The sequence below is a fragment of the Pteropus vampyrus genome, unplaced genomic scaffold, assembly GCF_000151845.1.
Source record: "Pteropus vampyrus isolate Shadow unplaced genomic scaffold, Pvam_2.0 Scaffold349, whole genome shotgun sequence".
NCBI lineage: Eukaryota > Metazoa > Chordata > Mammalia > Chiroptera > Pteropodidae > Pteropus > Pteropus vampyrus.
In genome coordinates, this window is record NW_011889130.1 from 1638439 (window position 1) to 1710527 (window position 72089).

The window sequence follows — 72089 nt, forward strand, 5'->3', positions numbered from 1 at the left end:
AGGTCTCTAGGGACTGGACACCCTTTGGTCATCAATCCCTAAATTCCTCCTCTCTCTCCTGAGGCCTCTGGGCTCTGATGCAAATGGCACCACAGCCCTCTCACCCTCACCCCATGACCTTCCTAACTTCTTTGTGAACCTTATGCTGTTTCTATAGGATACATGGCCCTGTCTATCTCACTAGCATGACCGACCAGAGATGCAGAGCAGTTCTCCAGGTGTCGCATCTGGTCTGAGGCCCAGCCATCAGATGCCCTTTCATCCTGGGACCTTCACAGGTGCTTGGACTTAACACTCCACAGGCCAGAGTCACTGTGCCCATCTGTCACCCTCATCCCCGACTCAACTACCAGTCGACCCACCTATGGGAGCCCCACCACAAGACTGTGCCCACCTGTTGGCTACCAATGTTTATTTACACAGAGAGGCATTGCCGGCCACCCAGCAGAGGAGACAGGCACAACTCTCAGGCCCTCATGTGACCCTGGTGTGGGCCTCCCATGGAGTTTCTCAGTGAGGTTATTCAGGAATCTCAAGTCCCACTTGGTTGGTCCAGGCTCACCACTCACCCTCTCCTGTGAGTAGCTTTGCACAGTATGGTGGGCTGCAAGGCAACATGGGGGTAGTGGGGTGTCTGGCAGCCAGGAGTTGGCAGAGGTGGAGGTGGAGTTGGGTGGCTGGTCGTGGCTCAGCTCATGCAGTGTAGACAGTGTAGACAAAAGGACAGTGGCTGGAGGGATGGCAAGACTTCAGACGTCCATGGGGTGTCCCTAAGCACCATCCACGAAACTCCTTCTGCTTTCCAGAGCCCCCACACAGCCACACAGACAGGGTTTACTTGGCAGTTGCCCTGTATCCCATGCCAAGCCACACTGCTGAGCCTGAGCGCAGAGGCCTCAGATGTGTTAGGTGACCCTGGACAGGTGGCCACCCCTTTCTGCGCCCCAGTTTCTTCATCTCTGAAGCAGAGGGACCCTCCAGGGCCAAGTGTCCTGAGGGATGATGGCCCCTCAGTAGTCAGGGCACTCTTCACATTTACATGTGGCCTCCATGGCCACTTCCCAGGTGAGAGCACAGGCCCTGCCGTGGCGGCCAAGATTTAGCTCACGGGGCTGCTGGAGCCTGGGACTTTGGGGTTCCTGGGCTGGCCTGGGTCAGGTCCCTGCAGGCAGCCATGTTCAGGACCTCCAGCCACTGCTGCTGCAGCTCAGCCGATGGGGCACTCGGGTACAAGGACTGCTGGGCCTGCTGCAGCTGCCACACGTGCCCAGCGTCCAGCCTCTCTGCCAGGTCTGGCACACTCACTGTGCAGCCGGAAAGGGGGATGGTGCTTGGCAGCCTGCTATCCTGAAGCAAAGGAGAAAAGAGTCAGCACTCCACCCTTTGGAGTCCTGGCATCACTAAATACCATTGCCTGCATGTGGGCAACAGAGGAATGATTCTGGGTGGCTGGCAAACTGAAGCCCCAGGGTAATGTGAGCCACCTGCAAGGGATTGGTCCTGGGTGGCTAGGCCCAGGCTCTCTGGGCATGTGGGCCTGAGGCTGTGGCCTGCAGGAACAGGCAGACCCCCAGCATGACCCGGTGGACAGGGGACGTATCTGGTTGCTTGCCTGCCGGTGCAGCACCAGTTCCAGGTTGTCTGATGTGGGGATGGTGGCCCACACCTCACTCCAGTTTGAGCCACTGTCTGATACCCACAGAGGGCCACAGAGCAGGTTGGGCAGGGGGTCCACAGAGGCTGGCTTCTGGGGACACAGTAGTTGGGTCAGGTGTAATCTCCTTGCAGATGTCACTCTCATGGGGTGGGCCGGGACCACCTCCAGGGGATGAAAGGGGAGGGGGAGACAAACTGGTCAAGGGCCGGGGCCAGCTGACCTCTCCCCAGTGTCACTGCCACTTGGATTGGGCTGGATCCCCTAGGGAATGAGGCCACCAGTGGGGTCAGGACAGATATAAAACAGAAAAAATAGAACAACAGGAGCCAGAGTACGGCTTACTGGGGAAGGGCTGTGATTCAGTTGTTCACGCACACTCAATATACCACACACACACACACATACACACACACACACATGCACACACACACCATGCATGACACACATACCCCACACATCCTTGCCTCTCTCTGATGTGTTTAGAGCAATCAGGATGGACACGATCCCTGAGCCATTTGGAAGCACCTCAGACATACCTGGCAGAGCTGGTCCCTGCTCAGACCTGGGTCTTCCAGACACTCAGTATTGAAAGTGCAGGGCCGTGACAGGGGCTTCTCTGTTGAAATGGTTCTATACTCGGTTCTAACATACTTATGAATTTGACCTTTAAAATAGACACTGAGGCAATGCTCGGGCCACCACCCTGCAACATTTGGGGAGGGAAGCTGACATTATAAGCAGCTTTCTAAGAGACCCCTGGGTGTGTCTGGCTTTAGAATCATAGGCTGTGTTATGTGGAGAGAATGGAAAAATGCACTTTTTTGGAAAGCTACATTTTCTCTTTTCTAACTTTCTTGTCACCCCATAAAATAGGAACTGTGCCCTTGAAGGATGCCAGGAAAGCAGTGGCCATCCTCAGGAGGCAAGGAGGTGAAGAAGAAGGGGGCTGCTCCCCATATTCCCCACCCCTGACAACTCCTGTGAGGCACGGGCAACATCTCCCCTCCAGATCTCCAATCAGAGTGACCATGAGTGAAGTTGATACTTGTTCCCATCTGCTATGGGCTGAATCATGTGTCCCCAAATCCATGCGTTGCAGCCCTAACCCCATATGACTGTGTTTGGAAATAGGACCTCTAAGGAGGTAATTAAGTCAAAATGAGGTCACTAGGTGGACCTTAATCCAGTATGACTCATGTCCTTATTAAATCAGGACACACACATGCACAGAGGGATGACCATGAGTGGACACAGGGAGAAGACGACCATCTGCAAGCCAGGGAGAAGGTCTCAGGAGAAATCAACACTGCCCACACCTTGATCTTGGACTCCAGGACTGTGAGATAATAAATTTCTGCCTGTAGTATTTGTCACAGCCTGAGCTGACTGTCCGATTCCTGGGTGCAAATGGCTCCCAAGCTCTCAGTTGTGACCAGACCCTAAGAAGCCCAACACACACACAGCCGATATTAGGCATTCCATTGGCCTGATTGACTCCATGGGGTCCACAGGCCGCTGTGGAGCTGATCAGTCCTGATTTCAGGGAAGCCGACAACTTTAGGAGCACTGTCTGAAGAGGGTGCCCGGGTGGAGAGCTCGTGTCTAGGAGGCTCAGAGGATACCCACCTCTATGCTCTGCTTGGGCTCCGAGGGGGCCTCAGGGCTGGAGCTTACAGGGACCGCCAGCTGAGTCGGGAAACAATCACGGCAGACTCGGCTCTGCCTGCCATTCTCAGCCTTGAACTCGGAGCATTTCCCACAGATGACCTGCCAGACAGAGGGGACCTGTGACTCTACCTCCCAGGGACAGAAGACTGTATTGGAAGAGGCTGGAAAGGCCACAGGGCCCGGAGAGACAGAACACTGCAGGTGAAGGCAAAGGGTTTCTCTGCAGGCCATGGAGGCTGGAAACCTTGCTGGAGAGCAGAGACCCCGAGACTGGAGGGCCCAAGCTCTGGGGGTGTGCATGTACAGAAAGAAAACTGGGAGGAGGTACCAAGAACATGGATTGCTCAGGGCCAGCCTCCTCCTGCCCGGACTCACCGCCCCACACAGCTTGCAGTGGTGCTTCCTCTTGGTGATGGAGTTGAAGGTCTCACCGCAGCTCCTGCAACCCTGTTTTTCCTTGTCACGCTTCGTCTTAGAGGACCCTCTCCTGGGCTCAAGCTACAGGAGGCAAATGGCGACAGGCATGTGTGGAGGGGTGGCTGTGTAATACACAGGCAATGCACACGTAGGACTAAAACGCTGGACGTGGTCAAGGAAATGAAGCAGGATCCCTGTTGGCCACAGACTGCCCAGCCCTCTTTCTCAGATGCCATCCTGCTGTCACATGGAAGGAGATTCTAAGTGGATCCAGAACTCCATGTCTGTGATGATTGGCCCTGTGCTGAGGCCAGTGACTTAACCTAGTGCATCTGAGAAGATAGCAGCCAGAGTCCATGTTGTGGGAGACAGCGGCTGATCGGCACTGAGGCCTAAAATCAGGGACTGGAGTGTCTGCATCGAGCACCTGGCTGCGAGGCCCTCACTCTCACGCTCTGTTCATTGGGTCCTGGAGCTTGGCATTTGCTCCACACCAGACACTCAGGGGCATGCACTCAGTTCACCCTCATGTCTGTGAGAGCATGCTTCTGGGACTGAAGAGTGGACTTCCAACTGAGAGAATAAATATCTATGGTCTAAGTCCCCTTGTCTGTGGTATTTTGTTACAGCAGCCCAAGCTGACTAATACCAACATCTTGGCACAAATTCCAGTCTATACTTCCCAGTTGTGTGGTTTCCACTAACTGTCTGCCCCACCTCTGCTGGTGGGCCCCACCACTGTGAGGCCTGCACCAGCCTGGCATGAGAAGCCCAGAGGCTTGTTCCTCTGTGGGTGATGGGGATGATTGCTTTGCCCAAGGCCCCAGCTTCTTCTTTGTCTCATGACCCCCTTCCCCGTGGACATTGGAGGTAAGACAGCCCTGGGGCCCCTCTCAGTTTATTCCATGGAGCTCAGGACTGTAGGGCCCTGCCAGGGGGAAAATAGGTGTCACAGAGAGGGTCACAGAGAGGGGAGGGGAGGGGCGGATGGCCCAGGGAGGGGAGGTTGAGGAGAGACAGTCCATCCAGGGGATCTGCCATGGCTAGGCAGCCCCCACCCTCCACCACAGGGTACCCTTGCTGTTCCTGTTATCCAGGTGAAGACTCTGAGGACGCAGGAGGTGGGAGTGGTCAACAATAGGGTGGCTAGACCAGCTGTCTTGCCTGTGAACCCAGATATGCACCTTGGCCTAAGGGCAGAACCGAAGCTCTCAGGCCCCCGTTGGCAGTGTTGCACAGCTCCTGAGAACACAGGGAGGCTGTAGAGGCCAAAAAGGTGTCCCTGAGATATGGGGGACAGGGCTAACCCACATGGGATGGTGGAGCCAGGGTGTGTGTCCAAGAGTGCGGCCTCTGACAGCCAGTGGGGAACCCATCCCGGCCAGAGGGATAGAGGGCAGTTCCCAAAGCAGAGCAGCTTGGAGGTGGAGTTTGGCAGAACATCCCACCCGGTTTCCTTTGCCGGACAAGTCTTCCCATGGAAAATGGCAGTAGCTGAGCTAAGCCACGTGCTCAGACTGGAATCCTGACCCGATGCCAGCTTCCTTGGTGCTGAGCACCATGGCCACTGTTGCAGACCCTTGAGGCAATCCCTGAAGGCAGTTCCTGACACCAAGGTCCAGTGGGATTGGCAGATGGCAGATGACAAGGTGGCTAAGGGGCAGGGAGCCCACGTGTCTAAGGCACAGGTTTTCCTGGTTAACCACTGTTTCTTTTTGGATGAGGATATCTGACAGGACAACCAAAGGGAGACCCTCAGTTTTCCCGTTTGGATGTCAAGACACAGAAAGGCCTGGGCCACATCTTCCCAGGGAGGTGCAGCTCTGGCTTCCATGGTCACGGCCTAGTGAGTCCTCTTAAAGCATCCTGAAAAATGCCAGGGCAGACCTGGAAGGAAGTCACTGCTGGGCCCAGGGGCTGTTTCACTTAGTAATTTCTCTTCAGCAAATTTGGTTACATAGCAGGGAAATAGGAGGAATGTTCAGTAAGAATTGGGTACAGCCAGCACTGAAGATAGAGTCACACAGTTATCCTCGGATTCTACGGGTGTGTTCTCAGGCCCAGCTCTCTGCCTCTGCAGGCAATTCTGTAAAGGAGCTCCAGTGGATGGGTGTGGGTGGAGGGCAGCACCAGCTTTGTGCACACCCAGGTTGTATAGGGTGTTGGAGTGGGAGTTTGCTCAGAACCAAGGAGGGGTCTCCTTGTCGCCATGGTGGGTCTGAGCCCAGAGAGGAAGGGTGGTTGCAATCTGATATTTCTGTGCTTCTGTTAAGAGTGATGCGGCTAGCAGAATGGGAAGTCTATGGATTGTGCAAGCCCGCCTTGCAGAACTTCCTGGGTGTCGCTTAGCTTCTTTTAGGAGAGAGGGGCTTACAGGAACTGTGCATCTGAGGACACCAGGTAATCAGACCAGCACCCCACAGATTTGCTTTTCCTCTTCAAATATGCTAAGAAAAATCTTACATCTGGCATATTGTAGCATAGATCACTCTTTTTGGTGTCAGAATTAAAACCCACTTTTGGGTGTCTTTCATGAATGTCCACTAGCACGACTAAGTCTTGCCGTGCAAGGCCAGAACTGGACATACACTGAGTTGCCCCAGGTCCACCAAAATCTCTGCTCACAGGAGACACCAATGAGAAAACCCAGCCAGGCCACATGTGCCAGGGCCTGGTCAGCGCATCTGTTGCTGTTTATTCGTCGTGGGGCCCAGCCTGACTTTGGGTGAGTAAAGGGACAGGGACAAGAAGACCTGAAACTTGAGTTGTGATCCCAAGCATCCAGCAAGTCAGGGATGCCACAAAGCCTTTGGAAGGCTAAGCCCCAGTTCAGGAGAAGGTGGGGCGGCCTGTGTGTCCACTTGGACAAACATGGCCATCGCTGCCCAGCAGGTCTGCTGACTACAGCCTGGCCCAGGCAGACACCTAACCTCTCATCCATCAGAGGGGCACTGGTGTGACCAGCAGGTGTCTAAATGTCTTCTCTCTCATGTCCCTGCCTAGGGGAAGGTGCAGTTGAGGTAGAAGATTTGTGGAGGCCCTCACTCCACAGGTCAAAACATTTAAAATGTGGCCTTCAGGTCCCTTCCAGCTAGAATGTGCTCTGAGGGGGTCCCCACCCACTCTACCAGCCCCACCTCCTGCTCCTCTCTCCCTGCCTTAGCGTCAGGTCCTCCCCAGCTTAGCCTTTCTGACATTGCAGCCCTCAGGTTCCACTTCCTTGCATCCAGGACTCAGGCCCATCTATAGCCACCTATGGACTTGACCCAGGGAGAGTGCACCTGACAGACAAAGAATGGGGTCACTTGGCCCTCAATGTCCCCCCAGGGCCTGTCCTAGGCCGAGGGCTGTATGGTGGAGGACCCTGCATGAAATCCAGCCTGGCTCCCTAGCCAAGCTGTCTGGGATAGGAGGCAGCACTCCATGCAGGGGATTGTCAAAAATGTTTTCAGAGATGCCTGTGCTGGCAAGAGACAGAGGAGTATATTGGTGAGTACCTCATGCCCATGCAAATGAACTATGGAGGCCTCATCTGTCATTTGTTCAGGGCAGTTACATGCCTGACACTTGAGTGTACAAGCTGCTTTTCATGATGTTTCTAGCTATTCCAAAAAGGAGCCCAGCAGCACCTTCCCCACCTACACGGCCCCAGGCTGAGAAGAGAGCAGGCTCAGGGTAGGGGTTTGGGGTACAACCACTCTCCTGGACTCACCCACCCATGCCAGCAGTGAGACTCCTCCTTCCATTCTCCTGGGCCCAATGAACTGGTCAGATGCTGCCTCCAAGAAGCCTTCCCTAATATCATCCCTGCAGGCTCTTCTGGCAGCACCCCTGCCCACCTACCTGAACTCCTAGTTGACAGGGTTGACCTCCCTGGATGACTGAGCCTCCTAAGGCTGGACCACACCTTAATTCACATTCTATCCAGCACATTTCACATGAAGTGAAGAGCTCAGGTCTCCAGAAAAACTCAGCTGTGACCTCCACCCACCTGAGGTTATGGACATTTGTGTCCCAGTGGGCTCTTCCCAACCTTCTACTAACAGGCCTTAAGGTCATCATTGTGGGGACCTGGGTCACACACGTCACCCTTATCTGACCTTACCTTCCAGACCACCTTAGTCTGACCCAACCTTCTACCTCCCACCCCTGCATAGTGGTCACTCACCCCTGAAGTACCCCCTCCACCATCGGCTGCCACTGCAGGCTCCTCAGAGCTGGCACTCACCATCTGAAAGGGACAGAGATAGCTGGCATGAGTGGAGATCTCATGGCCACATGCTAAAGTCCAGTGCAATACTGGTAACACCCCGGCCCTCTGTCTGACCACAGAGTGGAGAAAGACTATCACACCATCTGCAGTGAGGCATCCCTGGTTCTAGTTCCTTCCTCAGATGTCCTTGTGGAAAGCTCTGTGCCTGCCCTCTACAAGCAGGCTTCAGTGTGCTGTACCGACTTTAATGGCACACTAATTGGGTGTTTTGTTTCCAGGTCACCTCCGTTCAAGGCAGGGGACAGTACTTTCCCTACCCAGGAACAATGTACTTTTATTCCAAAATAGTCCAGAAAGGAAAAAAAAAATCAAGTAAATTTGATGCAAATAGTAAGTGAACAATGAGGTGGCCTGTGCGTCAAAGACCCAGTTAGGCTACAGGGAAGGCCAGCCAGGTTTGGGATCTGGGACTTGGGTTGCTGGGCCAGGCCAGGATGGGCATCCTGCAGCTTCAGGGACACCCCTGATGGGAAGCATGAAGAGAAAGAGCCTCACTCTGGCGCCTAGACAAGGGAAGTAGCCGAGGCCTCGAAAGGCTCCAGTGGGAAGGCTGCTGCCCTGACTCCTCCACTGCACCAGACCCCAGGTGTCTCCATATGGGGAAAAGCAAGCTGCCCCGCTGGTGAGATCACAGTGCCAAGCTTCACATGAAATGACGCCATGTCTCATGTGGCAGCTTCACCCAGGCCTATCCTTCCTTCCCATCTGCCTGTGTGCTGAGCACCCAGCCTCGAATCACAGTGGTCCCTATGCAGGCACTCAGTAGAGAGTGGGCAGTGAGTGTGCATCACCTGCCCATAAGCCCCCTGGTCCTGAGCATAAGGAGAGCTTGGAATGCAGGGGGCAACTTTTCTCCCAGACACCAGCCCTTGTGCAACAGGCCTGGGCTGCCTGCAATGGACACCTACTCCCTGCAGCCACAGCCCCTCCAGGTGAGCAGGCAGGAGATCCCTCTGTGGGTCTCAGGCCTGGATGGTCCCAGGTCTGGCTGTGATCCAGGCCCGCAGCTAGGAATAGGACCCTGGATTTAGAATGTGACATTATTGTAGTAGGGTGCCTGTGCCTAAAATATGTAAACATAACTCAGCTTATTGTATCACACATGTGTGGCTGAATGCCACTATTGTATTCTGCTATGTATGGAGCCATGTGGATCCCTGGAGAGCAGAAGGGGATCACAACAAGGGGAGCAGAAGAAGTGCATGCAAAACCACGTTCCCCTCAATAGAACTGCGCTTCCCAGTAGAACTGCATTTCAAGCAACAGAAGTGCAATCAGCGCAATAAAGTTGGTGTCTGCTGTTTCATTCCAATGTCTGCCTCTTGTGCATTCCTCCAACTGGGTGTCTCACTATCGAACCTTCTCTTCTCAATCAGCTTGGCACTGACACCCTCCCACAAACTCCAGGGGCTCTGGTGCTCACAGGGGGATCTGGAGTGAGGGAAGGGTCCTCATCCTGGCCCAAGGAGCTGCTGAAGGCCTTGAAGGTCTGGCTGTTCTGTTTGTGCTTCTCGATGGTGGCCTCAATGACCTGAAACCAGAACACAGAAAACAAGGGCCCTCAGCACACACGTGTAGGAGGGAGAGCATGGTGCCTCTGTCCCTGACGACGGAGTCCTGTAGTCACCATGTTTTCCCCTGACCAATGACCTCAAGTGTTATTAAAAGCCCTACTCTGAGATGAGGAAATGAGGCTCGGGAACATGACAAACTACCAACCAAGTTCCCACACCTCAGCTCAGGGGTCCCAGTACCACACTGCAAGGAGTCAGGTTCCCTCTCCAGGCCAAGGATGGACACTTTCTGAGAACATTTGATGTGGATTCGAGGCTGTGTTTCCAGTTACTGCATGAGCATTTCCATTTCATTTCTGTTTAAATTTCCTTTTTCCCTTTTTACCCAGATATCTGTTCTATAAATTTTGGAAGCCACAGTTCCTAACAGTGTTTGGCCTGGCTGTGGCCATGTTGGGCTTTGCTGTAGCTCTCTTGACCTTCGCCCTCATAGGCTTGTCTGTCTCCTGCATCCCCACCATGGCCGGTCCTGAGCTGAATTTGCTCTGGTTGCCCCAGGATGCTGCCTGCCTCCCCACCCAGCCAGTCCCTAGAAGCACAGACTCTATACTGAATCACACTGCTTTTCTTGTTTGACTTGTTGCTCTCGCCTCTTGTAGAGAGAGGGCAACGTGAGTTCCCTTTAGATCCACCAGACAGCGGAAATCCACCCCCTGGGGTAAGAACATCTCCCTGCCTGCCACCTCCAGGAACTTTGTTTGTTTATTTACTGTGGAGCCAAACAAACAAATGAATTGAAAGGCTTATGGTGTCTGAAGGTGCTTATAAATGCAGTCATTACATTATTTCAAGGCAGACAGACAGGTAGGCAATGCCTGAGAGTTATTGAGCTAGCCAATCCCTTGCTTCAACAGGAATGGCCATATTGCTCAAGAATATGGTCATTTGGTTACTTTAAAACTTTAGGAGCTTTACCTGAATCCACTCTTTCTTCTCCTCTTCTGTCCTATGAAAAACAGAAATAGTATTTTATTAATTCAGTCTTTGATACTGATTCCTCTTAGCCCTGCAGCACTTGCCTGAGCTGCTCACTGCCTCCAAGTGCAGCTCAAAGCTTGGAAGATTGGCCTCGAGGGCTCCAGAACACTGTGCCCAGGTGGGGTCAGGTGTGTCCAGGTGTGATCAGGTGTGGCCAGTAGTGTCTGGTGTACCCAGGTGAAGTCAAATGTTGCCATGTTGGCTCAGGCATAGCCAGATGAGGTCAGGTGTGGCCAGATGGAGTTAAGTGTGGTCACACAGGGTCAGGTGGGGTCAGGTATGACCAGATGTGGCCAGGTATGGCTAGGTGTGAGCAGGTGTCATATGCAGAGCCAGGCCAATCTCAACCGCTCTGCAAAGATATCTGCGGCAGATGTAAATCAATGCCTCCTGGGACCACAATGCATCATTACAAAGGGCATTAGTGGAAGTGAGAGGAGTAATCTCCCACACACTGCCACCAGTCAGAGCACAAGCCTGGCATCACCTTATAGGTTAGTGCGACAATAGCTACCAAATTTTAAAGCAGATGTGCTACTCTATGGCTAGCAATTCTACTTCAGGAATCCATCTGACAGATATAATGACACATATGTGCAAAACCTGGCGTGAGGACGCTGCTTGCAGCACCCTTTGCAACAGCAAGATGCTGGAGGAGCCTAGGTGCCTGTCAGTGAGAACTGGTCAACGATCATAAGGGAGAATTACAGTGCTTTAGGAAATGGTGCTCAGATATAAGATAATTTCTGATAAATTAAGTGAAAAAAGCAAAATGCAGAACAAGCTATACACGCTATACAAGCCATCTTGAGCACAGAAATTCTGGAAGGGTGTTTAAAAGATGGTTAAGACTGTCCACTAGGGCAAGGAATAGGTGGGCAGAGGTTTAATTTTCATTGACTTCCCCTTAGTACTGTTACATTTTCAGTGACAAATAAGTGAATACAATGAATAAATAAAAACACATCTCTAGGTTACCCAGTTTGGAAAAAGAAGCCACCTGCTAAAATTTCATGTCAAAGGCACTCAATTCACACAGCAGCAGACACTGAGGCAGCTGAGCCTACCGGGTTTGCAGCTCCAGGGACCTTTTCCTTCCCGTTATGATGAATGTGTGGGCTGCATGTGGCTTGACAATATCCTGTACCTAAAGGCAAATGAGCAAGAACAAAACAAAACAAAACAGCCGTTCGCTTAGCAGGGCCCAAACTTCAGCATCATACTCTCAGACATGGAGGTCTTTTCTAGGAAAGGGGCATAGGAGACCCAGCGAGACTGCAGGGAGGGTGCCCGGCTCAAGGTCACAGTTGAAGGATGGCTTCTGCATGAGCAGGTCTGTGTGGGAGGGGGGACTGTTCTGCCAAATCCATCTAGGACCTCTCATCTGCCAAATCTGCCTGCCCCCTGGGATTCTTGGCAGGTTGGCTGCCAGCCCCTGGACAACCTGAGCATTTCCCTACCAAGGCATCCACAGGCATGATGTCTGACAGAAGGATAGGAATCTTCAAAGAGCCAGTCCAATCTCAAGCACTCTGCACCTATGGGCAGATGTCTCAGATCTGCAGGTGTCTATTATGGGCAGCTGTCTCTCATCTCTCCAACGCCCCAGCCCTTGACTGGATATGGCCCTCAGGCCAGCCTCTGTCAGAATCAGGACCTGCAAGTTAAAGAGATAGGGCCCTGGCCTGCCCAGAATCTCTAGTGGGGCCGCAGAGCAAGAGTTTCCCAAACACACCAAGGCTAAGAACCTCTACTTTAACACATCCAGTTAATTACACAGAATGATTTTATTTTTACAGATAAACACTAAAAAAAAAAAAAAAAAAAGGTTTCTCTCATCAATTGTTACTTTTAATGGTATTTCTTAAATTTAGATTCAGTGGATTTTAAGATAAGAAGGAATTTTTTTGGTATCACTAAGGCAAATCTTCACTTTTTAGAACTGATTAAATACTTTGATTTAGCCAGTATTTTTGGAGTGCCCGTTAATTCAGAGACTTCCCCCACAGGAGAGGGGAATGATTCCAGCTTCTGCAGCCCCCATGCCAGGAGACATTGATAGGCTCAGGGGACTGGGACAGCAAGGACAACGGGTCATCTGGATCTTGGGCACGGGCACCTATGTTCGGGCTCCAAGGTGGTGTGGGAGAGGAGAGAGTGTAGACAGAGATTAAGCATTCACCCCGAGCTTTGCCTTCAGGTCTAAATGAGGTCCTAAGCACTGATCTCACAGGGGATGGGTCAGCCCAGGTCCTGGTGTCATTTTTCATCCTGCGACTACAGGGTTGACAGTGCCCCGGCAGAGGGGCCAAGTAGAGGGACAGGGGATCCGGTCCACATGGCCCAGGATACCAGGCCAAGGCACTCTCAAAGACAGTTTGGCCATGCCTGGGTCATTGACAGAACAGAGGCTCAGAGAAGCAGGCCAGTGGCCAGGTGCACAACAGTGAGTGCTTCAGGGGCTATAGCCTGTGTCCCCATCACTCTATACCCTCCCAGTGGATTGGAGAGAAAGGGAGATGCTCACCCACCTGGAGGTCTGAAATGTCCATCTTCTCCCGGACACTAAACTTCTGGCCCATGAGACGCAGTTTGGGCACACAGTAAAGGATCATGCTGTTGAACTGTAATAGAGACAGCCAGAGTGAGGGGCAGGGAGGCTGACTCTTGGCAGGTGACTCTTGGCAGGGGTGGAGCTGGGTAGGCCTGAGTGTAGCCTGGTTGGGGGTTGGGAGGTGGGCTCACCAGGATAAGGTGGCGGTCCTGGGCCGTGCCATTCTTGGCCGACAGCTTCTGGATGTGACCCTCTTTGATCAGCTCATTGGCGGGGTTGACAATGTCCTCCTCCCCACCCAGTCGCTCGTATACCTCCAAGAGCTTGTGCATTTTCTCCTGCAAGAGACACAGGGCTCAGGCAGCTGCATGTCCACAAGGCCCAGAGGTCTACAGGGCTCCTGGGGACTCACGGGTGAGCAGATCCCCGCCATGCGAGTGTGGTCCAGAACCAAGATGGGGCAACAAGCCTGCTCATAAAGGGTAGGAGGGAAAACACAAGGGTGACACTCAAGTTGGGCACTGAGGGATGACTGGAAGTTAACCATGAAGAAACAATAAATAACAACAGCTAACAGTAACACTATGTGCCAGGCAGTGTTTCACACACAATGTAGGTATTAAACTCATTTAATTCTAGCACTGACCTTTTCAGATGGGTGCCATTATTATCCCCAATTTATAGACAAGGATACAGAGGCACAGAGAAGTCAAGTGAGTTGCTGGAGGTATTTTAGCTAGAGAACTGGGTCTGGCTCTCTCAGCCTCTGCACTGCACGCTAGCTTCTTCTCTGGGGTTTTTATGGGAGCCTTCAGGTAGACATGTTGGGCAGCTGCAGGTTTTACTCCAGATGGTGCCCCCCTCCTCTAGTTGCTTTGCCCAGGTTCCTACTCTACCAGGCCCAACATGAGACCGGATTTATGCCAATCTGCAGTTTAGCTCTCTCTGGCCTCACAACTGGTTGGGCGGTCACATGGCCAACCAGTGCTCCTGGGGTATGATGGGAAAGAGTCAGCAAAGGTGGCCCCAGCTCTGAGCCAAGAGACCATGGGCTCTGACCTGTCACTGCCACTAGAGGGGGCCTGAGCCAGAAGCAAAGGAGTGAATGAAGCAGAGGCTGAGCTGAGCCTGCAGGAACCCCAACCCAGAGACATGAAGCATTGACCTGCCATGCCATAGCAGCCATTGCCCTTGGACCTGACCAATCTCAGCCTGCACACTCCAGAAGCAGGCTGGTTTGGCCAGCCCTTGTGCTTCTTGTAGAAAAACAGGTGGGAGACATGGGTGTGGGGGCGGGAAGAAGAAATGGCATGGAGAACAAGGAGGACCAGGAGGGCTGAAGGGCCTTGCCTGTTCTGGGGGTCTTGATGAGCACCTGGTGTGTACTATGAGGCTGAGGTGTACCTGGTGTGTATCAGGGATCTGGGCATGCACCTGATTTGGATTGGGGGGCTGAGTGTTCACCTCATGTGTACTGGGGGCTGGGCATGCACATGGTGTGTACTTGAGGGAGTACACTTGGTGCATACTGGAAGACTGGGTGTACATCTGGTCTATATTTTGGGGGTCGAGCGTGCACATGGTGTGTCGGGAGGCTGAGTGTGTACCTGGTGTGTAGGAGAGCTTTTTTATACGTGAGAGGCAGTTACAGGCCAGGAGAGTTCTGAACAGAGTGACAAAATAGGCTCTTAGGTGGAGAAGGGTGGATCAGAGGCCAGGGAAACTGGTGGCTTAGGGAGGCTTATAGAGGCTGAGGTTGAGGGTGAGTGGAGATAGATTGTTGCATGAAGAAGTTCCAGTGAGCACACACTGATAATTTCCTAGGGCCACCCCCGAGTTCTCCCTGGGCCCTCACACCTGTCACACTCTGTGGGTAGAGGCCTCGCTGGATTTGGGAGAGAACTGCCACGTGGTGGGCACGCTATAGATGAGACAGGACTTCACCCAAATGGGAGGTCCTAGGCCTTGCCCATGCTCCTCAGATGTATGCCTATGGGGGCTCCTTCAAATGTCCACAGAATTTATGACCATGGAATTCTGCAAAGCAGCTTTCCCTCCTTCATTAGATTTAGTCTTAGGAAGGTAAAAAGGGAGGGGGAATTAGATTAAAAAGACCTAGAGTAAAATGTGACCTGTTTAGGGTTGTCATGGTGCCCTACAGTGAACCTGAGCTCAGGCCAATCTGATCTGGCAACCTCAGACCCAGATCTGGTGACAGGCAGGTAATGAGGACGCTGGATATGGACCATATGCAGCAAGAGCTATCCCAAAACAAGCTGCCCACCTCACGTTTCTCACGTTTGAGAGATGTGGGATTAAAACAAATATTTCACTTTCTTTTTCCTCTCAAAAAACAACAGTGCCTGTGTCAAGGTAAATAGATATCAGGATTGGGAGACACCAGAGCTGAGTGGGGACTGTGGTGACCTAGAGGGTGGGGCAATGTGCAGACTGAAGAGGGGGCAGGGCCACCTAGATCACAAGGCATCAGCGTGGGCTCATGGAGGCCTCCTTGATCTGCAGATCCCATTACATATAGGTGTTAGATCAACAAGGAAACATGTCACCTCCACCTTTGGGCTATATCTGGAGGTGGGGCCTTTGGAGGTGATTAAGTTTAGATGAGATCATGATCATGAGGGCAGAGTCCCCATGATAGGATTAGAGTCTGGGATTAGAGACCCCAGAGAGCTTTGTTTCTCTTTCTGCCATAAGGATACAGTGAGAGGCAGCTGCCTGCAAGCCAGGGCCAGATCTGCTGGCACCTTGATCTGGGACTGCTGGCTTCCAGAACTGTGAGAATACATGAGTGTTGTTTAAGCTGCCCCATCTGTGGTATTCTATTATAGCCATCTGAGTTAACTGAGACAGAGCTCGAATGAATGAATAAATGAATGAATGAAAAAAATGATGAGAACACTGAGAGCCAATATTGTTCCGGGTCCTGTTCTGAGCATTTTATGTAGAGTGATTTCATCCCCACAACAGCCCAATGAAGCATGTTTTACACATGGAGAAATTCAGGCACAGAGTGCTAAATAACTTACAATTACTGAGCTAGTATGGGCAGGCCTGTCTAGTGCTCAGTGGAGATCCTGTCTGCACTGGAGAAGAGGTGGGTGCACATCGATGGAGTCCACTTAGGGACAAGTGTGTGGGGGGACATGGGGGGACGCACGTGCATGCCAAATGGAGCTCATCTGGGAATAGGTGGGTGTGCGTGCATGTCAAATGAGCCCACCTGGGAAAAGTATGTGTGAGTGCATGCCAATGGAGCCCACTTGGGTACAAGTGGGTGCATGTGCACACCAATGGTGCCTGGTCCGCCCCACATTCTCCCTGCACAACATGGTAGGTCCCTCAGACATCCTCCAGGAGCCCCTCAACTCACCATTTTCCGAATGGCAGCATTGGAGTGGTTGGCAGCTGTAGAAATGAGCTCCAAGGATCCTGCAGGAGGAAGATTTAGAGACAGGCTGGGGAGTACCTTGTGGCTCCACACACGTCCTGGTCCTGCAAGGCTAACAAGTTCTGCCCTGCTCTGCTGTTTGCCATAGGCATCTGGGGCTGCTCCAGAGACCTAGGTGCTTGGGGTTGGGGCATGCAACCCTATAGACACACATCATTTGCCGAGGCCTGGGGACCAGCATCCTGATCCATGCATAGATCCCTGCCCTGTGCTACATGCTGGCCAATGACCTTATGCCAGAGGACCCCAGAGACCCAACAAAGCCCTTCCTGGGGCCTAAGCATTCCCAGCACTTAGTAGCCCCCTCCCCAGAACCAATGTCTGCCCCTCACACTGCAGTGAAAGTAGGGGCATCTTCTTCTGCCTCAAAGACTCTTGGTCACTTCCTGAAGACACGTTTAGGGGTCACGTGGACATCTCTCCTTCTCTTTTTTGTCTGTCTTTCTCTCTCTCTCCTGTCTCTGTCTCTCCCTGTCTCTCTGTCTCTATCTCTGTCCATCTCTGTCTCTGTCTGTCTGTATCTCTGTGTCTTTCTGTCTCTGCCTATCTTTCTGTCATTCTGTTCTTCTGTATCTCTCCATCTCAGTCTCTATCCCTGTCTCTGTCCTTCAGTCTCTCTCTACTGACATGAATTTTCAGCAGGTGCCCCACTCCCACTTCCCAGGAGTCCATTGGCCTGATGGTGGCCCAGCTCACTTTCTGCATCCTTCCGATCCGGGGCATTCAATGGGAGCTGCTTCAAATAGTCCTTGAGCAGCAGCTCGTAGCGGGGGACTCTCTGTACAGGCTCCAGCATGTGGTGCTGCAGCGTCAGATTCCCACACACCTCCTGCTTCTGTGAGGAAGAAAGATAGCATGGGGCACCCATGGACAAATGTGTGGACCCCGGAGCCCACCCTTACCTCCAGCCACCACAGCCCTCAAGAGGCTGCTCGGAGCACCTGCATCTGTTGACTGCAGACTATGTATTACAGCAGAGGAAACTGAGGCATGGGGAGGCTTAACAATGGAGCAAGAACCTAGACCCCAGGTGGGCCTGCTGTAGAACCAATGCTGGCTCTTTACACATGTCTTTGTGGAAGAAAATAAATGCTTGGACAAAGACCATCTCCTTCCCTTATGAGTGACTTCCCCACTTACATTCACCCAGTGACCTGAACTGAGCCTCTTCCCCACAATGAGAAGTCAGGAGCTCCCCAACCCTCCCTAGGGAGTTCTAGGGGATCATGCCTAGACACCACCCTAAGTGCCATCTATTCCTCTCCTATAAACATAAGAGCAAGTGTTGGGGGTGCGGGGTGGGGGACTAAGGCCCTCCCAGCACAGACTGCCCAGCACCCACCCTCTTTCTAAAACATAACCTTCTCTCCAGCTCCTCAGCACCTCGTCCAGACACTTTCAGGCATCTGTACTCTAGACCACATACTGAACACCATCACCCACCACCTCTGTGCTCACCCACTGGTGCCCCTGCCCGTGCCATCCTCTCCTCCTCTTCTGATGGATTTCCGGGCACCCGTGTCTTGGTTGATAGGCCTGCCTGCCTCTTACAGAATCCGCCTACCCCTATATCTGACTGGGGAGTTGCTGCAATCATCCAGATTGTCACATAGGCAACCTGCCTCCCCCACCCACCAGCCACCCTTGCCCAGCTCAGGGTCAAGAACAAAACAGCTTCTAGCCAAAATGAGCTCAGAAAGCCTTGGACACAAAAGGGCTGGAAGAGTACCGGTCTGCAGCCGCCATAAAAACAGTTGTTTCAAGTGAAAGGTATCAAAGGAGGTTGAAGAACAGGACATTTACACCATCTCGAAGCATCTCCCTACAAGAAACTTATTAATAGGGGAAAAAATGACTTCACCATGGAGAGATTTGGCAGATATTCTCTGAATCAAATGAGCTTCCGCTAGAAGTGAGACAATCAGAAATTGTGTACCACCTGCAGGACAGGGGAGGACAAGACCTCACTCCTGTGATATTTCTGCAAAGACGTACAACTTGAATTGAGTCATGGAGAAACTGGACAAACCCAAAAAGAGAGACAGGGGCCTCCTCAGAAGTAATAAGGGCACGGAAGACAAAGACAGAAGGAGACGAACATAACAATGAATGCAATGTGTGCTCCTGGGTTGGTTTGTGGACCAGAAAAAAAAAAAAAGCATTGGGATGACTGGTGATATTTGAATAAGGGCTGGGGATTAGATAGTACTATTACGCCAATGTAAAACTTCCTGATTTTCATCTCTGCGCAGTGGTTATGCAGGAGAATATCCCCAGTTTACATTCAGTGACACAGGGCTATGATATCTGCTACTTAATCTCAAAAGATTCAAAAATAATAATTGTGTGTGTTTGGAGAGAGTGATAAACAAGAAAAAATGTTAACAGTGCCTTATTTTTGCAACTCTCCTGTAAATGTTGAAATTATTTCAAAACAAAAGTTCCAAAAATTTAGAAAAGAAAAACAACAAATATAGGCATCTGGGCTGGGAAGAATAGTGGTGCCATGGGGAGTTTGGGTCTGTGAGGTGCTGGATGGGCCCATGATCCCTTCTGACAATTAAGGGCAGCAGCCAACCTGACAGTGACCTCTAACAAAACCATGCAGGGCACACGCCTCCTGGAAAAGGAGATTGTTCTGTGACCCCTGTTCTAGGAAATGGGGCTTAGTTCTCCATCTGCAGGAGTGCAGAACCATAGCACCCACACCAGCCTAAATTTCTACATTCGGGATGCCCTGCTCAAGCCGACCCCAATCAGCTCTGTCAATGGGTGACCAGACACTGAAGACTTGAGCGGCATGGCCTCCCAGTGTCTGGTCACTTGGAACTGTGGGTCAACCACAGGTACAGCTCGAAGAGGCTGAAGGAAACTGTTCCATGGGGAGAGGCGGGAGTGCTCAGATATAAGTGAGGGGTAAGAGTTCAGGGGGTGTGGGCAGAAGGGAGAAGGAGAGACCCAGTGTCAGAGTTGTCCTCTCTGGAGAGGGACAGGGATGCTGAGGGACACAGGGGGATCTAGGACTCCACAGTAGGAAATTACAGCTGACCTGATGGCAGTGGATCTAGGAAAACGCAGAAAGTTATTGAGAGGCCACCTCTAATCCAAGCCTAGTTTCCAAATACTTGGCACAGAGGGCCTCAGTGCCAATTAACCCTCCGGAGTACACTGAGGAGTGTGTGTGCATGCATGTACGTGTGCACGTGTGTGTAGTTTATGCATGTTTGTATGTATTTGTGTGTGTGTATACACCAGTGATGTTACGACAAGTGGCTATTCACAAAATTAAAACTATATTCCTACCTCATACCACAATCCATCTGGAAACTTTTAAAAAATGAAGCCATACATTAGAAGAAAATGTAATTTATGAAACCTCAAAAGGCGAGAAATACATTTATAAGTATTACTTCAAAGATTTTTTAAAGCATTACTTAATTAAAAATTGGTGAATGTGGCTAATTGAAAGCCAAAAATTTTGTATAGAAAACAACATCATAAATAAAGTTAAAAAATCAATGGGAAAAAAAATAATTTGTAACACATATGACAGATAATAGCTATTGTAACACATATGACAGATAATAGCTAATGTTCTTAACATATAAAAACCTTGTGAATCAATAAGAAAAAGGACAATGTGGCAGAAAACAACAGCAACAAGATGTGAACAGGCTGCAAAAAAAAGAAAAGATCAATGTAACATTTTCTTAAATGCCTGTACTAGCCATTGAGGGATGCTGTAGAGGAAGAATGGCATTTGGATTCAGATTTTATTAAATAATAGTTTGTGACAACACAGATCGTACAACCTCTTTTAGCCACTATTTCCCCACTGGTGAAATGAGAATGATAATTTATCTCCGGGAGTTATTTTAAGGGTCAAAGCATCAATAGAGCATCTAGACACATCTCACAATAGTACTGATTTTTTCCATGTGAAAACACAAACCCGGTACTGTGCCTCTGAGGCTGGGGCAGGGCCCTACCTGGATGCCATGGACGATATCTCTGAATAGCAATGAGCGCTGGGTCCAGGCACTCACTAGCTCCATGGCCCGATCAAAGTTCTTTACATACTCTCCGTACATCTTGAGGAATGGAGCCAGCTTCTGCAGGATGTCCCCGAGCCGGGGGTTTATGTCCCTTTGTGGGGGAATGAGATCATAAGAGAAACAACTCAGGTGAGGAGCCAGGGTGGGACAGGGACTGCACCAGGGGCTACAGGGCGAAGACCTGACTCCCATTTCTGTGTGATGGTAAGCAAGTCAGTCACCCTTAGTTTCCTTCCCTATGTCACACTGTGTAGAAAATAGTGTATTACTGGGAAGCAAATGAGAGGATCATGTAAAGCACTTCACCAGTGCCGGCACAGAACCATTGCTTAGAACCAGGAGTGTTAGTCATGGAGCCACTCTAATGATGGGCCACAGCTATCAAAGAGTAGCAAAGAAACTCCATTTTACTGTTTTCAAAGATTAAGAACAATGAGACGATCTAAGGCTGGCACCATTGTGGGAAAGCAACACTGCATACTACTGATAATGGTTTGGACAGGGATTTGGAAACGAGTTTCAAGAAGCATAAAAATATATTAATAGTCTTTGACCTTAGAACTGTAGGAGAGATTTATCCTACATAAATCACTGAAAAGAAGGAAAAAAAGCACATGCATAAAGCCATCTGCTACAACCTTACTAGAAATGTGTACTCAGGGACTTAAAGGCCCACCATCTGCAAAGGCAGGCAGGCAAGCTGCTGGACTCCTGCACCATTATTATACCAGGAGCCACACAGGCATCAATGCACTAACGGCATCTCCAGGGCCTGGAAGAGAAAACCCATTTCTAGCTGGTGTGGACTATGTTAATCAGAAAGCCGGTTCAGCCGTGAGCTTTAACCCAATGGCCTTAGGGACACAGTATAACTGACTCCACAGGTGGAGCCTGTCTCTCTAAAGATTTACAGATTGACTCAGTGCCTGGCTGAGTCTTGCAGATGAAGGGACATACCCCAATCCAGCCCCAGCCTCCACACTGTCCTTGGCCTGGCTGCAAGTTGGAGGACGCTCCTGATGCTGCAGGAGAATGCCATGCTGACTCAAGCCAGAATAGCAAAGAGGAGAGATAGTGAGACTACAAAATAAAGTTGCAGTAGACTCCAGAATGGGACAAGAAGCATGTAAGGTGGAGAACGGCCAAGAGGGGACCACACCTGTGATGTTTAATTATCATGACCTGCAGCTGAGCTGTCCCCCTGCTAAAAATGAACAGAAGTGGCATAGAGACAGAAGGACAGACTCCTGGGGACAGTGGGAGGATCCAAGGTGCACTGTGAAGGAGGCAAATTTAATTTAAAATTTTAAAGCAAAGGTGAAATAAACGCTAAGAGGGAAAATGAACCAACTAGCAATGTTTGCTGGCTGTTTGGTGCCTGCAGATGTCTAACCTCATTCAAATCCCACAAAGCCCAGGGCAGGTATTAAAGTCCCTTTGATTTACAGATGAAGAAGCTAAGGCAGGGAGACACTAAGTAGTAGTGGGGTCAGTGGGGTAGGGTTGGCCCAGGACCTTGCATAGAAGACACCCAGGGCACCATGAGATAGGTCCCCCAAGTACCTGCCAAATTTTAAGGCACACAAACTCCAGATTTAGAGGTCACTTGGCAAAGAGAATTTGAAAAAACCACCATGACAGAATCACTAGGACCCTTAACCGTCAATGGTGTTGGTGTTAAATTCCCTGGGAAATGCCAATCTTCCATTTTGGGGGTGCCATGAGCCACACTCACCACTCCTCTGTGATCCGCATTTGCAGCTCAGGAAGGAGAAACTGCCCGTGGAAGCGGTAGATGGAGGAGATGTTAGAGAAGATACCTGTGGTGACTTCCAGAGGGATCCCTGCTTCTATCAGCCGGGTGCAGAAAACCTGGGCACACAATGGTCACTGAGTATGGGTCACCACGGATGGGATTGTGCTTCTGCTGAGGATGTGGGTACTCAGGAGAGGCTGTGAACACTTCCTCTTTCCTTAATAAACCTTCCACTTCATTAAAGTGGGCCAAACAACCTTAAGGTCTTAAAGCAAACTTACTTATGGCTAAAGATTGGGAGTGAGGCAAGGACGGTTCCCTCCAGACAGGGACAGGCCATCTTTCCTCCATCTACCTCTCATGGGAAACAGAATGTCCTAATTTCCTTTCTCTGCTTTGTGAGCTACAAACAGAAGCAATACGTGTCAACACCCCAAGTTCCCTTTGGAGTTTTACTTCCTGTTCTCATAAACCCCATTGTGCCATATAGATAAAGAGGGTGCCACCCACAGCCCCAAATGTTTATGCAGAAAGATGTCCAGAGGCCATTTACATAACATGACTGCCAGGAAGAAAGGCCCCCAAGGGGAGTGGACAAGGCCTTTTCCCCAGAGCCACAAACTCTGAAAGCAAAAAGTACAAATTTCTAGAGGATACTAAATTCGTCTGAATTTTATTATAGTGATTCATTTTCAACTGTAATGTCTAGCAAATGCTAAGATAGGGAATTTGCCTGTGAAACTTCCCATTGAAATTCTGGAAATGAAAAAAGGCATGCCCCAGCCATGAGGGCTACCTGGTCTAGTAGGTGCAGCCGCCTCACATAGGTTTCCTCGGTGTGCAGGAGCTCCTGGGCAATGTGGAGCAGCTTCTGGGGCTCAGAGCACTGGGGAGAGAAGAGCCACTACTCACCTGGGGAAGATGAGCCTTGAACAGGCAGGTCTGACAAGGGCTATATGCTGTACATCTGATGACTAGGGGTGGGAGGGGCCAGACAAAGTTGTTGAGATTGGAATGTGAGGCTCAGTTCTCACAGATGGAATTTCCAGGTAGTTTTCTGAGGAAGGCACGGACAGCAGTTCCTGCCAATCTCCCAAAAGATTCTGCAGCCCAGAGACAACTCTATCTTCCTGGGTCTTTGATGACAGTGCAGCTGTTGCAGACACATCAAATATATTATGGAGTAATGCCAGCGAGATGGCAGACTAGACAGCTACAGGTCCTTCTTCCCCAAAGAGACACAGAGTTAACAACAATATATGCACCAGAATACCTCTGTGATAACTCTAGAGACCAAATAAGAAACTACAGCCTCCAAATCATTGTAAAACCAAGAAGAGATTCCCACAAATGGGGTAGAAAAACTGGCAGCATTTGACATGCCCTTTCATGTCCCTCTCCATGCAGCACAGTGTGGCACAAGAGGAAGGAAACCCCCTATACAGGGGCTCCTCCCTCAGGATGGAAAGAAAATAGCGAGTTGTGTATGCAATGTTTTGACTTGTCTGGGGGCTGCCTGAGGGAGTAGTTTCTGTCTTGTATGACTTGGAATGCTGACAGGACCAGCGCCAGAGTTTGAAAGCCACTGAAAACAGAGGCAAGTAGCACAATCGAGCTGATTTTCTACTGGCAGGTGCCAGGGGAGTGAGAAATCAGAAAAGGTTTAAGAGGTCCTAGGATCTCCAGCCAGGCCAATTGGTGGTCTTTGCCTTTACAAAGCTAGGATGCAAAGACTGAAGAGGTATTGTTTTCCAAATGCCAAATTCCAGCAAAAAATTTACAAAGAAACAGGAAAACATGGCCCAATCAAAGAAACAAAATAAAACTTCAGAAACCAACCCTGAATCAGGAAAATGATTCACGAACAACATGAGAATATCAATGAAGAGATAGAAACTATAAAAAAGACCGAAATAAAAGTTATAAAGCTGAAAAATACAATAAATGAACTAAAACAACTCATTAGAGGGGTTAAACACCAGATTTGATCAGGCGGAAGAAAGAGTCAGCAAACCTGAAGATAAGTCATTTGAAATCATCAAGTCAGAGAAGCAAAAAGACAAAAGAATAAATGAAAGCAAAGAGAGAATCTAAGGGACTTGTGGGACACTAACAAATAGACCAATATATGCATTATGGGAGTTCTAGCAGGAGAAGACAGTGAAAGGTGCAGAGAGCTTATTTGAGGAAATAATGGCTGAAAACTTCCAAATCTGAGTAAACAAATGAACATACAAATTCGAGAAGCTAAAGGAACTCCAACTAAGCTAATTTAAAAGAAACACACTGAACTACATTGTAATAATAAAAAAAGAGTGGGATAATATATTTATTATGCTAAAAAAAAATCTGTCAACCAAAATATTGTGTCCAAGAAAGCTGTCCTAAAATGAAGAAATTGAGACTTTCGCAAATAAACTAAAGATGAAGAATTCATTACCACTAGACCTGCTCTTCAAGAAATGTTAGAGGAAGTTCTTCAAGTTGTGAACATGGTAGACAGCAACATAAGCTGTATGAAAAATAAGATTCCCTGGTTAAGGTAAATGCATAGACAAATATAGTAAGTGTATTGTTGTAATTTTGATAAATAGAATTTAAATGATATAAACATTTAAAAACTAAATATTTATTAATGGGCATGCAATATATAAATATGTATTTGTGACATCAATAACACAGTGAGAAGGAGGGGGAGCTATAGAGGAGTAGAGTTTTTATTTGTAATTGAGATTAATTTGTTATCAGTTCAAAATAAAATGATATATATTTAAGATATTTTATGTAATTGCAATAGTAATGACAAAGAAAATATCTATAGAATATACACAAAAAGAAATAAGAAGGAAATCAAAGCAAATCAAATTTCAGTGAAAAAAAAAGGAAGGCAGTAAGAGAGGGACAAAAAAGCTACAATATATACAGAAATCAACAAAATGGCAATAGTAAAGTCCTTTGCTTACAGTAATTACTTTAAATGTAAATGGATTAAACTTTCCAACCAAAAGACATGAATTGGCTGAATGGATTAAAAAATAGTATCCAACTATATGTTATCTACAAGAAATGCATGTTAGATTGAAGGATACACATAGGCTAAAAGTGAAAGGACGGAAAAAGATATTTCATGCAAATGGTTACAAAAGAGAACACACAAATGGACTTTAAATAAAAAACTGTTACAAGATACAAAGAAGAACATTATATGATGATAAAAAGACCAATTTGCCAAGAAGATATAACAAGTATAAATATTTATGCACCAAACCTCAGAGCTTCTAGATATATGAAGCAAACTTTGACAGAATTAAAGGGAGAAATAGAAAATAACAAAATAATAGTGAGAGACTTAAATACTCCACTTTCTAGAAAGAACATGCAGATAGAATATCAGTAAGAAAACAGCAGACTTGAACAACACTGAAACCAAAGGGACCTAATATATACAGAACACAGCAGAATATACATTATTCTCAAGTGTATGTGAGACATTTTCTAGAACAGACCACGTTAGGCCACAAAACAAGTGTTAACAAATTCAAGAAGACTGAAGTTATAAAGCATCTTTGCTAACCGCAATAGAATAAAACTAGAAATCAACAGCATAAGGAAAAATGGAAAATCCATGGATATGTGGTAATTAGACAACATACTCTTAAACATGAGTCAAAGAAGTCACAAAGGAAATTAGAAAATACCTTGAGAAAAATGAAAATGAAAACACAATATGCCATATTTACGGAATGCAGCAAAAGCAATGCTGAAGACTGTTTATAGCTGCCTGTGTAGACAGGCCTAGAGTTTGCACTTGCTCTCAGGATCTGGGAGACTGAGGCAGCCAGCTTCCCTGGAACACACCTTGAGAGTCACAGGTGGTGGTGTGTATAGTATACACATCATTTATTATTTTTTTATTTTATGATGTTTTGACAAATTGAGGCCTTGCTTACCCCGAAGGGACTATCCTTTCCAGGGACAGCTGATTCCTAGAGATATAAAGGACCTGCCTATAAGCATGGCTTTCGTATATGCAAACCAGCCCATCCAGAAACCACACCACAACCATCCCCTTTATATTTGCCCCTCCAATAGGTTGCCCAACTCCTTTGATGGGTGAAAAGGTTGGGGATACACCCAGGCCAAGCTGTGGTCAGCAGACCTGCTGGGTGGTGATGGCAAGTGGACACACAGAAACAGGTACCAGACATCCAGTGACAGCCCCTATGCCCAGAGCCTGCTAAATTATTCAAACTGGTCAATCCTAAATTTACTCAACTGCCTCACCTGTTCCTTCCCTCAGAAACCACAATAAAGTCTCTTGCTCTCAGTGCCCCAACTCTGCCTCTTGACTGACTCTGTGCTTCCCCATTTGGCTCCTATGGCATAGAATGACCCCTCCTCTTGCGAACTGTGAGTAACCAACTATCTTTCACTGGCCATCATTTCCTGGTCTGGTGGCCTCACCATATTCAAATAATATTAAACCTCCATTAAAACATGACCCAGCCTGTCCCCCAAGAAGTTGGCTCACAGCAGTACAAGCATGCAGTTGTGCTTTACCTCCAAGCCTGTCTCCCCCTGCTGCCTTATTAGCCAGCACCATCTCCACCAGGAGCCAGCAGGCCTGACTCATCAGATGCCACATGGCTTTTCTTGGAATTCAGTCACTTGCAGGTTATCCGTGCTGTTCTCCTCATGCAAGGTGGTCTCTCTAAGCCAGGGGTTATCTACTTTATTTTCATGTCCCTATGAGTCCTAGCACAGAGCACAGAGCCCACGATGCTAGAGGGATGCATAGGAGCTTTCTGTTCGAGCCAGCCCACCATACCTTGGACACAGCTGTTCCCAAGATGTCTGCTCAGGGCTCCATGCATGTGCATAGGTTCCCTTCCCACCTCTACCCCTCCCTGTGGGCAACTCTGGGATTTTCTCCTTTCAAAAACAGGTGACACTCTCTCTGCCTTTCTCATCAGGTTTCTTCAAGCATAGGTGAAGCTCTGGTGGCAGCACTTTTGCCACTAAGACTGATGGTCAGTCCACCCTGGGGGCCCCAGTGCCACTGTGCGGCCATGGAAACCAGACTCAGGAATGAGGTGTTGGGGAAGGGAGGGCTTGTGAGGTCCTCCCCAGGGACTGCCTGCCAACCTGTCGAAGGGGCCTCTCCAAGTGCGGTATCTGAGTGGGCTCCCAACTACTAGCAGCAGGTGTGGGCAATGCCACTGTAAACCTCAAACCCCTTGAGGAGTACCACCACTCCAGGGCAGGGGGCAGCCTACCTTGGCCAGGTCCACGTTGGCCCTCGGGCGGCTGTCCTTGGGCTCAGGCTCAGGCTCCTCGCTGCTGCCCTCACCCACATCACTGTCAGCCTCTTCCTGGGGAGCCTTGCTGTCTGGGGCCATCTCTGGGTGCAGCCTCAGGGCAGTGGGCCCTAGGCCTACCTCACCGCTCTCCTTGCAGGGGAAGGGCTCATTGGCCATGCTGCAGGATGGGCTGTCAATCCCACTGTCCCGGTTGGGAATCTTGGCACTGCAGCTCAGCTCCCCCATGGAGCCCAAGTCTGGGGGGCCATCCACCACAGCATCCAGGCCACTAGGTCTCCCAGGGGCAGGGTCTTCGCAATGGGTTCCAGGCCCAGTGGGCAGCTCTCGGAGCTTCCCTGGGTCTGTGCTGGGCAGCTCAAAGGAAGAGAAGCCAGGCCCAGCGTCTGGGTCCCCCAGTGTGGCAAAAGGGGCAAGGGCTGTTGAGGACCCTCCTTCTGACTCCATCCTCAAAGCTGAGCCCTCTGAGTTCTATGGGGGTGGCAGGGCTGGCCGGGTTACAGGGGATTCCTGTGGGGGAGAAATGAACATGGTCAATGCCAGCTGGGCCATGGACCAGCTCCCAAATGCAGCCCCCAGGTATAATTCCCCAGAGGAAGTCAACATGAAGGTGGTGAGCTGGGCCTCGTGTGAAGTGAACAAATGGCCAGCTTCATCTGGTTCTCTCTAGACAAGTTTTTGGGCAATGGCAAATGGAAAGCATTGTATTTTAAAACAAAAAGATGGAAGAGAGAGGGAAGGAAAGAGAAAGGGAGAGAGCGAGGAAAGAAGGAAGGAAGGGAAGGAGGAAGGGAGAGAGAAAGGGAGGAATCCTGTAGTATGAAGCTACCTGTTGTTCAATGAATTCAAAATATGTGCGCAAAATACTAGCAAGAAGCATCATGAACACAGTGGATCAAGTCTATAATATGCTTTGACATCCACAATTCTTTATGCTATGATGTGGCCCTGGGGTGAGGCAGGATTCCCATCAAGATGCCTCCTCACTCTCACTGCCAGGCGACCAGGCACCTTCTAGAGACCTTAAAGCTGGTCAGGCCTCAAATTCTCCTCCCCACATGCACTGGAGCTTGGGCTCTCACAACATGCCTGTCCTGGACACTCTCTCTGAGGAGAGGCAAGTTCATGTGTCATTCTAGATGCACAGAAAATGTACAAGACATCAGCTGAGGAGAGTCAAGGATGGGACTGGACCAAGTTGAGGTTGACATTCCTTGAAATCTTCCTCTTAAACCTGCAATGGAGCTGCAGAGGAGGACAGAACCAGGAGCGACAGTCACTTATCCCTAAGGGATAGGCCATTTACCTGGTACCCACAGACATCCTTCTGAGGTCACTGAAGTGGGCAGGCAAGTGCCTGGCTCCCTGCTGGCCAAGTTCCAGGGGTCTAAACTGGCCGTCCAAGGCCACTCTCAGGGCTGAGGGAATTCACTGAAAATCTTTCTTGCTCAGCAGGTTTGAAGCATAGCAGTTCAGGAGGTTCTAAAACAACATGAAAGGAGAATAAAAACCACCTTTCCACTGGTACTTGGAGCAGAAACGGTGACAGGCCCAGTTCTAAATGGAGAAGGTGGAAGAGCAGCATGGCGGACCCTGGGCAGGTCACAGAGGCTTGCAGGGTGGAGGGTGGATGGAGCTCGCTGCTTCCCCAGTCCCCAGCACAGCGGCCCCTGAGGCAATGCTCCGTGGTATGGGGCAGCTCCTAGGGCCCAGATTGAAACTCTGGGGCCAGAACTAAATCTGTCCCTGGCCACATGGTGCCCACACCAGGGAGGCAGCGTCCCCTTGAGTATGCAGAGCCCATCTAGTGCAAGGAGAGCCGGCGGGCACCACCACGCACCTCCCAGCCCACACCCTGAACACCTTACTGACACCCTCCCAGACATACTCCCTGCATTCACACTCTCACTCAGCTAGGCTGCTAGTAGCTTCTTCACACATTCTACTCTTCATTCGTTAAACAGAATAAAGAATCATCAGTGGAGACGCAGATCTCATATACGCACAATCAAGGTATCCCAGAGCCTGCTGCTCACTCGCTCACATGGCAAAAATGCCTTCGAGCAGAGTGCAGTGGGAAGTGAAGCATGAGCCCAGGCATCCAAGCACCAACTCAAGCCCCTACCACAGCCTCTTTGCCTTCTCCTGTGGCCAAACTACTTCTGAGCAGACCTTCCTTTAAGCAACACCAATATCGGTGCTAGGTGTGCATTTATCACACTGCCACTGCCACATTCCTAACAAGCTTAATAGGGAGAAATACTAAGATTTCTAAATATAAAATACATGGTTTGCCACATTCTTCTCATAGCACAGGAGATAAACTCGAGTTTCCAGAAATCAGACATGACACAATAGTAAAAATATGCCAGATGGAATGTGGGCCACACGCTTAGCCTCAGTGTATCCAAATGCAGTTGGTTGACACCAGAGAAGCCTGCTAAAATCCCACCTCAGGGTCTCCTGCTTCTGGTCAAGGGGCAATAACAAAAACTGGAGTTAGTCTCTTGCCTGAAACAACCAAAACCTGGACAAAACATATGAAACAATAGCTTGAGAGATACCCTATACCAGGCAGCAAAGCACTGTGTTTCTGAGAGGTGGTAACTGGTGCAGCATACCCTCTGCTGACCCAGCTTCCTGCCCAGGGAAGGGGACCCTAGGTAGACCCCTGAGCGCAGAGTCCAGGAACACCAAGGCAGCTGGAGGTCATAGAACAGAGCACTGGGGAGGAAAGTGAGGTACACAGAGAGAGGAGAGTTGAAGAGGGGCCTCACATATGGCTCAACACAGGTGTGTGGAAACCACGAGGCTGGAGTAAGAACTTCCTTCGGGGGTAGAGGGAACATCACCTGGAGGCAACATCATCTGGCACTCACACAGGGAAGGGCATATGTCCATCCCCACCAGCCAGACTGGAAACTTCAAGATCCATAGGGCATTAGAGAACTTGGAAGGGTTTTGCCTCAGTGTGGGGAACAATTATTTCCACAATGAGCTCTGCTTGGGTCCTACCTAACAGATATTGATAAATTTTAACAAAGCCCATTTGTTTACAAGCAACTTAACTATATACCTGAATCACACTCAAGAACAATTATAGGCACACAGACATATCCAGTGCCTAGCAAAGTGAGATTTACAGTGTCTGGCATGCAACTAAAAATTACCAGGCACAAAGAGCAGGAATACACAACCCACAGTGAGGAGGAAAATCAACGAGGTGAAACTGACCCATGGTTGGCACCAAGGTTGGAGTCAGCAGACGAGGTCATCAAGGTAGCTGCAGCCCCTGCGTTCCATCATGTTTAAAAGGTCAGCAGAGACGTGGAGTATATAAAAAGATGCACATCTAACTTCTGTTACCCACCAAGTGTGAGATCAACACTCACTGGAAAGGATCGATGGCAGATCAAACATTGTAGAAGAAAAATGATTAAATTTAGAGGGACAAATAACAGCTATCCAAAATGAGAGAGAGAAAAAGAGAGGGAGAGAGAGAGAAGGAATATTAGTGAGATGTAGGGAAACATCAAGCAGCATAATACATGTGAAGTCTCAAAAGAGGGGTGAGTAGGAAAAATATTTGAGGAAATAATAACCAAATTTTTCCATATTTGATGGAAATTATAAATCCACAGATCTAAGAGGTTCAGTGAACACCAAGCATAAGTAATGTTTGTATTTAAACATTTTCCACAGAGAAAACTCTAAGCTTAGATGGCTTCATTGGTTAATTCTATCAAATATTTAAGGAAAAAATGATGCCAATTCTACACAAACCTTTTCAGAACATTCATGAAAAAAAGGATGCTTTCCAACAACTGGATCAATCTAGAAATAATGATGTCGATACCAAAGGGAAGGTACCTACTTGCTTATCCATTTACATAGGATTTTAGGAAATATACACTAATCTGTGGTGTCAGAAAGCAAACCAGTTGCCTGGAAGGGGGGGTGGGTATGGCGAGGTGTGGGGCTTACAACAGAAAACAGAAAGCTTTCGAGGGGTGACAGAGGTGCTCATCATCTTGGCTGTGGTGATAGTTTCACAGGTATATACATATGTCAAAACATCAAATTATGCACTTTAAAAATTGTGTGTCAATTATATCTCATAGAAGGCGACATCTCTGAATTGTACAAACTTGGTGAGTTGCTGACATTCCCCAGTGTCATTTTTCTTATTACAGAAAGGACAGTGAATCACACAGAGGATGGTGGTGAGGCTCGTGGCATGCCCACAGCCTAGGGAGGCTCTAGAAGCGCCAGTGCCCACCCAGACGGTCCCGTCCAGAGGAGAGGGGTGTACCTTTTCACTGGAGGCCCTTGAGCTATGACAATTTTATTTTCCAAGGGCTTTTGTGCAAGGGAAGCCAAAAATGCTTGGCCAGACTGGAGATCCCACGGCTCAGGGAGCAGAGCACAGGGCTGGAAGAGGTCCTGCATGGGAAATAGCTGAGACAACCCCCGATCTGATTCGAGAAGCTGAGGGATGCAGCCCACACCCTCACTCAGCTCAGCTTTGGTCTCCCAGCTGCCTTTCCCAGGCCAAGGTAAGCACCAGAGCAGGCCAGGTCAGTTCCAGCCTCCCCTCCATGTGCCCACATGGCCTCAACTCACTGCTGAGAGGAGAGGAGGGAGGCTTTAGGGAGGGGACACACATGTGCACATATGCCCACACATATACACATGCCTCCACAACGCACACCTATGCACACATACACATATACATTTAAACACACACACACACACACACACACACACACACACACACACACACCATGTTCCAGAAGGCATGCTGAGCAATTTCATACAATTGCTCAGTCACAGGCACTGAAGTAAGTGATGTTCATGTTTCAAACAAGGACATCGAGGCTGATCCTGGCCACGCTGGCCTAGAGGGAAACAGACCCTAGGACCTAGGCCTTCCAGACATGCCTCTCTGAAACCCTGGACTAGGCTCTGGGCTCATTATGACACTACAGGAGCTGGGAAAATGTCACCACACGTGGGTGCCGGTTTTCTCTACCTGGCTACTTGCTTTCCCTTTAGAAGCCCTGAGCTGCCTGAACTGGGTGAGGCAGACAACTGCATACCCCAGGTGAGCCCAGCCCAGGTGAGCTTTGCCTGCTGCAGGACCTAGCCAGGGCCCAGGTCCCCCAACATCTGAGGCTGCAATCACCCAGTATCAGAGGCCTGACACTGGGACTGGGGGAGGTACAAGGGCTGCAGAAGTATGGAGAAATTAAATTTGTCCCACTCTCCAGGGCATCATGGACCATTTAAGTAGCTCCATATGCAGCAGCCAGTGGACAGGGCAACACGAATCCCGTGGTCTCTGCCTGGAGCCCCTGCACTGCTCGGTGGGATGATCCCAAAGACTGGCCATAAGACTGCCCACCACCCAGCTTCAGCTGCCTCCAGACATCTCTGCAAGTACAGCACGGGAGCCCCAGCTAAAACCACCACCACACCCATCTCACTTGCTGCCTGTCATCTGGCACCCTGGAAGTCCTGAGCAGGCAGGGACCTCCCTGTCTGGCCACCGATGTGGCCCAGTGGCCCTGGCACATGAAACCCAAGCTGACAGCCCCCAGTAGCCACCAGAGGTATGACCCTGAGAGAAGAAGCCTTTGGAAATGTTTCAGCCCTGTTTGGCAACAGCCCCAGAGAGGCCTTGAGTAAGAGACGCTCAGCTGCACCCTGCCAGGCCCCAGAATCGTGAGACACGACAATGCTCAGTGGAGTTGCTCTTTACTCCACCAAGTTTGGGTGGTTGGCTACATACAGGAGTTAATTAAACAATATTTTAGTGCCACAGGGGAATACCAGGAACCCCTGTGTGGCACACGCCTGTAAACAGGTCACAGACTGGGAGACGAGCCTGCAGAAACTGAGAGGCTATATCAGCAGTAAGAAAGACCCAACTGCTGGCCGTGCCAGATGGAATGACCAGTGGCCAGTCAGCAAGGCTGCCCTTTGATCCAGAGGTGCCTTCCCTCCAGGATCTTGAAGCACAATACTTGCCTTGGGACCTCAGCCTGGAAAGTGCTCTGGTTGTAGCTGGCATGGCCTGGGGTGTCCATCCTATGTGCTGAGAACACGGAGATAGACACAGATGCCATGAGGTGCCACATGCTTCAGAAATCGGTGGAGGTCAGTGGGAACTCGGGGCAGGAGGGGGCACCAGGGCAAGCTGAGAGGGGAGGAAAGGAGATGAATCAACACGGTACTATCCCTGCTTGCTGGAACACCCTGATCAGACACTTCCCAAACAGCTCACACTATCACATTCAAAAGTCACCGTTACTTTTAAAACTGCATCAGTGATGCATCCTTTTTCGAAAACAGAAATTACGGATAAATAAAAAGGAAGTAAAAGTTACTCGTCGCCCTAGCACTGGTATGCCTGTGAGTGGACAAATGCCTGCAGGATGAACAGCTCGGTGGGGGTCCTAATGCTTCTAGGTGTGCTGTAGCTTTTCTTAGAGAAGCTGCATTTGTTTCAACACTGAATTCCAACATGAATTCATTGTATCCTCAAAAAGGCATTTCTCTCAGACCAATTCAAAGAAGAGACTCAAAGCAGCATTATTAACAGTAGCCAAGAGGTGGAAGCATCCCAAAGGCTCATCCACAAAAAATGAATAAACAAGGTGTGATGTATCTACAAAATGGAATATTATTCAGCCTTAAGAAGGAAAGAAATTCAGACGCATGCTACACTTGAAGACATTATGCTCAGTGAAATAATTCAGTCACAGAAGGACAAATATTTCATGATTCTATTTATATGAAGTCCCTAGAGTAGTCAAATCATAGAGACAGAAAGTAGAAGGGTGGCTGCCGGGACTGGGCAGGGAGGGGAGTTACTGCTTAATGGGGACAGAGTTTCTGTTTGGGAAAATGAGAAAGTTCTGATGATTGGTGGTGGTGATGGCTGCACAACAAAGCGTATAAATTTAATGCCATCGAACTGGACATTTAAAAGTGGTTTAGACAGTAAATTTTGTTACGTGTATTTATTTTACCACAATTTTAAAAAGCTTAAAAAAAAAAAGAATGCATGTCAGGAAGGTTTTCATCAGAAGTTCTGTGAATTAGCACCAAGTTGACAGTGACTCAAAAGCATCTAAAACTTACTCCCTGCCCTGCACCCCTGTTGCCCTGGCCCTCAACCCCTGGCCTCTCCTCCACACGCCCACCCAGGAGCTCCATGGCCCTGGCTCAAATCCAGCACTGCCTGTAAACCTCTCGACTCACTGCTAATGCCCTGCACTGCCTGCCTTGCTCGTCAAGAAATAGGCCCTAGTGAGGCCATGCACAGACTAGGGGACTACCCACAGACCCGAAGGAGTCCAAGCATAAACCTAGGGGTGTGTGGACTATGGCCCATGCTCCATATGGCTCTGGCCTCGACCTCCAGCCAGTGCCTTGAGGTTCCCCATCTTGGGGTGGTGCGGGGAAGGCTCAGGGATAGCTCAGGGGTCAGCGCAGAGCCTGGGTATCATTATTAAGGCTCAAAAAATGATTGTGAGAAAAATATAGGATGATTTCTTGGTTGATTGCATTCCTGAGACTGTGGGCGCCTCACCAGGTGGCACTCTGGGAGGAAGAGGGGAGGCCTGGAGACCCTTCCCACCCCAGAGGGTTAGCCAACTCCAGCCAGGCAGAGGCCTGGACTCCTCCCTGCTCTGGCCCTAGGGTGTCCCCATGGGTCCCTTGGGGCACAACAGCCACCTCAGACTGTACACTGCACAACGAATTGCAGGGACTCCTTTATGGTCTGGGGAGGCAGCAGTGCGGTGGTCCAAAGCTATACATCCAACTGATTGATTTCTAACATTTACTGGCTGGGCAGCCAAACAAGCTCAACCTCTCCAAGTCTGTTTGCTTGTCTGTAAAATGGACATAATACTCCTATGAAGGTTCCTAAAGCCAGAGGCAGTGCGTAGCACTGCACCCCCTACAAGTCACTTCCTATGTACAGACAAACATGGCTATTAATGTTGCCTAAAGCTGCCGGTCCCCTGCTCCAGCAGGACTCACAGTAATGATAACTTGTGCCGAAAGATGGATCAGCAGAAGTTCATGGATGGCAAAGCCAGGCAGGGCTGTGTATGCCTGGGAAACTGAGCACCACACTATTTCTACTTAATTTTTTATTTATGTATTTACTTAATATTTTTCTTATACTTTCTGTTTTTACTTTTAGTTTTAAATTTTTCTATAGTTATTTTGTTTCTATTTTCTATTTTGGTTCTGTTTTTATTTTACTTTCCATTGCCATACATATAAAAGGCAACAGTAAAAATCACAACTTTTAAAATAGAAAACAAATCCTTCCCTGTCCAGGTAGCTAGATGTGTAACAAAGAAAGCCGGATTTCAGGGTGGGTAGTGCAAAATTCCTGGAGTTTTGATGTATATTTGAAATTTTTTATAATAAAGTTTTGGGGAAAAAGTTTACCCCTGCAGCACCCAATACTCCCAGGCCCACGCTTCACATGGTAGAGGAGGGAGGCTCTTCATTCCAGGCTTTCTACAAGTTCAGGCCGACCTCCCCTGTTGGTCATCCTATCTTGCTACATGATTCTGCCTACTTTTGATTATGTTGGATATTTTTTATTTAAAAAAGTAATGAAACAGATAAGAACCTTCCAATAGCTTCAATCTACACTGAAATCCTTAACAGATGTTCTGCCACTTGCTCCACACCTTTGCAAGCTTAGGCTTCTCTAGGAACCATCTCAGGGAACAGCCTGTCCCAGCTACCTGTGTTCTCTCTGCTCCCCAGGGTGATAACACCTTCCTGCTCTATTCCCTACCAGCATGTTGGCCACACAGGTGGAAACCTCACCTCCTTCACATGGACCCACCTGGCAAACAGGACCCAGTAAGCATTTTGGTGAATAAATGAATGGATGAATTGAATCGACATGTCAAATAACCTTTATTTCTCTTCTAATATGTATTTTTACATAAACATACACGTATTCTGGCTGAGTCCAAATTTTGAAAATACGAAATCCAAGTGGAGATTACAGAAGGTCAAACCCCACCTTCTATAGTCCATCACTAGGTCTGGCTCCCCTGAGACTTCTCATTAATTGCACCATCAGCCTGCCATGTTATTACAGTGAAAGGGAGGCCCAGAGGGTGATTCACCCTCCCAAAGCCACATGCCTGCACCAGCAAGAGCTCCATGTCTGGGGCACTGAAGGGCTCCACGTGGGCCTCTAAGTTCTTAGAGTTGACTTGTAAGGTTAATTACCATTGACCTTGCTGGAGACCTCAGTGATCAGTCATCATCACCACACATGGGGGCTCAGACAAAGACAACAACATTAAAGACAGAGGGAATAGTGTTCCAGACAGAAGGAACAGTGTCCCAGACAGAGGGTACAGTTTTCCTAACAGAGGGAAGGTTACAGAGGCAAAAGAGTGAGCCAGGCCAGCTGAAGAGCTGGCAGAGTGCTCAGGTGGGAGAGCCCAGAGGAAGGAGGTGGGACCTAAGGGTTGGAATCAGGATGGATCTTACAGTCATGGGCAGACAGGGGGCCATACAGGCGAATGACATTCCATTCAAGTCCGTGTTTGACATCTGTCCTACAGTCAGTACTGCCACAAAGTTGCATTTTGACTCCCATTCTCACCCTCTTTACAACAGAGCCACAGTTTCCTCATCTGTCAGTGGGAGTCATTAGAGCATACCTCGGGCAGGCAGAGAGAATGCAGCGAGGCAGGTCCGTTAGCCACTGGACCAATGACTCCTCCGTGGTCACTGTTCTGAGTCCAGGGTCACTCTTAATCTGAGCTCTCAAGGAATTCAAGGCAGCAAAGCTCCACCAGTCCTCTGGGGCCTCACTGAGCACCAAATCTCATCTCTGATCTCAAAAGATCAATTGCAGCCCAGGCCTCTGCAAGTGCAGGACACATAGACCTGTCCAGCTTCAGAGGCCACTGCATATCAGGAGGAGTTGGTCTTTGTGTGGAGATAGACATCAACCCTGAGGAGCGGAACTGGGGCCTTGGGCCTCCTGCAACCACCCAGCTGGGGACAAACCACTTCCTCCCTCTGTACCCGGCCCCACCCAGCCCCAGCAAGCTGTCAGGCTCCGGAAGTTTGGGTTTGGGCCTAGCCAGACAGCCTGTAGGCGCTGGTCTGGGGCAAAAAATAAGGTACTGTGTACCTCAGTGTCCTCTCTTGCAAGAATGGCCAAGTGAGTGATCCTGGGTGCTATCAGGGACCATGCCCTGAGCACAGCATGCCCTGAGCACGGCACTGCACTCATGTCAGAAGCCTGGCACCACTCAGGCCCCACTTCTCAGACAGGTGTGCAAGGCAGTCAGAGCGGCTGCCCATAGTCAGGAAGTTGGGACAGGGGCTGCACACCTGGTCAACCCCTCACGTTATTCATGCACATTGTGGGGTCCCAAGGAGGTCCTGGTGGGCTTGGCCCTCTTTCCTAGTAATGCTCCCATAGACAGGCCCTAACTGTGACTATGTAAACTGTAAATTACAGAGGAACCTTCTGGAGCCACATTATGTGGGAAGGCCTAGCCCCCTTTGGACTGTGTCTGGAACCATCCACCCCTCTTTGGCCCAGGTAAGGAAGACTCACATGGCCCTGAGCCAGGGCGGCAGGGATGGGGCCAGGCTGTGGGCAGGTATACGGGCCAGGCTGAGGTGGGGATCACCCTGAACCAGTCGGCCACTGGGACCTTGGCCCCGCTAGTCTCAGCTTCATCTTTGCTACAGACTGAGCTGCCCAGATGACATCTGACACTGTCTTAGCACTCAGTGTTTTCAAAGGATTCGCACACTTGCCATTTTGTGATGCCCACAATAACCTGACTTTTAACAAACAATGTCAGAGACACCACAGGAAGACAAAGGTACACAAATAAAACACCACACAGTGCCACCAAGGCAGCTTCCTGCCTTGAAGACATCTGTCCCCAACAGCTCCTGCTCTGAATGTCCCCTGACCCCAAAAGTGCCCCTTATAGGACCAGCTCGGGCTCTCCAGGTTGCCAAGACTCTGGAGCCACCACCACTTACCTGTCTTTTCAGACGCTCACACTTCTCTCCGGGGCTGACTTCAGGAAGCAGCAGAACACACTTCCTTTTGCTAGTTTTTGCAACATGGGTCACCAAATGACATGCATGTGCATTTCCGCTTTGTCACACGCCCTAGCTCGCTGGTGCTCCAGCTGCCTCATTTGTGAAAATACAGCCCAAATTGGCTGGAATGCCATCTAAGACCCAGGCCATAGGGGCTAACTTCAGCCTGTGGCAGCTTAAAGTTTAACAAGCTGCTCCAGTGCTCCTGAGTGGCTCTGGGCTGGAAGCTGCAATCACTCCACTGCTATCTGGGTGGGCTTTTCTTAGCAAATCTGTGGGTACTCACTGCCTGGACCCTCAGAGAGGGGCATCCAGTGGACTTGAGTGGTGGGGCCAGCCACAAACCACATAGGCAGCAGCTGCACAGGCTGAGATAAACCATGAGTCTTCTGCCTGAGTTCTCTTGGGCAGAACAGTGAAAATGGCCATAGGCGGTTGGAAAATTGAGAGGCCCCACTGAAAAATGGGTTACTTCAAGGGGTTCCCGGGATAAAGCCAGCCCCCTGGGGAAACCTGCCCTGTGAGGGTTACTCTAGCCAGGTCCCCCCTGTAGCACCCATGGGGAGGACTCTGTGACTTTTAGAGAGAGAGCAAACACAGAGACACAGGGGTCCTACAGGTTTAGACCACAAATTCTGACCAAATTTAAATGATGGGTTCTTCATCCAACCATACAGGCTTTTTTTCAAAACAAAAACAATTTCCTGGGCCTTGATTTCCTTTTTGTCACAAAGGGGTCACCATAGAAAGCTTCTTAGGGATAGCACCTAACACACAGGAATTGCTGAGAATGTGACAAATGAAATTCACAAAAGGGCGAGTTCGTGAGTCAATTTCTCCAACCCTCTCTGACCTCCTCGCCTATCTCGTGAGTGCACAGCCCTGTTTCTCCATGTGTTCTCAAGTGAGGCCTCCATCATATGGAGGGGGTACTTGCTCCTCCCCTCAGTTTCTCCAAATATTTACCAGTTGTTTGCAGGGGGCAGGCTGGGAGATGCTACGTAGTATCATCTCCAGATATTCTTCCTTTCAATCCCAGATTTGAAAGATTCTACAACCAAGGCACCGATGAGTATTCATTCACCTCCATGACAAAGAGCCACTGTGTGATGCACCCTGGCTATGCTGTGGCCCTGATCTAGGCCCAGCTCATACAGGTGTGTCTCCCTCCAGGAATCTGCAGACAAGTCCGTCTTAGCCCCAGCAGCTGCTACCCATCGCTGGGGACTCAGAGCCATCCTGCCCAGCAGGTGACAGAGGACGGGTGGCTGGTGTCTCAGAGGCACCTGAGTTCACATCTTGGCTCACAAGCTGTAAACTTTGCACCTCGTTGAGCCTATCAGAGACCCAGTTCTCACTCCATAAAATGGAGAGATTACAGGACTCATAGTTGGAGTTTGTGTGAGGAATGACGGCCTGGCCCGTGGCAAGTGGATCATCCAGATGTTTCCAGCTCAGACAGGGAAAGACAGTGTTTGCCACCATCCCCCAGCACAGCCCTTTCCACACTGACATCCCTGAGCCAGGAGACTGGCAGCAGGACCCCATTAGGGCCCAGGGACCCAGACCCAGGTCTCCGCTGTACAGAAATGGCCTAAGAAGGCAGAGATGAATACTGGTAGCATGGGGCAGACCAGGTACTATGACCCGAAAGGTGATGGGTCTTAGCAGGTGACAGACAAAAGGTGAAGTGGAGTGGGAGGCATGGCTGGAAAGCAGAACTGAAGTCAAGAGTCCTCTCATTCCAAGAGGGGTATCTCCAACAGGGAGAAAACATGCTTGTGACAGCCAGTTCCCAAGATGGCCCAGTGACAGTTACCTCCTAGCGATCCTGCATGTGTGCAGCCATGTTCACCTTGACTGACCTAGTAACATAGCAAATAGGACAGTACAGAAATGATAGGTGATTCTGAGGCCAAGTCATGCACCACATTGCAGCTTCTGCCTTTCTCTCCTGGGTCACTTGCTCTGGGGAGCCAGCCATCATGTCATGAGGATGCCCAAGCAGCACACTGTGTGGGGAGGAGTGAGGCCCCCATCCAGCAGCCGGCACCAGCTTGCCATGAGGGAGTGAATCACATGGAAGTGGATCCTCGACCTTGGTCAAGCCTTCGGATCAGACCACAGGCATGGTCGACATCTGATTGAAACCTCAAGAGACACCCCAAGCCAGAGCCAAATTTCTGCACCCCAATTCCTGACCTACCAAAACTAACAGAGTTGGTAAATGTTTATTGTCATTTTAAGCCACTAAGTTTTGGGTAATTTGGTATGCAGTGATAGATAGGCGATATAATATGGTCATTGGAAAAAAGGACAAGATGTGACTCAAGGTTGGGGGCATTGGCCCACAGTGGAGAGGTGTCCATAGGAAATTAATGGCATATATTCCTACTTTTCTGTCCAATTACTTCATCAATGACTCAATGGTCCAAACTGGGTCATCAACTCTGAAAGTTTCCCAGGTGACAATGGTGAAGATCCATTTGTGCTCTTCACTCATGATTGCCCTGAATTGCTTCACAAGTCAGAGACTCTTCAAGGGAAGACTGTGTACCCCTCTCCCATCATTCCCCTGCCCATCCTCATAGAGGGGGGCTGCTTGCTCCTCCCCCAGGCAGCTTGCTGTACAGGAGGCAGCTCTGATGGGGAGGGGTCTCCCCAGGAATAGCTGGTAATGACCTGGGGCAGCTGATGCTTGGCTTTCAGGGTTCCTCTGCCTTCTGCACATCAGGAGAATTGTGTGGAACCAAAAGCTGGAAGAATGGGTGAGCAGAGTCCTTCTACCAGGGGAAATGTCCACTTACTTCACTTAGGAGTGACCCAGAGGGAGAGGGCCCTAGGCTAGACAAGAAAAACCAATCTGGGCTAGGCTGAGCAGGGCAGAGCCCACATCTTAGGGGGAGGCAACTGTCAGTTCAGCCTCATAGAGGAGGGCAGGGGGCCCTCCATCAGGATAAGGGACAGGCCAGTGAGGAACCAAGAAGGTCTGCACAAAGGGTGGTAGAAAGAGTGACCAAAGAAGCCACAGGGGTGTGTAAAGTTCAAGATGTGTACAGTCTCCCTATAGTCTGTACATTTGTTTCCTGCCCAACCCTCAACTCCCTGTTTCATCATTCACTCTGAGAGTGGGTACAGCACTGTCCTGTGCCTGCTCAGGGGACACAGAAAGTGTCATGACAACAGATGCTGAGTAATTGCTCACTGCATGCCATACTTCACATTAGCCCTTCTGGTGTTATTCAGTCTAATCCTTACAATAAATCCATTAATTTGGCATATTATCCCCATTACAGATGAAGGATGGAGGCTCAGACAGGTGAAGTTAACCTTCCAAACCTCACAACTACTGAGTGAGAAAGTTAGGGCAGATCTGAGACTAAACTGAGCTCTGAAGGTTTCAGGCTGCTCAGAGCCTGGAGAATAGAGATCTGCAAATAGGCCACCCAGCCACAGCACCAAGACTGCAGATAAGGAAGGATGGGTGCATGTGTGTGCCGGGGGCATGTGTGTGCCAGGTACAGATACAAACATGGCAGAGATGCCATTATAAATCAGTGAGGAAAGGATGTCCACTCAATGAATATGGAAAGGGATACAAATAGTATCACTATCTCTCACCATTCACAAAAATAAATTCCAAGTAAATTTAAGACCAAACATGAGAAGCAAGAAAACCTGAAAACTTTTAGAACAAAATATATGGAAATGTCCTTATGACTTCAGGTAACAGAACTTTTAAAGCATAAACCATAAAGGAAAAGAATTAATGAAAATTTAGAATGTCTACACAGCAAAAAATTTTAAACAAAGAGAAAAGACCAGCAATGGTCTGGGGGTTCTTTCTGCAGTGGCTCCAGCCATACCTGGATGGTGCCGCATTTACAAATTCTCAGGGTCATGAGACAGCCCAACATTTAAAGAGCTCTGTGTAGCTGATCTTGGACAGATTATGAGGGGAAGTAAAAATAGAGAGTCTCAAAGAGGCCAGGGGCCAGGTCCTAAGGCCTCCTGGGCACATGTTATCCAGTGTGTCTTTAGGTAGTTTTGGTTTTTTAAGGTGAAATGTTACACAAGGCACAAAAAATGTCAAAGTTTCAAAGTGGCATGTGGTATGAAGCGAGTCTTCCCACTGTCTCTCTGTCCCCACTCCATGCAGGCCTCTCTCAAACCCTCAGAGAGTCCCGATTCAGCCCCCCTGCTATCTGGCCCCCTGGAGGCTTTGTGCAGCAGAGATGAGACTGTCCAAGTCACTGCCTACACTGGCCAACGTCTGCTATCCCTTCCAGGTATATATCTGAGCTTGCAGTCAGGGATATGCTCAAAACCAAAACGTTCCTATTGAAATACCATTTGGCTGGGGTGGCTAGATTTAGCAAATAAAAACACAAGACGCCCTATTAAATTAAATTTTTGATAAATGACGAATATTTTTTTTAGTAAAAGTATACCCCATGCCATATTTGGCACATTCTTAAAAAAATTGTTAAAAAATTGTTTATTGTTCATTGTTCATCTGAAATTCTAATTTAATTAGGCATCTTGTATTCTATTTAGCAATTCTAATTTCATGCTAATAACCCAGGATTAGCTAGCCTACATGAGCTCAATAGCCAGTTTATGGCAGCCACACCCAATCAGATACACTGTCTCCCCACCCCTAGTGGAACATTTTAGGTGGCCCATCACTTGGACATCAGTACTCTTCTCAGCCCTATCCTGCCCCACCCTCTGACCAGTTTTTGACCACTACAAGCCACTCTGTTAGTTTTTGGCTCCTCTCTGGGTAAAAAGTGTAACTTCTCTGCACCATTGGCTAAAATCGAAGGGATGGACACACAGGACACCTCGTCTGCCAGGTCCTGGAAAAATCTCTCAAGTCTTTTTAATACTCTTATCGCACTGGCCATTTGAGAGAAGTTTTAACCTCAAACAGCATCACCATTTTTAATATCCTTTTGGGGAGCGCTGCTGCACTTTCACAAGTATGACTCATTAGGTCCCTCACACCCAGCTTCATGGACAGAAGCAGTGAGGTGAGGACTGATGTATATGACAAACCATCTTGCAAAAAGACAATGGATATTATAACCTGCAGTGACAATTTCAACACTTGTTGTCAAAAATGGGTATTTTTATAGTATAAAATATTAAACAGCATAAAATAGTACCTCTGGGTTATCTTTATCTGGACTTGCTTGAATGTGTGGAGTACAGAACTGTAGTACTGCCCTGACTTTTTTTCTGAAGACTGGAGTGATCACGTCTTATTACTCCTGGCCTCCCCTGATGCTGGGTGGGGCCATGTGACTCAGCCCTAGACAACATACGATGTAACTTTCCAGGCCTGGCCCCTTAAAGGTACTCACAAAACCTTCTATCTCTATCTTCCTGGTCAGCAGGGCAAATGTGTAGAAGAGGGACCAGGATCCACCAAATGGAAGGAATTGGGCCCCAGACCATTGACAGGTTGAGTTGGACCCACATCTCCCAGAATCCTTTCTCCCTAAGGGCCTAAATTGGGGCTGGTCACAGAGGGAAGTTTGTGTGAGACCTAGGAGACAGAAGTGAAGTGATGCCTTTCTCTCTGAAGGTCACTGTGATTAGATGAGAGAGACCCGCATGGGTTCCAGCTTGTTCTCATTCCTTCCTGCATTGTGCTCAACTCTGCATTACTCCAAAACAATCACTGTCAACCAAGGCCCAGCCTCAGGAATAGAGCCACAGCCTTCTATGAGTGTCCCCATCAGTTCCCTTCACGATCCATTTGCTGGTAGGCCGATATAAAGCAATTTGTCTGATGTTTATTTGTGCGGAGTAGGATGAGTTGATTTGACTCAACCCATATTTGGTTTTGTTGCAAAATGGCTCAGTTTTTAATTTTTCTAAGATTAAGATGGCCCACGACCTCATGACATGAGTCACCCTCCATCATTTAGTGGGTAAGGGGAGCGTCAACGGAGCAAGTGGGCTATAGAATATTACAAAAACTGATGATTCTGGGGAAAGGGCAGGAACAGATAATTCACAAAAAACAGCAAACCCCAGAATGGGAGAAAATCTTAGCAAACCACATATCCAACAAAGGATTAGTTCATAAAATATGAAAAGAACTCTTAAAACTCAACAGTAAAACAAAACAATCAAAATTGGAAAGTGAGCAAAAGACACTAAGAGACATTTCACCAAAGAGGATACATAGATGGCACAGAAGCACATGAAAGGGAAGTTCATCATATTAGTCATTAGGGAAATGCCAATTAAGGCCATGATGAGATATCACCATATAACTACAGAATGGCTAAAATAAAAAAATAATGACATTAAATGCCATTGAGAATGTGTCAAAACTGGGTCACTCATACATTGCTGGTGGAAATACAAAAAGGAGACAGCCACTCTGGCAAACTGTTTAGCAGATTCTTTTAAAAGGAATGTGCTACTACCCTACAATGTAGCAATTGCACTCCAGGGCATTTGTCCCAGAGAAATGAAGACTGGTGTTTACATAGAAACCTGTACATGAATGTTCAGAGCAGATTTATTCTTAAAAGCTCCAAACTGCAAACAACGTGGATGTCTTTCAAGGGCTGCATTATTGAATTGCGGCATGTCCACACCACAGACACTACTTAGCAATAAAAAAAGTAGACTCCCAATGCAACAGTCTGGATGAACCTTCAGAGTGAATGCTGAGTGAAAAGTGTCCATATTGTATGATTCCACTTATAGAGCATTCTTGATATGACAAAATTATAGAAGTGGAGAACAAGTTAATGGGTGTCAGGGGAGGAGGGAGTTAAGGGTAGCTATTAAAGGGCATCAAGAGGTCTACAACCAAAAATCTTTTATCTAGCAAAGCTATAATTTAGAGTCGGAAGACAGATAAAGAGCTTCCCAGGCAAAAATAAGCTAAATGAATTTATCAACACCAAGCCAGTATTACAGGAAATGTTTGAGGGACTTCTTTAAGAAGAAAAAACATGTATCAAAAACATGAATAAAGAATGGTAATAACTACATCCCTATCACCAAGTACCTCAAATGGAAAAGAATTAAGTGCTCCAACCAAAAGATACAGAAGCTGAATGGATAAGAAAACAAGACCCCAATATATGCTGCCTACAAGAGACTCACTTCAGATTAAAAGACACAGACTAAAAGAAAGGGATGGAAAAAGATATTGCCTTGAAGGACCTAGAAGGTATTGTGCTGAATGAAATAAGTCAGATAGTGAAAGACAAATATTGCATGATTTCATGTACATGTGAAATCTAAAATACAAAATAAACAACAATAACAACAAAAACAAAACAAATAAATTCATAGGTACAGAGAATATTTAGAGGGCTACTAGATTGGAGTGGGGGTTGAAAGGAATGGCAAAAAAAGGCTAAGGGATTAAGGGGTACAAATGGATAGTTACAAAATAGACATGGAGATATAAAGTGTAGCATTAGGAAAATAGTTAATAATGTAATAAATATGTAAGGGGGAAGAAAGGTACTAGATTTAATGGGGTGATCACTTTGTGACTTACGTAGATCTTTAATCACTATGTTGTATAACTGAAACAAATATATTATTGTATGCCAACTATAATTGAAAAAAATGTAAATACAAGCAACTAATTGTCTATTATATTTCAATAAAGCTGAGGAAAAAAGAAAGAAAGAAACAATGCTCAACATCACTAGCCATGGGGAAATGCAAATCAAAACCACAATGAGATACCATTTTACTCTCACTAGGATGGCTGTATCAGAAAGACAAATAATAAATGTTGCTACAGATGTAGAGAAATTGGAAGTCTCACATGCTCCCGATGGCAATGTAAAATGGTGCAGTTGCTTTGGAAAACAGCCTAGCAGTTCCTCAAAAGTTTGAACATAGAGTTACCATATGATCCAACAATTTCACTCCTAGGTATATCCCCAAGAGAAATGAAAACATGTCCACACAAACTCTTGTGCATGAATGTTCATAGCAGTATTATTCATAATAGCCAAAAAATAGAAACAACTCTAATGTCTATCAACTGATTAATGGATAAATGAAATGTGGTGTATCTATATAGCGAAATATTATTCAGCAATAAAAAGAAGTGAAGTACTGAAACATGCTACAACTTGGATGAATCTTGCAAACAGTGTGCTAAATGAAAGAAGTCAGTCACAAAAGATCACATATTGTATGATTCCATTTGTATAAATGTCTAGAATAGGCAAATCCATGGAGGTAGAAAGCAGATTTGTCAAGGGATGAGGGGAAATGGGGAATGACTACTAATTGGGGTGATGACAATGTTCTAAAATTGTAATGATACTTGTGAAACTCTGTAAATATACTAAAAACCATTGACTTGGATACTTAAAAAAAAAAAAAAACAGGCATCAAGCGGGATCCTTGGGTGACTGAACGGTTCTGGATCTTGGCTGTGTCAGTGCCGACATCCTAGCTGTGGCCTGGCAGATTACAGTTCTGCAAGATGTTATCATTGGGGGAGGCTGGGTAAAGGGTACTCAGGATCTCTACATTATTTCTTACAATCTCATGTGAATCTACAGTTATTTCAAAATAAAAAGCTTAATTTTTTTTAAAAAAAAGGACTAATGGAGTCCCCTGGCTCTTAGAAGAAACAGTGAGCTAGCAAATGAAACACAGCAATTCCTGGAATTCTTAGCATAACCAGAGGTGGAGGTGGCCAAAACCCAAGGCCCTTCTGAGCCTTGACTCCTGCCAACCTCCTCACCACCTAGCACCTCCACATTATCTGCCTCACATGGGCCTGGCCCTCGAGTTTGTGCCCTCTGCCCGAGGGCACTGGTCGATGTCTCACCCACCCACACCCAGGTCAAGGGTGCAGGGGCTGGTCACTCCTGCCCTCCAGGCATCCAGCTCCGTTACCTTCCCCTATGGACATTTAGACCTGGTGTCAGTAATTCTCTGGCCAGACCGTGAGATCCCATAAATGCAGTGAACAAGGCACAACCTCAAAGCCACCTTCCATTTCTCTATCTCTAGAAGAAACTGTGGTTTGGAAGGTGAGATAACTGCCAAGCTACACTGCTCGGAGCCTAGCAGAGGGTGTAGCCAGGACAACTGGCCACCAGGAACAGCCGAGCCGAGGCGCAAGGGACCTCAGAGGCCTGAGGATGACTGATAGCCCTAGAAGTAAGAACCACATTACCAATAATGACATGCAGGGTCAGAGATGTCAGATATACTCAGTCAACAACCATTTGCTGAGTAGCCACCAGGTACAGAACAAAGACAGGCTCTGAAAGCAGCTCCCGAAGAGGGGTGGGCACTTGGGGCTGCTAGTTCCTCTGGGACAAGTCACGCCTGCGTCTGCATCCCTTCCACTCACTTGGCAGGGTCATGACTGGGAGACACATGGGCGCTGGGCACTGGGGATGCCGTTCAGACCCCAAAGATGAGACAAGTGTGCAGCACTATCATACCAGGCAGGTGAGAGCCATAGAAGTGCCAAACTAGCTGGGGCTGGGGGCTAGGGTGGGGAATCCAACTAGCTTTGGATGTGGGGGCACCTTTGTCGACTTTCAGGCCCCAAGACAAACCCTACTGAACACTCCATCTAACACCCAGAAAAGGAAAGGAAAACCTTTCCAGACAGGCACTAGTCACTGGCCTTGCCGGCTCTGGGTGATGGGCTTCTGGGAATTTTCATTTTCCTCTCCATGCTTCTTGGTAAAGTAAACTTTTACAAAGAACATTTATTATATTTGTAATTGAAAGGAAAGCCAACCTATTTAAAAATAAAAGAATAAAAGCTTTTCTGCTGCTCATTCGAGATTCCAATCCTTCAGCCATTGTAGTCAGAGCCAGCTGTCTCCACGTTTGTTTATGTATGGAAAACTTAATTTCTACTTAGCTGTCCTAAATCTCTCTGAAGAAAAACATGGTCAAGATACCAAACTACATACAGTGGAATATTATTCAGACATTTAAAAGAAATGAAATTCTACCATTTGCAACAACATAGATGGACCTAGAGGCTATTATGCTGAGTGAAATAAGTCAGACAGAGAAAGATAAATACCATATGATTTCACTTATATGCAGAATCTAAGGAACAAAAAGAACAAACTAATCGAAAACAGACTCACAAATATAGAGGACAATCTGGTGATGACCAGAGGGGAGGGGAGTTTGGAGGCTGGGAAAACGAGGTCAAGGGTTAAAGAAGTGCAAATTAGTAGTTGATAGATGGTCATGGGGATTGGGAGGCATAGGGAATTCAGTTAGCATTAATGTAATGGCTACGTGTAGAGCCAGAGGAGAGAAAGAGTAATTAGGGGGATAGTTCTATAAACTACATAAATATCTAACCAATGTACTGTATACTTGAAACTAAAAAAAAAAAAATACAAAAACAAACAAAAAATTAAACAAACAAGAACATCTTTCTGAAGTCACTCTGATGGCAACAGAACAATCTGGAAGCTATTTTTATAGTTCTTTAATTTTTAAATAAGTGATACATATGTAAGTTCAAAAATATAAAAAATTTTTAAAATAAAAAAAAGATACCAAAAAGGAAGGACACGGAGTTCTTCCTTTTGCTTTCTGAAAACACACTTTTGCAAATAGTTCTCTAAGTTGCTTTAAACTGAAACTGCATTTTATTCAAAGACAGAAACTATTTCCTAAATGTGCCTTGAACTTCGTCTGTCTTCACTATCCATCAGGCAGCTAGGAGAGTGGGCAAGGCTAGGACCTGAAGCCTGTGAGGCCATACTCACCTGGCAATTGTGGGAGAGCCCCTTCACCCCAACACCAGACTATATGGAGCTTCCTAGGAAAATGAACATCCGATGCTAAGGTGTGAGTTGTGAGGAGCTGATGAATCATCGCTCGCTTTGTTCCCTTATTTAAAACAAAACAAAACAAAACAAAACAAAACAAAACAGAATCACTTTAAAAATATTTGCTGGTGTTAGTCATGTCAGACAAAAGGAGCCTTTGGTTTTGCACTGGAAAAGCAATTGTGCCTCAAACCCTTAGAAATGTCATTTGAGAGCTTTCCAGACAAGACAGGATAATTACAGAGGCCCTGACATGGGCTGGGAAGACATTTGAGGAGGAAAAGAGGGGAGGGAGAAGAAGAGAAAGGGGAGGAAGAGAGGGAGGAGGAGGGGAGAGAAAGAAGTGTGGAGGTAGGAGGAAGGAAGGGGGATGGAGGAAGGAACCTGAGTGTCTCTCACAGAGTCCAAGGTACACATATCCAACATTAAAAATACTGAAGTGAACTCTAGTATGGGGCTCCAGTTTTATTTACATTTTTGATTTTCACAATAATGTGCATGTACATCCTTTCCCTAATTGAGAATGCACATAGACGGGCTGGCCCCCAGTGCATGTGAGTCAGGAAGCCAGGGGACATTGTTACAAAGCAATATTAGGGTCAGGAAAAGCTGCTGCCCCCACCAACACACACACAATTATTTCTTAAGCAGTGTAGTTTGTTTTGCATACAAAATTTTTTTGAACTTTAAGACAAAAGATCATAGAGAAAATCAGAGGACCAGATGCCCCCTTTGGCACTGAAAATCTTAGACTCTGAAATTGCACCTGCCTGAGACCCCACATGTATGGGTCAGGGGGAGGCAGGACCCTCTCTGCAGTAGCTCCTGGCATTGGCAAGGCTGCTACCTCCTTGGTTCCATGCACAAGCCCCCTGAACACAATGCACACACTCACACGAGGAAATAGGCCAGGCCCCCACCCATACCATAAGTCATGACCAGTCATTCAGGACGAGAAGGCAACAGTCGCACTCCTTGAACCCAGTCTTTGGAGAAGCAACACAGGCTGCTGAGAAGTCACAGTCTGCTGACTGGAATGCTCCAAACCTACATCTCAGAGGCCAACGGTTTCATCTAGTTTGCAGCCACAGCAATAGCAATGCAGATCCTTGGGGCATAGATGTTTCAAGGATCAAGAACACAGGAGTGGACAGAAATAACCTCACATCTGTATGAGACAGCAGTTCATTTTAGCATGTTACAAGTTGAGTGAAAGATACATTCAACAAAAACGTTCGCCTCGTCCTGCTCTGTCCAGGTGTAATATTCTGAGTTCCTTCGTGTCCCTTCTCAGATCTCTTTCTAGCTCATGTCCTGTGTCCCGGGGCAAGGAAGAGCAGCTCTGTATTTGAGCTTCCTGCAGTCATTTAGGGGATTCTGTTCTGCAGCTCCTTCTAGACTTGGGTGATGCTGATGTGTCAGTGCAGGTTCATGAATTATTTCAAATGCACCACAATGGTGAAGGGTAATAATGGGAGACTCTGAGGGGTAGCGGAGGTGGGAAATCTCTGTACTTCCCCTCAGTTTTGCACTGAATCTAAAACTGCTCTAACACATAATCTATTTTTTTAAAAAAAGAAAGAAAGACAATCCTGACATCTGAAATGGGGTCCCTGTTATCATCGCAACCTCAGGCAACTGTACTTCTGAAGCACACTATCACTTTCCATTCATTTAAAAAGATATGGGAAGGTGAGTAAGGGTGAGGAAATCCAGTGATAAACCAGGTCTCATCACGGGTCCAAGAGCGTACATTTGTTCTTTAAATATCCCAGGAGATTCTGTTTAAGAGCCAGGGACCTCAAGACTCCATCGGAGAAGCTGGCCCAGGTCATCAGCCTAGATGCTGGTGTTGAGGGGTGGGGGTAACTGGAACCTCCTCCTCAAGTCACACAGCAGACTCCCAGCCCCACCACCCTGGAGAACAAGCAAAACAACGCCCACCCAGGATTTCAATACCACCTGAAACGGGAAAACCTCCCCCTTTCAGACAACAGCCTACTCACCGCTGTCCCTTGAGGAGAAAAACCATGAAATAGGCACACACACAGAGCCAGGGGTTCCCCATTGCCACTCCTGCCCAGAGCCGCTTGCTGGAGGCAACCACAGCAAGTCACCAAGCAGCAGGACACAGCACCCAGCTCCTGTGCTGGGGCATGCTGTAGTTGGTCAGTCCAGGCTGAAGCCAGCGGGGTCCCCACCAGCCCAGGGCTGGTCTGGCGTGGCCCTGCCTCCCTGTTCTGGGCCCTCAAGCGTCCCGGCGACATCTGCAGCCAGCCCCTTTTCTTCTGGTCTGGCAGCTGCAGGGAGACTAGAGCCCTGACAAAGCCTGCCTGCTCATCCAGAGCCAGCGGGAGGGGCGAAGAAAGCACAGCCCAGAGATGCCCACTGTCACCATGGCAGCATGGGGACGGGGAGTGTCCTGGGCTGGGAAGGGGGGGACCCAGAACCAGAGGTCCTTATAGCCCTGGGCTGTGGAGGGGGCCTAGGCAGGCTAGGAGGGTGCTATTCATTGTTCTAAACATTCTGCCACCCATCCAGAAGATCCTGAGGCAGTGGGGCATTTTAAATACCCCATCACCACAGTGAACCTCCTTCTGCGGTATGCGGATGCTTACCACATGGCTAGGGAGGCATGTGGGAATATGCATCTGATTAAAGAGGTTTTTGTGTAGAGAGAGTGTGTGTGTGTGTGCATGTGTGTGTGTCTGTGTATGTGTGTGTGACAGAGGGTATTTGTGTATAAGTATGTATGTGAATATAATAAAGATTGTGTCTGAGATGCGGGTGTGTGATGGAGGGTGTGTGTGTGTGTGTGTTACACAACCTTTCTCACACTCAAGCTCACTCCCACATTCCCACTTCACCCTCACTCTCATCCACATCTTTCAATTTCTGGGATGATGACACTCACATACCTGGGGCACATTGGATTCCCCCAGGCCCTATGCTGAGAACTTGACACAGACTTAACTGTTTCATCTTCTCCGCATACCTGTAAATTGAGTACTATTACCGCTGTGTTTTCAGCCAAGGAAGCTGAGGCACAGAGTTGATAATTGTCCCCCCAGATCATTCCCTCTATAAATGGGGAGCGTGGACTACAGGCTATATCACACATTGTAAGTGCTAAGATCATGGTCCCCTATGGGCAGCTCTGGCAGGCCAGCCCAGGCCAGCCTGGCACCCTACAAATGCAAGTGCAGTGCCTCAGCTTCCCAAGGCACCCTGACTACAGACTCTGAGCATCCTAATGCCCTCCAGCCTCAGCCCAAGTCTTTGCAATTCATCAGGGAAAGCCTGCAAACACCAAGTTTCCCTCGCAAGAGTCAAACTGTGAAGTCCTAATTTCTCACTGTGTATTTATGTATATACATTCCTGGTAGCATTGAAACAAATTGCAAAGAGGGTGCACTAGTATGTTACTTTTGAAATTAAAAATGAATGCTACAAGGAGAAAACATTTTAAAGGACAAAGATGCTCAGAGTGCAGGAGAAAATCAGGGTTCTAGTCTCAGCCCAGCCTTCCCTGGGCGACTGGCCCCATCTCCTCATCCGTGATGTACAGATCTTTCTCATTGGCCCTCCATGTTGCTGGAGGACACTGAGTGCCACTGCTTGCACTTCATTGTGGGCCTAGCTCACACTGATGTCTCAGCTGGTGTTGGGACAGCACTCTAGTGTTTAAATGTGCTTTTTATTTTCCAACCAGAACCTACCATATGTTGTATTAGAACGTGGTTTCTTCACCCCACAACATATTGCAAATTTTCTCCTACTAATAAATGTTCTCCCATAACCATAAAGAACATTTATGTATTTGTTTGTTTGTTTGTTTGTTTGTTTGTTTATGGTGACATTGGTTAACGAAATCCAGTAAGTTTCAGCTGTACACTTTAACAATAAGACATATATATGTTTATACTATGTGTTTACCTCCCATAGTTAAATTTCTTTCTGTCACCACATATTTGACCCCCTTTACCCTATCTACCTCCCCACTCCTGAAGAACATTTAAATTCTTTCTGCCTGGCCATTGCTGTGTCCACAGGCTGATCAAGTCTACAGAGTAATGGGAGGGTCTCTCCTGATGCCTCTCCACCCTCCACCCCTTCAGCCCAATAGCAGGTGGAAATGGGTGGAAGCCAACAATCAACTGATTTCTCTTTCTCCAGTGGGCACCTCTCTCTTCCCCAGCACTGAACCACAGATCCCACCCAGCCCTAACGATAGTCATAACACTGCAGCGACCCATTTTACATGCTTACACGAAAGAAGAAATTATTCTGAAGCTAGGATACCACTAGCGACTATATGGACTAAAATCTCCCCAGATCTTGTGGTTATTCATATGCCCAGGGTCTGGGTTTGTCAGATTGGGCCTCCTTGCAGGCTCACATTTCTGGTGTATTCTCAGGTCTCTGTCAGAGAGGGACAGGATGCTGTGGAATTAGAGTGTAAGCCACCTACACTCTAATTCCACAGCACCTGTGTCCCAGAGCACCGGCCTCATGGGGCTGCTGTCACAATCAGTGAGGGACACTCCCCCACACACATGCCCATGCAGTGAGCGACACATCTGCAGTGTCAGGGAAGAGAGACGACGCCTGAGGGAGGCCCTACGAGGTGCCCAGGAAATGCCATGCCTCTCCTTCCATCCCCTGGAGATGGCTCCAGTCTCAAGGCTCTAAATCTCCCCATGTGGCCTTTACTATGCTTAGAAAATTTACAAATAAAAACACAGACTTGCTGCCTGGGCAAAATGCTGTTGTGTCACTAAATGTGTACTTGTTCCTGAAGCACTGATGCATGAAATATGTGAGGCCCTCAAAATAATTAGGAGAGTGGTGTACTAACATGGGAAAATGCCCAGAGGGAAATGGCAGAGTCAGAGAAGCTGTGATTATCACTTTGTTTAACGATTTCTGCAAAGGAGGAAGGGATTGTCTCATGCTGTTGTGATGAAAAATATGTTATCAACAGAAGCCAGAAAAGGGAATTTCCTTTGTTTTCTAAGTACTTGTTGGGTTTACTGTGCTTTCTGTAGGTGACTTCATTTAATTGTCTAAATCTGGGTCTTTTCACCCAAAACTAACATCTGACTGTCTCTCAGAGAAAGGCAACATTTCCAGATTCAGCCCCAAATCCTGCCTGAGAAGGTGTCCTCTGCCAGAAGTAGCCACTAGATTACCCAGGTGTCACCAAATAACTCAGTCCCAGGGGCCTGGCCCCATGGTTGACTTTTTTTCTTGTTCAAAACCTCAGCAAAAAAAAGTGTCTTTGAGGTTCGAGCAATGTAATTTTCCTGTGGCATGCAGACAAATGGCAAAAATACTTTAACTTCGAGCATTTATTTGGGTTTAAATGCTGGGTTTAAAAATATCCAGGTGGCTGCCACATTAATTTTTCCTGTGCTGCCCAGGAGCATAAAGGGCAGAAGTGCCTCATCTCCAGGAAGCCAGACATGCTTTCTTTTCTTTGTAGTGAGTATTTCACATTTCACAGAAGCATGAATAGGAGCCTCCTGCCACCCAAAATACAATTCTGCAGCCATTCCGGCTGGCCCCCACACATGGATCTGACCCTGGAGGAGAAAAAACAGGTACGTGGCAGCACCAACACTCCTGCATTAGTCGGATGAACTGGCACAACTCATCTCTTCAGGATGGGGTGTGTCAGACATGCCAAAGCCTACAGCCCAGAAAACCACAGCCCCCTTCATAAATGCTGAATGGATCTGCCCAGACACACACAGACTGCAAATAAACTATTCTTATTTATTAAATATAAATTAAATAAGAACTGTTTACTAAGTATTTACATAACAAATACATAATGAACAACACATCACTGATTTATTTTTATGGTGGCTTCGGGCTCTCCTTCCTCAGTTTCTGGTCTTACCAAACTCGGCACTGGTGCTGGTGAGCTCTAGGGTCAGCCCACCTTGTGCCACTGAGGCTCCCATCCTGAGGGTGGATGGTGAGCCACATGTGTGTCTATACATGTGTACACACACTTACATGTGCTCACATGCACACACATGCTCGCACTTACCATATGCATATATGTGCAATACAAACATGCATATGCACACCTGCACATGTGCTGCCACCACACATGCTCATGCACACTCCTCAATCAATTGGTTCCATTATGATAAATCCAGAATTTTCTAATGTATGGTAACCAGAATAATAGGAGAGAGGCTTGTGTTAGGCATGGAAGATAGCTGTGAGCCAAACCAATATAGAAAACCTTGTCCAGGGAGGCTACGGCCCCCCCAAAAGCAGCAGGACAGACACATCCTGTGGCATCTGATCCTGACAGACTTGAAGTAAATCAGGTCCCCTGGCATGGCCTCAGAGGCCAGCACCTGGATCTTCTCCTATCCTAGGCTGCAAGACTTAAGGCTGGTCAATCCCAGGTGGGCAGGACCTAGTATAGACCCTCTCTCTCCCAAAGAGACCAGGACCAGCTGCTCAACCAATCAGCCTGGAGACAAGGGGGTCACAGATAGAGAAGCCCCGCCCCTGGTACCCTTAGGAGCATCCTTCCCTGCACCTGGCCAGGTCCCTCTTGCACACCCTCTCGCTTCCTCTGTGGGTGACAGTGGCCCCCACAGTGGTGCTAAGACCTGAGGATGTGGCAAGATAGATGAAGGTGGCTGCCATGGCCAGGGTGAGGAAAGCCTGTTATGTTTGCCGAGGCCTCATCTATGACATGGAAAGATGCTTCAGTGACTCCCTGGATTGTCTAGAAATTGTCTCAGTGGAAAAAACACATGTGATTCCACCAGAGTTTGTGATCTGTGCAGCAGATCACAGGCCCTTCCTGCTTCAATTCCTTGCTCCACAGCGCCAGCACTCCCAGATAACACATCCCAAATCTCTGGTATTCTCATTACTGTCTTTGCCACCTAAACACATGAGCACACAGAGTTTGCCCCAGGCTGGGGTGCTCTCCCACCATTGCTAACACGTTTTTACCATGAACTGAAATGATGACAAGTGCAAATTCAGCCACATCAGTGCTGTGAGAATATAGTAGTCCACATTTATCCATGGAGAATACCTTCCAAGACCCTGGTGAATGTCTAAAATCATGGACAGTACTGAGCTTTCACCTTTTTCACTTAAATGAAGCACTCTACAGTTTCTCTTTGGCATATCTGAATTGCCAGCATACTCTTGCACTTTGGGGCCATCATTAAGTAAAATAAAAGAGGCTTAAACAGAAGCACTGTGATACTTTAACAGTTCATCTGATAATCAAGATGACTAATAGATGGGAAGTATCTATAGTGTGGACACATTGGACAAAGTGATGAGACAGACAAAGTGTGGGACAGAGCAGGAGAGCTCGAGATTTCATCACAATACTCAGAATGGCAATTAATTTAAAACTTATGAATTCTTTATGTCTGGAACTTCTATTTAACATTTTCAAACCTCGGATGACCAGGGTCAACTTGTGGAAAGTAAAAGCATGGATAAAGGGGACTACTGCATGGTGTTTAAAATCCATGCCAACTCTTCCTTGGAAAGCAGCATATCCTAAATCTTGATTTAGACACTTCCCTCACTCAGCCAAGAAGAGCATCAGCAGACGCAGAAGCCCAGTCATACCAGACCCTGATGTTACCAAATTCAGAGTCCCCCTGCACATTAAGGAGACTAGGGGCCTCAATCTGAGGTCACCGATCCCACCCAACCTCCAGCCCCAGCCTTGTACCTCTGCAGCCCAACCCCCCCCAGCCCAGAGTGGACCCCCCTGACTACACCTTTCTGATCCTATAGACCCCAGGCACTATACAATCCTGGTCCTCAGAGACCCCTTGACCACGCTCACTTGTTCTGAGAGACACCGTGACCATACTCTCCTGGTCTCTCAAAGAATCCCTGACCACATTTCCCTTGTCCTAAGACACCCCACTGGCCATCCTCTTCTGGCCTCAGAGACACCCTGTCCATACCTTTCTTGTCATCAGAGACTCCCTGATCTCATCTTCCTGGTCCATCAGAGACCCCTGATTACATCCTCCTGGTTCTCAGAGATCCCCTGACTACATACATGTCCCTAGAGCCAATCTCCCACCCCGGTCATACCCTCCTTGTCCTAGACATGTCCCTAGACAACCCCCCCTGACTGCACCTTTCTGCTTCCTAGAGACCCTTGGTTGAGGGCTCAGTCAGAGAAATTACAAGATCAGCCTGGAGTATCTTGTTGTACAAGATAGTCAGGAATGTCCCCTCATTAAAAAGGATGGGAGCTTGTCAAAAGAACACCACACTCAACTTGGAAGAACCCCTTCTTGGCAAAGCTGGAATAATTTTAACAACAAAATAAATGATAGTATCAGATTTTAACCCACAGAATAAAACAGATATCCATGAGTCCATGCATTCATTCAGAAGTTACTAAATAATGCAGAAGAGGCAATTCATCCTTGTAAAATTTTAAGTAATAAATGGTGATGGAGAGACATAGAGAACCACATTAAGGCAAACACCAAGAGCAAATTCATTGATTCTGTAGTATTGTTGCCAAAATGCAAAACCTCACTGCAACCATGCATTTCATTCAGAAGTTACTAAATAATGCAGAAAAGGCAGTTCATCCTTATAGAATTTCAAGTAATAAATGGTGATGGAGAGACATAGAGAACCACAGTAAGGCAAACACCAAGAGCAAAAACTTAGAGGCAGAGAAAAAATGGCATAGATGATAGAGGCTCTCTTCATCACTCTGTCTACCAAATCAAAGTTGTGCCAGAAAAAAGAAACCAAGACTGTAATAATAATTTAAGTAGCCTATGGGATACTATTAAAGGTAAAAATATCTGTGCCGTAGAGGTACCTGGAGAGGGAGAACAAGAAGTTGAATATATATTTGAAGAAATAATGATGGAAAACTTTCCTAACCTGGTGAAGGAAATAGACACACTATCCCAGGAAGCTCAGAGAGTCCCAAGAAAGAGGAACCCAAAGAGGCCCACACAAAGACACATCATAATTAAAATGCCAAAGGTTAAATACAAAGACAGAATCTTAACAGGAGCAAGAGAAAAGCAGTTAGTTACCTACAAGGGAGCACCCAGAAGACTGGCAGATGATTTCTCAAAAGAAACTATGCAGGGCTTGGCACAAAATATTCAATGTGATGAAAACCCAGGATCTAAACCAAGAATCCTTTATCCAGCAAAGCTATCATTTAGAGTTGAAGGACAGATAAAGAGCTTCTCAGACAAAAATAAGCTAAAGGAATTTATCACCACCAAGCCAGTATTACAGGAAATGGAGGGACTTCTTTAAGAAGAAAAAAAAACATGTACCAAAAATATGAATAAAGAATGGTAATAACTACATTCCTATCAATAACTACCTCAAATGGAAGAGAATTAAGTGCTCCAACCAAAAGATAGAGTGGCTGAATGGATAAGAAAACAAGACTCCTACATATGCTGCCTATAATAGACTCATTTCAGATTAAAAGACATACACAGACGAAAAGGAAGGGGATGGAAAATGATATTGCCTTGATGGACCTAGAGGGTATTGTGCTGAATGAAATGAGTCAGATAGAGAAAGACAAATATCACATGATTTCATGTAAATGTGAAATCTAAAGAATAAAATCAACAAAGACAACAACAAAAGTGGAAATAAATACAGAGAATAGAGGGATACTAGATGTGAGGGGAGATGAGGGAACAAAAAAAGGCAAAGAGATTAAAAGGTACAAATGGATATTGCAGAATAGACATGGTGATGTAGAGTGCAATATGGGGAAGATGGTTAATAATATTATAATAAATATGTAAGGGGAAGAGGGGTACTAGATTTAGTGGGGTGATCGCTTTGTGAGTTATGTGGATCTCTGATCACTATGTTATACAACAGAAACTAATATATTGTTGTATGCCAACTATAAATGAAAAAAATTCATTGAATTGTACAATATAAATACAAACAAATAGTTGCCTATTATATTTCAATAAAGACAAGAAAGAAAGAAAGAAAGAAAGGAAGGAAGGAAGGAAGGAAGGAAGAGCAAAGACTGTAGACAAAATGCCCCAACGGAGGCAAAAGTCACTGGTGAAAATCTGAGAAGGAACAGGGTTTGCACAGCAGATCCCAAGATTCATATCAACTAGGATGGGAAAAGGAGGATCGTGACGGTGGAGAAACTTAACCAGCCTAACCAAGAAATCAAGCTAACCTCAACAGGAATACACTGATGTCACAGATGCTCTGACCTGCCACACTGAGAAGGATTCATCGATTCTGTAGTATTCTTGCCAAAATGCAAAACCTCACTGCAATCATGAACAAACAGGGGAGTAGCCCGGAACTGAGGACATTCTGTGAAAACAGTTACCAGTTATCTTTAATCTAGATCAGGAAAGACAGGGAAAAACCCAAGCACTGTGACAAATGGGGAGATTTGAGAGAAATAACAACTGAATGCAGTGTGGGATCCCAGAATGAAAAAGATATTAGTGAGCAGTTTGACAAAATTTGAAAAAGGTCTGGAGTTTAGTTAATAATCTCATACTAAGGTAAATATGCTTGTTTTTATACTGTACTAGGGTTGTTTAGTTTCCATGAGAAAGAGCTAAGAGGGAGGTCTATGTGAACTCTGCACTAGTTCTGCAATGTTTCTATAACTCAAAAGTTTGCTCAAAATAAAAACATTAAAAAAAAAGAAAAAAGTTTCAGTCATTCCATGGCCTCCAGGATAAAGTACAAGAGTCCCATCTTGACATTTAAAGCTCCTCTGCATGGCTCCAGCCTTCCATGGAATGAAGAAATGCATTTTCTTTTTTTCTAGCAACATAGCATTTTATTCAGTCTTTAAGAGGAAAGCTATTCTGGTTAAAGTGAGGTTGAGAACCACACCTCAACTTTCCGATCCCTTGAACCCAGCTCAGAGGCCAGTCCTCAATGATAACCCCTCTCACCCCCACTATACACACACTGGGAAAGACTCCTGGCCTTCTGAGCCTAGGGGCACCAGGCATGCATTCAAAAAAGTAACTATATCTCCTCTACTCTACTTTGTGCTCAATCCTCACCTAGGGAGGTAACAGATGAAGTAGTTAGGGGATTTGTGTCATTGGGCAAGTGATTTACCCTCTCTCAACCTCCGTTTTCTCATCTATATGATGGGAATAATAAGAGTACCAACTTTTCCAGTTATTGAGAGGATTAAAAGAAGCAACACATGCAGAGGTTTAGCACAGCACCTCTTTATCAGTGCCACTATGACATCATCTCTCTGTGGTGCTGGTGTCCCTGTGACTCTGTGGGCAGTACCCAACACAGGGTCTCCACAGGCCACTATCAGCCCCTTCAAACCTGGAACTAAATTTAAAAAGATTGCAGCACATCCTAGCTTCCCTGAAGCAAATATGTGGCCTCATCTAACATTTCTAAGCTCACATTCCGATAGGTGGAGGAATAAACCTGAAATGAAAACATTCCAATTTTCAGTTGCCAGAAATTCAGAAACTGCACAAAACCTGCCCCTCTTGGAGGGTGGATTTCTTCTTGGAGTGACCCTGGAGCCTACTTACACACAGTATCCTCAGGCTTCTGGGGGAGAGAGGATCCTGTATAGCCCTGGCACAGAGCAGGAACTCAAGACTTTGTGTAATGAATGATCTCAGAACTCTTAAAAGATCTCTAGAATCTCCTAACTCATATGCACCCTCTCCCAACTTCATAGCTTTTCAATTATTTTAAATGTTTTTAAAAATAATACCCAAGGTAGGAAAGATTGGTGAAGCAAAGTCACTTGTAACTGCAGCAGCTAGCCCACTGGTCTAGCTTGCCAACATGTGCCAAATGAAGGACGTCCCTGTCCTCAGACCTGGGCACTCTGACTCTGCACCCCTAAGATTTCTCAGTGGATCAACGACAGCATAGCTCCCTGCTGAAGCCCCCTCTACAATAAAAAAGATATCTGAATGAATGTTTCAACACCAAGTGATAAGGGCATACAGAAAGGCAACACAACATTGTAAGTTATGAAAATCATGGCAAAGTCTGTACAACTTGCTTATATTTCTTGTGGAATAGGGGGGGAAATCTAAATATAAAACAGCAGTTTAATAGCATATTTATGTTGAAAATCCCTGGTGGCATCAAAAGTTGGGATAATGAATATCCCCATCCCCCCACATACACACACATAATTTTTCTTCAGAATCTATGCTGCATCATCTTTTTCACCAAGTGGAAGGAAAATTTATAAAAGACTGTAGAAAGCTGTTGTCAACAAAAGGAAAACTGAATCTCTGTAAATTTAAGCAAAGAGTTTTGTTTGGGCCTGAGGACTGGCCTGAGAGCAGAACTTCAAGAAGTCTTGAAACAGCGCTCTGACTTCAGGACAGTGAGAGGCACATATGTAGGCAGAAAAGTAAGCAAGGTTACATTTGGTATGTTAGAAGTTACTATTAGGGTACTATGCTTCAATGATGAACCGTTTTATTTCAAATGAAAGGAATATGTAGAAAAGGTAAGGTTGAGTTGCCGTGCCCCCTGGCATCAGAGAGACTGAGAGTAGGGTCTGGAAACAATCCAATTACTTTGAAATTCTTTGAGGTGACGCCCTTACTCTTCAGGGTGCAGAAAGAACAGACACTGTTTCTTGTAATCATTGACCTTCAGTGTTGAAACTTTGTAAGATAAGTAGTGACTGACCCCCACGGTTTGTCTTTAAGGAATTTTAGTTAGGAGTCTCTTTGTTCTTCCATGGTTATAGACTTAGAGAAGTTTGGTACACTTCCCTTTCCTCCGCTATGAAAGTAGGAGACAACTGATAATAACGTAAATCATCATCCTTCCCCACAGGAATGCAAACGCGGGGTGTGGGTGAACCAATACTTTGTACTGATCAGTCATTTGCTGGGAATCCTTACTGTAAGCCTGAACACATGCTACTGAACCACTTCTGCTGAGAAATTTGGGAGGAGGGGAGGAGAGAGGAGGGAGTTGCCTGGGCAGGAGTGTCTTTATGATTATCGGATCAAATCTTTGGCTTGGGCTTGTTTTATATCTGTATGAGTCATGACTTCACTTTTTAAAAACCGAAAATTCCCCAAACACTGGCTTTAGTCAAGTGCTGAGATCTGACATTCAATTGCAACATGGATTTCAAGTGTCAACACACTGGAAAAGCCCTGGCCGGGGCTGTTGACTCCAAACAGGACTATGGTCTTGGACCACCTGAGGAACACGGAACTGAGCATTGCAGGCCCTAACCTCAAGCTTTCTGAAAGCCCAGGGTCCCCTTCCCTTCACTTCAGAACACCTGTAACTTCTAAGTTGTACAAATAGTCTTGAAGAGTAAGGGCATGGGAAGTCTGGAAAATAGATCCTACCAAACCCTGTTTTCAGAAAAGGAGATTTAAACACCCATGGTGCATTATGAGCAAAAGGAAGAGGAAGGACTTCCAGGCTTGCTGTGCAGACTCCCTTCTACCTGTCCCACCCCTGGCCAGGCAGCACCTGAGCCCACATCCCTTCCCAATAACAGGGCACCTGCTGAGCTGGCCCAACAAGAGACAGAGGGACTGTCTCCCAGACTGTAGGCTATGCCAGGAACTTCCTGTAGCACAAACCAAGCCCAGGAAAATGACCCTGCAGGAAAAGGTTGCAAAACTCCAACCAAGCACTGCCACCAGGGAGATGAAAGCAATGCCAAGACACCAACTGGCACTTTATAGAGGGAAAATTGAGGCTCAGAGAGAGGAGGAGAAACTTGCTCCCTTGGCCACCGCACCCCCGTCTTCAACAGTCCACATTTCTAGCTCCAGAGGCTAGGTCTGGATCTTTTCACTCTCCTCACTGCACCTCTTCCCCCAACCCCTTCACCTTCCTTTTCCCACTTCCCTCCTCAGCCCTGCCTCCCCACTCCCCCTCCCTCTTCCTTCTCCACCTAACCTCCCTGACCTAGCCCACTCCAACTGTTCTGCAGAGGCCTCCCCAAGCTTGGCCTGTCTTCTCTCCTCCACATGCCTCCTCCACGACAAGTATAATTCTGGGGGCTGGTTTAGCTGCCCCTCCCACTACCCTGTGAGCACTGCATGGGGTAGGGGTGACCCTCAGGTCTTTCCTGAAAGGAGCTCCCCTTGTTATTGGAAAAGGCCAGGACCCTGGGCAAGACCTGATGAAAGAAGGTTCCCTCCTCCCAAGAAAGCACCCCTGCCCATGGATCCTCTGGAGGGAATACAGTCAGAGGAGATGCCAGGTAGCTGGGGCGAGTTACCGCCATACACAGGCCTATCCCCATGATTACTAGACAGACATTTCCACTGCTCCCCAAGGCAGCAAGGACATGCCCAGGGCTGATATTAATTTCCAGTTTGAGAAAAACCATGAATTAACCTTTGTTCCCATATCTTATTATTTTTTTTTTCCAAGTGGAATGCTAGAGCGTGGGTACCAAGACAATCTCCCTCTTTATTATTTTCTGCCTGGCCACCAAGACTGAAATAGGAACATCTACATGGACATATGTTAAAAAGATGAGGAAAAAATGAGGAAAGCAAGCAACTTGGCATCAAAACAGCCTGTTTTTCCACAGGTAGTTAATCACTAATGAAAACAATTACTCCTCAAACAGTGCTTCCAGTAGTTCTAATAGTTTTTTTTGTGGACTCCTCAGGATTTTCTATATTTCTTTCCCATCTAAATGCCTTTTTTTCCCTTGCCTAACTGCTCTGGCTAGACTCTCCAGTTTGATATTGAATAGAAGTGGAATGGACAGCCTTGCTTTTGATGCTTTTATAGTAGGGGAAAGCATCAGTCTGTCACCATTAAGTGTGATGTTCCTGGTAGGTTGAGAAAGTTCCCTCTATCCCTAGTTTATTGAGCGTTTTTTATCCTGAGAGAGTGTTGAATTTTGTAAAATGCTTTTTCTGCACCAATTGAGATGATCATGTGGTTTCTGTCCTTTGTTCTATCAATATGGTGTATTACAGGCCATGGATTGAATGTTTGTGTCCCCCAAAATTCAAGTGTCTTTGGAGGTTGCTTAGATCATAAGAGTAGAGCCCTCATGAATGGGATTAATGCCCTTACAAAAGAGACCCCAGAGAGCTCCCTCATTCTTTCACCAAGTGAAGACTGAGGGAGAAGAAAGCCATCTATGAACAAGGTAGTGGCTCTCACCAGACACCAAACTGCCAGTACCTTGATCTTGGACTCCTCAGTCCCATAACTGCAAGAAATTCCTAAATTTCTGTTCTTTTTTTTTTTAACCATGCAAATCTAGTATATGGGTTCTTAATGGGTTCTTATAAGGCAAACAACACCTACGTCAGGAAAGAGAACTTTGCCCCCAACCCAAAAGCCCCACACAGGTGTCCCAGCCTACTCACATCCCCACAAGTAATCATATCCTGACTTTTAAGGAATCACTTTCTGTGTCTTTTATTACACAGATGTGCATCTCTAGATACTATATTCTGGCCCATTTGAAAAATTTGATATGTCTTTTAAATCTCTTAATTTACCAGTTCCTCTCCATCCCTTTTTTAAACTTAATTTTATTTATATTTATATTAGTTTCAGATATACAGTATAATGATTAGACATTTGTATAATTTATAAAGTGATCCCCCTGATTACTCTAGCACCCATCTGGCACTACACACAGCCATTATAATAATATTAACTTTATTCCCTATACTGTACTCTATATCCCTGTGGCTGTTTTGTAGCTATTAATTTGTACTTCTTCATCCCTTCAAATTTTTCACCCAGCCCCCGAACTCCTCCCCTGTGGTAATCACCAGTTTGTTCTCTGTATCTGTGAGTCTGTTTTCTTTTAGTTTGTTCATTTCCTTTGTTCCTTAGAGTCCACATATAAGTGAAATCATATGGCATTTGTCTTCTTCCATCTAACTTATTTCGCTCAACATAATAACCTCTAGGTCCATCCATGTCGTTGCAAATGGTAGGATTTCATTTTTTTAAATGGCTGGGTAATATTCCATTGTATTTGTGAACCACTGGAGAAAGAGAAATCAATTGATTACTGGTTTCCTCCCATTTCTACATGCTATTGGGCTGAAGGGGTAGAGGGTGAAGAGGTATTAGTAGAGATGCCTCCGCTACTTTGACTCGCTCAGCCTGTGGGCACAGCACTGGCCAAGGCAGAACAAATATAAGTAAATGGGCTATGGGAGAACATTTACTAATAGGAGAAAGTTTGCAATATGTTGTGCGGTGAAGAAATCACGTTCTAATACAATGTATAGTAGGTTCTGGTTAGAAAATAAAAAGCACTTGTAAACACTAGAGTACTGTCTCAACACCAGCTGTCATTAGCAGAGCAGTTGCCATGAACTAGGCCCACACTGAAGTGCAAGCAGTGGCACTCAGAGTCCTCCAGCAACTTGGAGGGCCCATGAGAAAGATCTGTACTTCATAGATGAGGAGATGGGGCCAATCGCCCAGGGAAGGGTGGGCTGAGAATAGAACCCTGGTTTTCTCCTGCACTCTGGGCATCTTTGTCCTTTAAAATGCTTTCTCCTTGTGGCATATATTTTTAATTTTGAAAGTGACATATTATTAGTGCACTCTCTTTCTAGGCATTTTTAAATTTTATTATTTGTTTCAAGTATACAGTACATTGGTTAGACATTGATAGAGTTTATAAAACAATCCCCCTGATTACTCATTCACCCTTCCGGCTCTACACATAGCCATTACATTACTGCTTACTGCATTCCCTATGCCATACTCCCCATCCTCGTGACAATCTATCAACAACTAATTTGTACTTCTTTATTGTTTTTTATTTTTTATTAAGTTTTTTTTTATTAGGGTAACATTGGTTAATACAATTATATAATTTTCAGCAGTACATTATAATTTGACATCTATATATTCTATTGTGTGATTACCACTCAAAGTCCAGTTTTCTTCAGCTACCATATATTTGATCCCCTTTACCTACTTTGCCCTCCCACTATCCCCCTATATTTCACCCCCGTCTACCTCTCCCCTCCTCCCCCACATTTGTTTCTTTTAGGTTTATATCCCACATACAAGTGATATCATGTGATTTTTCAACTTTTTCAGTCTGGCTTATTTCATTTAGCATGATTATCTCAATATCCATCCATGTTGTCACAAATGGCAGTATTTCACCTCTTCTTATGGCTGAGTAATATTCCATTGTGTTTATGTGCTACAGCTTTTTTAGCCAATCATCTATCGTAGGACACTTTGATTGCTTCCATGTTCTGGACACTGAATAATGCTGCTATGAACATCAGTGTGCAAATATCTTTTTAGATATGAGTGATCAAGTCTTTGGGGTAAATATCCAGTAGAGGTATTGCTGGATCATACGGTAGATCAATTCCTAATTTTTTGAGGAAACTCCATAGTGTTTTCCATAGTGGCTGTACAAATTTGCAGTCCCACCTGCAGTGTATGAGAGTTCTTTTTTCTCCACATCCTCTCCAACATTTGTTATTACTTGTCCTGGTGATTATAGCTATTCTAACAGGTGTGAGATGGTATCTCATTGTGGTTTCAATGTGCATTTCCCTAATAGCAATGCTGAGCATCTTTTCATATGTTTGTAGGTCATTCGTATGTCCTCTAGGGAGAAGTGTGTATTCAGGTCCTCTGCCCATTTTTTGAATTTGTACTTCTTTAACCCTTCACCCCTTTCTCCCAGCCTCCCAACTGCCCTCCCTTCTGGCCATCACCAGATTGTTCTCTATATTAGTGGGTCTGTTTTCGATTAGTTCATTCTTTTTGTTCCTTAGATTCCACGTGTAAGTGAAATCATATGGTATTTATCTTTCTCTGTCTGACTTATTTCGCTCATCACAATAACCTCTAGATCCATCCACGTCATTGCAAATGGTAGGATTTCGTCTTTTTATGGCTGAGTAATATTCCATTGTATGTATGAACCATAATTTCTTTAATTTTCTATTGATGGGATTTAGGTTGCTTCCATATCTTGGCTGCCATGAACAAAGGGAAGCATAGATCTTTATGAATTAATTTTTTGAGAAACCTCCAGACTGTTTTCCATAGTGGCTGTACCAATTTGCAATCTCACCAACAGTATATGAGAGTTCTCTTTTCTCCATATCCTTGCCAACACTTGTTGTTTTTTTATTTATTAATGAGCTATTCTGACAGGTGTGAGGTGATATCTCATTGTGGTTTTAATTTGCATTTCTCTGACGATTAGCGACCTTGAGCATCTTTTCATGTCTATTGCCATCTGTATTTCCTCTTTGAAGGAATGTCTATTCAGGTCTTCTGCCGTTTTTTAATTGGATTTTTTGTTTTTTGTTGTTGAGTTGTATGAGTTCTTTATATATTTTGGATATATATCATTAGATGTATCATAAGCAAATATCTTCTCCCATTCAGTAGGTCATCTTTTCATTTTGTTGATGGTTTCCTTTGCTGTACAAAAACTTTTTAGTTTGAAGTAGTTCTATTTATTTTTTCTTTTGTTTCCCTTGACAGAGGAGATATATCCAAAAAGAAATTACTAGTAGCAATATCAGAGAGTTTATTGCCCACATTTTCTTAGAGAAGATTTATGGTTTCAGGTCTTACATTTAAGTCTTTACCCCATTTTGAGTCTATTCTTGTATATGGTATAAGAAGGTGATCCAGTTTCATTTTTTTGCATTTATCTGTCCAATTTTCCCAATACCATTTATTGAAGAGACTGTCTTTATCCCACTGTATATTCTTTTTTTAAAAGAATCTTTAATTTATATATTTAAATTAGTTTCAAGTATACAGAACATTGGTTAGACATCTATATTGTTCATAAAATGATACCCCCAATTGCTCCCTCCCTCCCCTGACCCTCTACCTAGCCAATGTATTAATGCTAATTGCATTCCTTATGCCATGCTCCCCATCCCCATGACCATCTATCAACTATTAATTTGTACTTCTTTAACCTTTCACCCCATTCTCCCAGCCCCCAATCCCCCTCCCCTCAATCCATCACCAAATTGTCCATTATATTTGTGAGTCTGTTTTTGATTAGTTTGTTCTTTTTGTTCCTTAGATTCCGCATATAAGTGAAATCATATGGTATTTATCTTTCTCTATCTGACTTATTTCACTCAGCATAATAACCTCTAGGTCCATCCATGTCATTGGAAATGGTAAGATTTCAGTTTTTTAATGGCTGAATAATATTCCATTGTGTATCTGAACCACAATTTTCTTTTTCAATGATCTGTTGATGGGCATTTAGGTTCTTCCAAATCTTGGCTATTGTAAATTGTGCTGCCATGAATACAGGGGTGCATAGATCTTTACAAATTATTGTTTTGGTTTTCTTCGGACAAATATCCAGAAGTGCAATTGCTAGGTCAAAAGGCATAACCATTTTATTTTGTATAAATAGAGATTTTTTTATTTTTTAAATTTTAATTAGTTTCAAGTATACAGTACATTGGTTAGACATCTATATAGTTAGTAAAATTATCCTCTCGATTGCTCCCTCTCTCCTCTGACCCTCCACTTAGCCAATGTATTAATGCTAATTGCATTCCTTATGCCGTGCTCCCCATCCTCGTGATGTCTATCAGCTACTAATTTATAATTCTTTAACTCTTCACCCCATTCTCCTAGTCCCCAAACCCCCCTCCTCTCTGTCTGTCACCAAAATGTCCACGTGAGTCTGTTTTTGATTAGTTTGTTCTTTTTATTCCTTAAATTCTGCATATAATCATATAGTGTTTATCTTTGACTTAAATACCTTCTAGGTTCATCAAAGCAATATTTTTTTCCATTTCCTTCCTTTTCCCATGTAGGGGTCTTGTTTTCTCATCCTTTCAGCTACTCTATCTTTTGGTTGGAGCACTTAATTCTTTTCCAATTAAGGTACTTATTGATAGGAATGTAGTTGTTACCATTCTTTATTCATGTTTTTGATACATGTTTTTTCTTCTTAAAGAGGTCCCTGCAACATTTCCTGTAATTCTGGCTTGGTGGTGACAAATTCCTTTAGTTTATTTTTGTCTGGGAAGCCCTTTATCTGTCCTTGGACTCTAAATGATAGCTTTGCTGGATAAATTATTCTTGGTTGTAGATCCTGGGTCTTCATCCTGTCGAATAATTTTTTGCCAAGCCCTTCTGTCCTGCATAGTTTCTTTTGAGAAATCAGTTGCCAGTCGTATGGATGTTCCCTTATTTGTAATTATTTGTTTTTCTCTTGCTGCTTTTAATATTTTTTCTTTGTATTTAACCTTTGGCATTTTAATTATGATGTGTCTTGGTGTGGGCCTCTTTGGATCCCTGATTTTTGGAATTCTCTGAGCTTCCTGAGGTTTTATGTCCATTTTCTTCACCAGATTAGGAATGTCTTTCATCATTATTTCTTCAAACCACTGTTCAGCATCTTGATTTTCTTCAGTTACGCTGATCAGATGGATATTTGAAGCCTTAAGAGTGTCCCATATCCTCCTTAAATTATTTTTATAGTCTTGGCATCTTTTTTCTTGCCATTCTGATTGAGTGTCCTGATTGGGTTTCCTATCCTCTAGATAGGGCATGTGATCCTCTTCTTTATTCATTTGTTTATTCCTTTGTTTATTCCATTTAATATACTTCTCATCTCAGATAATGTATTCTCCATTTCAGACTGGTTCCTTTTTATAATTTCCATTCCCATTTCCATTTTAATCTCTTTGTTGGAGTTCTCTACACTTTCCAAAAGTTCATTGAGCATCTTTATAACCAGTGTTTTGAACTCTGCATCTGTTAGATTACTTGACTCCATTATATCTGGATCTCTGTTCTGTTCTCTCATACTGTTTCTGCTTCTTTGTCTTCCCATTTTGGCTGCCTTTCCATGTCTGTTTCTATGTACTAAGCGAAGCACCTAAGTCTCCTGGTCTTATTAGTGTGGATTTGTATAGTAGGTGTCCAGTAGCACAGTCCTGAGAGAGGCTCAGCTGCAGGCCAAGTTTAGCCCCAGCCCGTGCCCCTCTGGGCCACCTGTTAAGATTCAGCAAGTGATCCACAGATGCTGTGCTTATAGTTGCCTCAAAAGGCCACACCAGAAACTGAGGCCAGCTGCCTCCAGTGTGAGTCTAGATGCTGCTCAGCATGAGAAATCTGACTAAGTGAGGACACACCTGGATATGGCTTGGGTGGGGCCTGAGCTGGGGTAGGCAGGGTTTCAGGGAAACCTCTGGGCGGAGCGACCTTTGTTATCCAGTTTGATGACATCACAGATATGGCAGCGCTGTGTCCAGAGCACTGGTAGTGGGGAAGGCGCAACAGGAAACAATGGATACCGCCAGCACTTCTGTACAGGGCTAGTCTTGCTTTGGCCCTCACTCCGACAATGTCTCCCAGTAAGTCCCTGGTGGCCCCTGCGCATAGCTGAACTGGCACTGGTGCTCAGAGTGAGCAGATCCATGACTGCGAAAATATGCTCGCAGACATGGCCCCTATAGAGATATCCGTCACTGCTACTGCTGCAACCTCTGTCTCACTCAGCTGCTCAGGACCAGGCAGCCCCGCATCCTCTCCCTGTCCTACCTTCTGCTATTGCAGGGTGATTTCTTGGATTTCTCCGTAGTTGTATGGCTTGTTCATTGTGATCTCAGGCGATTTTTCCTTGCTGTTGCTCCTTGTTTCCATCACAACTTTGATTTGGTCGCCAGAGGGATGAACAGAGTCTCCATCATCTACATCATGTTTTTCTCTCAGTATAACCATTTTTAATTTTTTGAGAAACCTCCATACTGTTTTCCATAGCAGCTGTACCAATTTGCAATCCCACCAATAATGTATGAGAGTTCCCTTTTCTCCACATCCTTGCCAACACTTGTTGTTTTTTGATTTATTGATGATAGCTATTCTGACAGGTGTGAGGTGATATCTCATTGTGGTTTTAATTTGTATTTCTCTGACAATTAGCGACCTTGAGCATCTTTTCATATGTCTATTGCCATCTGTATTTCCTCTTTGAAGTAATGTCTGTTCAGGTCTTCTGCCATTTTTTAATTGGATTGTTTGGTTTTTTTTGTTGTTGAGTTGTATGAGTTCTTTATATATTTTGGATATTAACCCCTTATCAGATGTATCATTAGTGAATATCTTCTCCCAAACAGTCGGTTGTCTTGATGTTTTGTTGATGGTTTCCTTCGCTATACAAAAACTTTTTAGTTTGATGTAGTCCCATTTGTTTATTTTTTCTTTTGTTTCCCTTGCCTGAGGGGATATATTCAAAAAGAAATTCCTATTAGTAATAGAGTTTACTGCCTATGATTGCTTCTAGATAATTTATGGTTTCAGGTCTTACATTTAATTCTTTAATCCATTTTGAGTCTATTGTATACAGTATAAGAAGGTGGTCGGCTTTTTTTTTTTGCATGTATCTGTC

The 72089-nt window shown here is 46.5% G+C and overlaps 1 protein-coding gene across 8 annotated transcripts; it reads right to left on the reverse strand.

Moving 5' to 3' along the window:
- Positions 1-397: 397 nt before the first annotated feature.
- On the reverse strand, positions 398-38861 carry FGD3 (FYVE, RhoGEF and PH domain containing 3). 8 transcript variants are annotated; one of them, XM_023522590.1, is made up of 19 exons: positions 29726-29934; positions 29026-29201; positions 27678-28229; positions 23198-23287; positions 22381-22517; positions 20580-20736; positions 17287-17425; positions 16513-16571; positions 13313-13459; positions 13099-13191; positions 11635-11714; positions 10505-10535; positions 9439-9546; positions 7911-7973; positions 3701-3823; positions 3332-3424; positions 3284-3295; positions 1581-1747; positions 398-1342 (listed from the first exon to the last, which is right to left on the reverse strand). In XM_023522590.1, exons 3-19 carry the CDS (start codon positions 28164-28166, stop codon positions 1105-1107), a joined length of 2226 nt encoding a protein of 741 aa, XP_023378358.1. In that variant the 5' UTR covers positions 28167-28229; positions 29026-29201; positions 29726-29934; the 3' UTR covers positions 398-1104. The 8 variants fall into 8 exon arrangements, with proteins under 8 accessions (XP_023378358.1, XP_023378353.1, XP_023378356.1 ...); XM_023522585.1 differs by lacking the exons at positions 1581-1747; positions 29726-29934 and adding an exon at positions 38787-38861 and having other exon boundaries at positions 398-1347; positions 3284-3424; XM_023522588.1 differs by lacking the exon at positions 1581-1747 and having other exon boundaries at positions 398-1347; positions 3284-3424; positions 9439-9551; positions 10510-10535.
- Between the last annotated feature and the right edge of the window lie 33228 nt (positions 38862-72089).

Coding starts and splice junctions, on each gene's coding strand:
- FGD3 (XM_023522590.1), bottom strand. CDS start 28,166: ATGGAGTCAGAAGGAGGGTCCTCAACAGCCCTTGCCCCTTTTGCCACA. Junction 10,536..11,634: donor TCCCTGGAGCTGCAAACCCG/GTAGGCTCAGCT, acceptor TGTTTTTCATAG/GACAGAAGAGGAGAAGAAAG. Junction 3,425..3,700: donor ACTGCAAGCTGTGTGGGGCG/GTGAGTCCGGGC, acceptor TCTGTCTGGCAG/GTCATCTGTGGGAAATGCTC.